The 71,425-nt window shown below is 39.7% G+C and overlaps 3 protein-coding genes and 1 long non-coding RNA gene across 5 annotated transcripts in view; 3 read left to right on the top strand and 1 right to left on the bottom strand.

The window, feature by feature from the left end:
• Positions 1 to 7,240, top strand: part of LOC113964525 — a 63,861-nt gene extending 56,621 nt beyond the window's left edge. The window contains exons 19-20 of the mRNA XM_027676871.1: positions 4,161 to 4,251; positions 5,332 to 7,240. Coding sequence (XP_027532672.1) covers positions 4,161 to 4,251; positions 5,332 to 5,406 — 166 coding nt within the window. The 3' untranslated portion in view covers positions 5,407 to 7,240. The remainder of the gene's footprint in view (positions 1 to 4,160; positions 4,252 to 5,331) is intronic.
• Positions 7,241 to 11,329: 4,089 nt separating this feature from the next.
• LRAT (lecithin retinol acyltransferase) lies at positions 11,330 to 13,899 on the top strand. The gene is made up of 2 exons (XM_027676875.1): positions 11,330 to 11,939; positions 12,410 to 13,899. The coding sequence occupies exons 1-2, from the start codon at positions 11,391 to 11,393 to the stop codon at positions 12,560 to 12,562; spliced, it is 702 nt and encodes a 233-aa protein (XP_027532676.1). The 5' UTR covers positions 11,330 to 11,390; the 3' UTR covers positions 12,563 to 13,899.
• A 6,043-nt stretch (positions 13,900 to 19,942) lies between these two features.
• On the bottom strand, positions 19,943 to 26,772 carry LOC113964528. The gene is made up of 2 exons (XR_003533218.1): positions 26,688 to 26,772; positions 19,943 to 20,224 (listed from the first exon to the last, which is right to left on the bottom strand). It is a non-coding gene; the product is annotated as an uncharacterized LOC113964528 (long non-coding RNA).
• A 188-nt stretch (positions 26,773 to 26,960) lies between these two features.
• Positions 26,961 to 44,329, top strand: RBM46 (RNA binding motif protein 46). 2 transcript variants are annotated; one of them, XM_027676873.1, is made up of 6 exons: positions 26,961 to 27,195; positions 29,374 to 29,535; positions 33,149 to 33,616; positions 35,131 to 35,913; positions 42,654 to 42,713; positions 44,081 to 44,329. In XM_027676873.1, the coding sequence occupies exons 1-6, from the start codon at positions 27,165 to 27,167 to the stop codon at positions 44,104 to 44,106; spliced, it is 1,530 nt and encodes a 509-aa protein (XP_027532674.1). In that variant the 5' UTR covers positions 26,961 to 27,164; the 3' UTR covers positions 44,107 to 44,329. The 2 variants fall into 2 exon arrangements, with proteins under 2 accessions (XP_027532674.1, XP_027532675.1); XM_027676874.1 differs by lacking the exon at positions 42,654 to 42,713 and having other exon boundaries at positions 26,962 to 27,195.
• The last annotated feature ends 27,096 nt before the right edge of the window (positions 44,330 to 71,425 follow it).

Genomic DNA, 71,425 nt, shown 5'->3' with positions numbered 1-71,425 from the left:
GGGGACTAGCAAATGAGATGTATGCTGTTCTTGTAGCATGAGGTATTAGGGTTCATTCTCCTAAGGATGTTCATAAAACAGTCAGCAGATTTTAAACCTTTTTCTCACTTTTCAAACACGTAAAAGCTTAAACTATTCACTCTTCTAAAATGTGTTTTGATACAAAGTCAGTTATTTGCAAATATGAAGATTCTGCCAAAATCATTACATATTTCCATGGATAGTAGACACATTGTTAGGTGTCTTTTCACTTGTTCAAAGAGCTTTAATCAGAACGGTAGAGCTCAAAGCTCAGAGAGAGCTTGGAGTTATTTTCACCCCTGGTCTTTTGTAAGTGCTGGTTTTTGTCTTCATAAGCAGCTTGGTGCAGATCTCACCCACTGTTTTGTAAATGCTAACAAATCTATGTATCTAATAAATGGTGATGCTAAGAAATGTAATTGAATTTCCTCTGAAACAGAGCAGAGAAGGGAAAAAATCAAAAATGTCCTGCCTCCTAATGATACTTCTTGAAATTGATTCATCACTGTTCTTTAATGCTGTTTATGTTCATAAATAAAAGTTGAAATTTGCTGTGTCTGGATGAAGCCAAGTTATTTTGATTAATTAGCTTATCTGTTCCTGAGTTTGGCTTTCTTTAATGATGTGATAATGGAGCTCTGTAAGTGAATTGGAAAGCTACTGGGGAAAAAGAATAAAACCTTTTGTGGAAATATTTAGGATTATAAGGATTATGCTCATGTGCTTCAGATTGTGTAGTTTCTTTTCAAATTGTTTACTTTTTAGTTTTAACTATGATAAAAAAGAGCTATCTTACTGTTTAATTTTCCTTCATTTTCTTTATTTAAATGGTGAGTGGTTAAAAATATGTTTTAGTTTTGTTACTTAAAACACACCAATCATGGCTCTACCTCACTACAGAATGGAGTCTGTTAACCAGTTGCCTTTCATGCTTTTTCAGTAAAGGCATTAAATAGGTGTACTAAACAGAGAAAAGGTGGGATTATTGTGCTAGAAAACACTGAAAACTCAAACTTCCAGAATTTCCAAGTAAAATAATAACAAAAGACGGTCTCTCAACACCCCCATGCCCTGAAGCCCCAAACTTAAATGATTGTTTTCCATAATAAAGTGCTAGAGTACATTCTTAACAGATCTGATTATCTTAAGGGAATAAGAAAGTTTTTTTGTAGTGGTATTAGGTCAACCATTTAAGAAGGATACTAAAACTATCCTGTGAGATTTTTGTTGGTTTTGTCTTATGAAATATTGTATATGGAATGTTTTGAGAACATTCCAATGCTCAGAAATAAAAAAAATGACAGCTCATTTTTTCCTGTGGGGTATTTTTCACCAAGAGCAGAAATGTGGAAACTGATGCTTCTAGATTGCTCTTTTTTTTGTACATATCTTTATTAGAGGGGAAAAATAAATATTTCTCTACATGCAAACATCTCTTTGAGCCTATGGACTTGTTTCCTGCTTTCCTCTGATGAAAAGAATCCTATCTTTTCTTGGATTTAAATGCATTAAATAATTTTGTATCATTATTATTTCCATGCATTTTAACAGGAAATTCAGAGGGAAACCTGATTTCTTTCAATATATATGGACAGCACTTTAAAGGAAGTAGTTAAGCAGGCACCCCATTGTGCATAAGCATAGGAGTTCAGCTAGAACAGTGAATTTTCCTTGTTTTACTGGTTTCTGTCACAGACTTATGATTCTTTGAAGGGTTTATTTGTTTTCTGTGTTTTTTAAAAGCAGCTCTTAAAACTACTGATTGAACTGTACAATTAGATATTTTTTTCCTTTAGATCTCAGTTAATTAAACTTAAATTGTTTAATTATGCTGAGTGCTTGCCAACATTTTGGTTAATGTATTGTTGCCACTTAAGACTATTACAGTGATTATAGTGGGGTTTTTTTCTTTTATTGTGGGAGTTTATTTTCTATGTGGAAATATTTTGAATGCTCAGATGCTTCAAACAGGCCTTAAAATATTGAAGATGCTGACCTTTGTATATTATTTTGTAGTCCTAGTTTTAGCTAGAGTATATCAGTGTAAGTATTTCCTCAAAGTACTTTCAATGAATGTGTCATTTTAAAATGTTCCAAATTAAGATCTGTTGCTTGTATTACATAATTCCTCTGCCAGAATTACTGCAGAAAGTAAAATGAAATTCTTCCACTCGTTTTGTCATTTGCTTCTACTTTTGTATGCTCTTCAGTTTCTCTCCTGGTTTGTTTTTCCTGATTGGTTTTCATGAAATTTCTTTTGAGAAAAGAGGTATTAGCTTCTGAAATATATATCCCATCAGTCTAGTTCTTGTGGAGAGATCTGCCCGTAGTGAAATTGTGTGCTGCCTGGACATCTTTGCCAGTTTTTCAGAGTGAAATTTGTAGTGTAGTGCCTAGCTCTCATGGTATGTGGTGATTGGTAATTTGTATTGAGCTTGTTAGTTGAAAATTTTATGGGGTCCTCTGGTTGTGCTGTGTAGCTGATTATGCTATTTAGTAAATAATGTAGATGACTTATTGTAGAAGTTGCTTTAATCATCATATTCTTGTTGACTAGTAGAGCACTGGTGGATTATTCTATTTTCCTGCCTTCCCAATGGATTCGCATTTAAACGTGATAATGTTGCCTGCCAACTGGTTCTTAAGGAAGGGCAGCAGAATGTTGACACCAATTTTTTTTTCATAATGACATCTAATACTAAACTACTAAATACAACTATACATTGTTGTATAATACGAGTGTACTAATACGAGTGTGGTAACGAAAAAGTAGAAGAAACAGTGAAAACTTTTTGTCTGGGAGACAGACACTCCATGAGTAATGCTTGCAAGAACAAGAACTGAAGCAATTGCCAGATGGCTCAGCAGAATCCTCTCCTTCCATGAAAGCTTTGCGTCATATGCCCAAGATATACAAGGGCATACAGGGCTGTGAATATCAGCAACAGCCATAATTTTCACAATGCTCAAAAGGAGCTGAACCTTAGAATGACAAAATAAGCAGTGTAAGTGCACTGCAAGAAATTCCAGCTGTATCAGGGGAAAGATTGGAAGAATCTGTCCCAAACAGATGAAGACCAGATAGGTGACTCAAGAAAAATAAGTGGTGTTGGAGGAAGCATGAGTTAAAGTGCAGCAGTCAAACATCTGGAGACAGTGAGAATTAGATATAATTTTTCTCTCTTATTCCTCATGGCTTGATGATGCTTTGATTAAATACTTTCCTATAGAGTTAAAGGAAAACTGTCTAGTCCTTAGATGAAGAAAATATTGGAGGAAAGCAAAACCAAAGAAAAACAAGAATAGAAGGAAGATGACAAAACACTGAAAAACTGTGCAAGGAGAGGCAAATGGAAGTACACTGTAGACCTATTTATGGATTTTGGAACAATAGGAAACCACAGAGCCATTTGCCAAACTGCTACAGAAGTTTCCAAATTAGAACCATACTAGTCAAAATCAAGAATGGAAAAATTATTACAGTGGCAATGGAACAGGAAAAATAGGTCTGTCACACTAAAATAAGATTTTACCTGAACATAATACGTGGCTCCAGAAAGCATTGAAATGTAGCTCTGCTTTTAATTTGCTACAGAATTATCTCTTGGTCGTAAGTGTTCAATGTAGTGACTCATAGTTATTTCTCAGTAATAAAGAGGATGCCTTTCCAATTGGCTGGTGCATTTGTTAGCAAAAGTGAGTGCCAGGAATTAAGTGATGGTAATTTTTGGTATCAGAACTAGGAACTAATAAAAATACTTCCTTTTGCCTGCTGTGTTGTCTGAGTTGATATTGGATCTTGAACCTCTGGCCTACAGAGCTTTCTATATGGGCTTTAACTCACAGAAAAAAGAAATCTAGAAACGGCCTTATTAGAAATGCATGAGTTTGGGAGTTGAATAGAGGAGAATGATTACTTTATGGTTCTACTTTCAAACTATGAGGACTCTTGATTTGGAGTAAGGGGAAGGAACATGAAGGCAGGAAAGGCCTTGTGTTAATCTTAACTTTTAGGTTTGACTTGGCAGTGGGATGCAATCAGAAGCATGAAATTTTTGCATGCTGGCTTTGCCTGATGTTCTGTACAAATGTTCCTTACAAAATCTCTTGAGAAATAATGTGCAGTTTTTATTTTACAGATATGAGTTGCCAGGAATCCATGGATTAAATTTTGTTCTGAAGAATTCCCTTGGTGGTGGTGGTATAGCATCCCTAAGAAGTGACCCACAGGCATGTATCAAAGCAATGATTTTAATGTAGTTATCTTTTTTAAGTCTCTTTATAACTAGTTTTTGGGGTGGAACTGTAAGCTTTAGGGGTTGACTCTAGTTCCTTTTAATTTCCTGTTAAGAGACATTACCTATTTATTTTTTTTAAGGTTTGAAAACAACATAGGGAAGTTGAAAGTTGATTTAGAATATGTGGTGAAAAAAATGTGTACGAGAAACTATTGAAATAGTTCTCAAATCATTTATTCTCAGATGTGCTACCTGAGTTTTTAAATGCGCCACTAATGACAAACTAAATTAGTTTGTCAAAAAGGCTGTCATGTCTTGAAAAATGCAGATTTACTAGACAGCTTTGATTATTTCCTAGTATTTATACAGGAACCATGCACCGTACAACAACTCCTAACTTATCCTATGCCTTCTGTAGTTAAAATACTGATAAATAATATAAATATGAAAAACAGATGGATAGGAGTTCTTTTGTGTTGATGACATTATGTGAACCTGAAAGTAACACCTTCTGAGTACAGTTTGAGTATTAAATATTTGAAACCTCTAATCCTGAAGATGAGATCCTTTAATGTGGCAGTGCTATGGCTACAGCACAGCTACCATAGGCTCAGAAATGCTTATGTGTACAAATGATCTCAGCATAGATTGCTCACAAAATAAGGTGATGCTATATATGAATTGGATAGTAGAACTGAACCCCAAATATGTATTTTAGCACTAGGTACCAAATAAACTGAAGAAACTGTTCCATCTGTTCGTGTTTAGATGCTTGAAAACTCAACTGTATAGTTTTCCTTACTTAATTGTACTGATTCACAAGTGAGAAAGACAAATAAATTGAAAAGGTAAATATAACTTGGGATATAACGTACATTCTTAGGCTTAAATACATATATATATGTGTATGTGCGTATAGAAGGAAATACTAAAAAACAACTTCCAAAACATACTGAATTTTCACTGATTACAGGAAAAATACTGTATTGAACCACTTCTAAAAAACTTAATTTAGAAAGGTGGTATATTTAGATAGTAAAATGACATGTTGGTTTGGTTCTTTTTCTTACAGGGTAAAGCACTTGGACAGATGCTGTTGGATTTCCAGATTAAAAATGTTCCTGATTTAAAATCACTGATAGAGTAACAGGTGTTTAATATATATGCTTTTAACACTGAGTGGTATAAAAACATGTTATAAACAAGAACTGGCTTCTTGAGTGAGATTTTTTTAAAGTCAAAGAGTAGAAATTTGTGACAGTTATCTCTCAGAGGCTTAGCTGTATGGCACAGATTAGCATATGTTTTGAGTAATACCAGACTAATAGCTTTGTCTGTGACTGATAACTTTTCCTATCTAGATAATACATTGGATGAAGAATTAATTTATTTCCTGAAAAACAGAATTAATCAAATTGCAACATAACATTTAATTATAAGACAAGATAATCTTTATCCCCAGATGAAAATTACCTCCTGCTCAGTCCATCTCTCTTTTCCTTTTCACAGTCTTTATTTGAAAATTGAATGGACTACTGTCCTGTCAGCCGTGTTTGTCCTGTGCATAGAGTGAGGCTGGGTAACCTGCTGTGCATTGCTGTGAAGTCAGCACTGTCTGGTACTGGGGAACAGCTTTCTCTGTTAGGCAATAAAGAAAAGTAATAATTGGTACTGTTATACAGTGACTGGTTGTAAATGCTGACCTTTGGTGGTGATCCACCAAACTTCCAGCACTTTGTCTGATTAATGACAGACTTCATTATTACATTTTCCAATATCTCTTACTAATCAGTCCCTCGGTTGAAAGCACTGACTAGTAGTGAATCGCCAATCTTGATGTGGTAATAAATTTGAACGTGAGGAAAGGGGAGTCTGCCTGCTCGCTTCTCCTTGGGATGGTGCAATCCTGGTAGGGAGTAAGGGGGGTCCGAATAGTGCAGTCCTGGCAGGGTAGAAGGGGGGGGCCAGGTGGTGGAGCAATACCTGGTTTTGTTTCAGGGCTGTTAAGTCCTCATTTTGTGCAGCAGTCATGCCTGGATTAAGTTCATTTGACTGTTGTTTGCGTTGCCCTTCCCACAGAAAAGTCTGTCTTCTGCTGTGAAAGGAATACCATGTTGAATGCAGTGTACTCTGTCTCTCTTCTGACTCCCAATTATCACCTGCCCATCTTCCTGCACCATATGGCTAGTACATTCAAATTAGGATACTTCTAAACTTCACCTGATTTAGAAGAGACTCAAAAATCTGTATTATACTTCTGGGACAATATCAAGGTGGAAGTTCTGATTACTGTATTTTCTCTGCTGAAGCCATAAAAATATTACTCTGCATGTTCAGCCATTTTATAATCAGAAGTTAATCTTTCTGCTTTTTGGGGGGAGATTGTATTGTTTAATGCTAACGAAATGAGACATTACTAATACCAGACAAAACTATAAAAGTAAGTATTTTCTTAATTGTCACCTAAACTATCTGTTAGTTGTTCCTAAATCTCCGTCTGTGCTATCACTGTTACTGATTTCCTAGCCTCCTGCTTGCTAAGGAGGACTAGGCAATGAATCGTTCCCACCTTTTCTGTAGTTTTGTTCATTTGAATTGAAGGTATCATAAGTGTATGCTTTATCCATCTAAACACATTATCCTCTGAGCGAGTCATAAGTACTATCCATGTTTACAGCATGATTCAGTCAGGTTGTAAAAAATGAGTCACTACTTCATTGCAGAAAAATATCCAAGTTAATAACTTCAAAGGAAAAACGGCATGCAGGTTTTATTATGTTTACAGTCACTGTTTGTTAGAAAACTCTTGTCAATAATTTGGAAGCCTATTAAGAGGAAATTAAAAAAAAAGTGATAGGCCTCAGTAACAAACCTACAAGGATAAAAAGACTACAGTAACTATTCACTTAATATGCTGCTTAAGTGACTCTGGAAATGTGTATGCAATAAGTTTCTGAATAAAAGTGAATATTTATAAAGTATAAATTTGTTTTAGTCATTTATCTTCTACAGGAAGAGAGTGATACTTAGCTCAAAGGTTCTTTGTTTTAGATTGTTTCACTTGCCTGCAATTTCATGCATTGTCTTGCCGGTTTCCTTCTTTGTTCAGATTTTGTCTGTTCTGTCCCTTAGTCTTTGTTAAATACAAAAACTAGAAAGGTAAATGATACTGTTTTCTAGAGACCTGGTTACTTATAGCTCTACAATGGAAGCTGTAATTTGCTGAAAAGAATGGTACAGTGTTCAAATGGATTGGATATGGGAATACAAAGGCGTTATTTTTTATCTCTGGAATAGCCCTTTTGGATGCTGTGAAACCATCTTTCACAAACATGTTTTCTGTCCATTCCTTCTTTCAGTACACCAGCTTAAACCAAGTGGTATTGCTTTTCAGATCATTTTCTTGCAAATTATATCCTCCAAAAATCTCTATCCAAACATTTTATTCTCCTTTAATGCCTTAACGTGTTTTGAATTCATGAAACTGTACTTCTTTCAGCTGTCCCAAAAGACATGAAAGCTGCATTTGTTTCTTAATCTACAGTAAAACTTGAGTAATGGAGAAATGTTTGGTAAAATGTCAAATGGTGACCATGTTTGCAACCAGCATTGGTTTAACTTAAGTCGGCTAAAAAATTCATTTTGCCTGCTTGTTAAACCAGGTCTGTTCTTCATATAAGCAAGAACTTAACCTTTCCAGTTGCCTGCCTTTCCTGCTTTTTCCCTACTGTGTTAGCTGTGAGGGCACGATGGAAATAGTAATGCCGAGTGCATAAAATAAGGTTCCTTGTAATGCAGGAGTTTCAGTGTAATGGAAACTGGCTCACACTTCTTACCTAAGAAGTTTTTGTGCTGTGGTTCATCTGCACTAATGAACAAAGGCTGCATTCTCTTACCTCTTGCAGCTTTCTTACTGAATCTCACCCTAACTCTTGAAACTAAAGCATGGGTTTTATCATTAAATTGTTCCATAGCAGTTAACAGTCCAAACAAATACTTTCTCAGTGGTATTTTTTTGTTTATATTTAATATTCCGAAGTGGTTTTTTCCACTTAAATTTGTGTATTATAGGTACAAAAGCTATTATTCAAAGGTCACCCAAGAGGATGTGCTAGTGTTTGATGCACAATGTATGTTTTTAGTTTTGCCATCTCCCATTGAGCCATTTTTCCACTAAAATAAATGTTTTTTTCCTACTTCAGAGCAAAGGAAAAATAACGGTAAGTATATCTTTTAAATTTCAGTTTACATCGTGGAAATTTGGCAGTAATAGGAGTGTAGCCCCTTGGGTTTGAAAGGAGAAAATGTTGGATTGCAAGTTGCTTTGCAAGAATCTGGTTTAATTCAGAAATTACTTCTGTATGCTTTGCACACAGTAATGCTCACAACAGTTGCAAGGTAGTGGCAAAGCATTATGTGGATGGATTTCACTTGCTGCAACCCATTCCACAGACCTGTCTGCTCTGTAATGCCTTTTGGGCTTTTTCATTGGGGTTTCCAGGCTTGGGACTGAGCGAGGGGTTGGGGGGGGGAGGGAGAGAGGAGACTTAGTGCCTTAAGTACTAGGAAATTACACTGCATAAATGTAACACCTTTCACCCTAAAACTTTGAAACCTTCCTGTGCAGGAAGACTTTGAGTCTTCTTGTGGCAGTTCCTCTTCTTCGATTTCATCCTGGTTTCCTTTACAGATTTACCTGAAATGGACCCTGGTGATTTTGGGATTTAAAGCTAACTAGCGTGAAGAAAGCAAACAAAGGATGCCTCCAAGAGAAAGATCCTATTGGAAAATGTCTGTATCTGCCAGGGAGTTTAGTTGAATTTCTCTACCTTCTTTCGGCAGGGGAAAGAATTCTGAACTGTAGGACTGAAGCATCTCTAGCGCCTATTTCAACAAAGACCATCCAGACGCTCCCTAGACAGCTTTGGGGAAGGGGAGAGGGGGAATCTTGAGATGGCAGCACAGGGCAGAAATAGTGCACATCCTCCCAGGAGGGAGACAGGAACCTTTCTGTGCCCAGACATTCTGTGGAATGTTTGAGAACCTTCTGTGGTACACTGCTCCAGCTCTGGACCAGCTGCTGTGACTATCACCAACAGGTGAGACCCTTCATCAGGATGAGGCATTTTTTCTTTTCCTCTGTCCCTTAAAAATAATGCACTAGTTAAAAATGAGTAGTTTCCCCCTCCTCCCTCTGTTTTTATTTACTAGTAGCAAACCTTCCAAATATATTTAAACATCTGAATTTGCAAGTACACTGGTTTAATTTATATAATTGTGTGTGGCTTGTGGCTAATCCACAGGGTTCCTGCCAGCATCATAAGCCACATCTATAAGGTATTTTCTCTTTTGTAAGTGAAGTCGGGGGCTTGAGAAGGGTAAGCCTCTGTTGCATAAAAATTTGGCTGAGACTCTCCAGACAAAATCCCAAATGCCTGATCACTCTGTTAAGTAGTGCTGGGGCTCTGGCCTGTAATCAGTAATGGAACAAGAGGTTATGGTGGGCCTCCCTTTTTGCAGATGAAGCAAGGTGAGGATTATCTTCAGTTTCCCAGGAAGCTGCTCTCTGCTTCAAGCAGGAGGAAACTGGAAAGCACCAGCCATCATTTTTGTTGACAAGCAGTGAGGTAACCCACTCCCCTGAAATATTTTCTTCACCAAGGAAGTGAAAAACTTGGGTTGGGTCATTGATAAGCTTCAGCTTTCCTGGGCATAAGATCCTGAACCTTGGTTCAGTATCTGTGGAGGTAGAAGGCTCTTGCCTGATGAGTACTTTGCATTTGCTTTGCCTTCCTAGTCATACCAGAGCCATTTGCTAATTGAAAGAAAAAGGAATGGTGAACATTTTTCTCTTTTTTTTGTGGTGTGACCAAAGGGGTTCTACAGCTCGAGGGTGGTCTAGGGATCTCATTAGTGATCCACAGGCTCTCGGATTTAAAGTGACTGAGGAGAGAAAAATAACCTACTGTTCAAAGGCAGTTTTCCTGTGGAGAGCCGCCAAGCTGTTGCACACCAGCAGTTCTCGCTTCCCTGTTTCCTACTTGGCATCTCGTGTTTGCGATGTTTTCCTGAGTTTAAGGGAGGATGCTCCAACAAACTTCTCCAGCATTCTCACACGCATATCCCTCACTCCTGCGCCCGCTCTGCGCTTCTCAGGGAGGCGAAAGCTCCCCCCTGCAGCCGGAGCGGCAGCGCCGGGGCAGGAGCGCCTGCGACACGAACAAAGGTCCCGGCGGCGGGGACTCGGGGAGAGGCTGCAACCACGGCGGCGGGGGGGGCGGCCCCCTCCCCTGCCACTCTCCGGGCCCTGTCATCTTCCAGGTAAGATGAATGCCTGTCCCATCCATCATCCCGCCGTCCCCGAGGGGGCGGGAACGCGCTGGCTACTGAAAGTTCCGAGCCTCGTCCGGGGCGGCATTGTTGACCTGACAGGGCTGCTCTTTTGTGGGCTCCGTTGCCAGGATTTGGCCATTTGCATAACGGATTAGCATGAAACTGAGCGGACGGGAATGCCGCTCCGCCGATTCACACTCTTTCTTAGCTGGCGGACCCTTCGGGCAAGTTAATTTATAAATGTGACTTCCCGCTCTCCCTCGGAGACCTGTTTTCTTTCCAGGAAGAAAGGCGCTCCGCTTCCCTCTCCCGCCCCCCTGTGAGCACCGTGCCAGCCCGCCCGCCCCGATCCCACCCGGGTGCCGCTTGGACCCCGTGGCTGCCGGGGCGGCCCCCGGAGCCCTTGGGGTCGGTCCCACGGGCGGGGGAAGGTGAACGAAGCGACTGCGGCCCCGGGCGGGGCTCTCTGTTCCCTGCTCTCCCCAGGGCGGGAGAAGGGCTTCGCACGCACTTTTCCTTGCACTTCCACCTGGGCAGCGCCGAGGGAAGGCGGGGCGGGAGCTGAGGGTGGCTCTCGACCCCGGAGTGCGGGCTGTGGGCACTGTGGCGTCGCCGCGGCCAGGCCGGGGGACAGCGGGTCGGCTCGGGGGCCCACTGCGCTCCCCAATAAAGCCCGGCCGGTCCGGGGCGGGCGGTCCCCGCACGCCGCTCACCCGGTGGGCCGGTCCCGGTGCCTGCCCCGCCCCACCAGGAGCCTAGAAAAGTGGAGCCGGGCGCCGAGGGCTTTGCCAGCTGACCATGAAGAACCCGGTGCAGCAGGCAGCCTCGCTGCTGCTGGAGAAGCTGATGATGCTCCTCGTCCACCACGTCCGGCCCTTGCTCGCGAGCTCCGGCGGGGAGACAACGCCACCGCCCCCCGGCGACTACGACACCAGCTGCTTCAAGCGGGGCGACCTTCTGGAGGTGCCCCGCACCCTCTTCATTCACTTCGGCATCTACCTGGGCGAGAACCGCGTCGCCCACTTGATGCCCGACATCCTGCCCTCCTTCACCGACGACCTCCGGCAGATCCAGCAGGTGGTGACCAACAAGCGGCTTATCCTGGGCGTCATTGCCAGGACGGCCAGCGTCCGCGTGGACACGGTGGAGGACTTCGCCTACGGCGGCAGCATCCTGGTCAACCACATGGACCGGCTCTTCGAGGACCAGGTGCTGGGCAGCGAGGAGGCGGCGCGCCGGGCGGAGAAGCTGATGGGCACCACGGCCTACAGCCTGCTCTGGAACAACTGCGAGCACTTCGTCACCTACTGCCGATATGGAGCCCCCGTCAGCTTTCAGACCGACAAGGTACGGCCTGGCCCGCGGGGCGGCCGGGACAGGCGGGGGGCGGTGCTGCCCTTCCTGCCGTTCCCCGAAACTGGGTCAGCCGCGGCCCCGGGGCGGGGGTTCCCCGCCCGGAGCTGACGCCGCTGTGCCCGCGGCCGGCAGTGCCGCCGGCGCGGAGCTGCCCAGGACGGTGCGGAGCCGGGCCCCCGCCGCCTTCGAGCGGGGAGGAGAGCGAAGCTGAATTCGTAGTTCGATTAGTACTCTCCTAAAATGCTCCGAAGCTACTGGCTTCAGCCCGAGCAGCCGCAGGCAGTACCGGGACTGATGCTGGGGGTGATGCGGTGCCAGCCCCTGTGCTGGGCTCCCGAGAGCCCGTGTGAGAGTTGAGAGAGCAGCCGCTGGTCTGTCCCGAGGGAGTGGGCATCGCCAGCTCTCCAGCCAAAGCTTTCCTCTTCAACTCTCATCTTTTGCCTTTTTTTTTTTTTTTCCAGTTCTGTGAGACTGTGAAGATGATTATTCGGGACCAGAGGAGTGTGCTCGCTTCAGTGCTTGTGGGACTAGCGTCAATAGTCTGCCTAGGTTTGGCACCCTCCACCACGCTCCCCACTATCTTTATTCCCTTCTTTCTGTGGATGGCTGGCTAACAGCCTTCCTGGAGGCATGCAACTGGCATCTGTATATAGGATGTATACTACTGTATTTATGAAAGCACAGATTACTCATCGACGTCGTGTAAAGTTTCTTAACCTTGTGCACCATTTTAAAATACAACTCTATCTAGAACACAGTGCACAAGGCATAGCTTACTGTGTAAGCCAAGTAACAGATTTCCTGAAAATCTTGGTATATTTTAACACACCTTTAAATCATGAAAAAAGTAGGGTTGCAATGCAGTTCTGTTCCTTGTCTTTAGCCATAAGTGATTCTGACTACATCCTTCGGATGCTTCAATTTCTTAGCTGCATACCTGGGAGCCATAACTATTAACAAAAATGGATGATGGAGTTCCACAAAGTGATGGAAATGGGAAACAAGCTGCTTACCTCTTTCTTTTATAAATATAGTATATATTCAGAAATTACTGTATCCATTCTTAAAATACTCTTTAGTGGAAATGCAAGTAAGTATACTGACTCTTTCTGATAGCAAAGAAGGAAAACCAACCCCTGTGCTGCAGGAGCACATCTGGCTAGATGGGCTAAAGTAATTTACCTTCTGGGAAATGTTCACAAATCTGTCAATTGTATTAATTGTGTAAATGCTTGCTACAGTATTGAAAAACTTTTTAATTGGGTTAGTGGTAAGGAAAGATGGCAACTCCTTGCCAATTTCCTTGCTACTGATAGTGGCTAGTATGGCTAATATAAATGGCGACAGAGGGATTTAGGAGATACAGGAAGAAACTATCTTGCCATATGACAGCTAGTGACTTACAGATGTTGGACATTTCCAGTGTTCCAGAAAACATGGCAGGGAGGAGGAGGACAGACACCAATTTCATTCCTGCCTTCCCTCAGCAATAGAACCTGTGTGAGTGCCATAAAGTATCGGGGATTAATGGAGCAGTTTCTGTGGTGGCTATATTGTGATTTTGTATATTGCCTTAAAACAAGATCCTTCTCAGTAAAAGATAACGTCTTTCTATACTCGTTTCTTGTAAGTATTCACTTGCAAGCCAACAGTTGGTGCTAAAAATGTTTCATCTTCAATGTTGTGGCCTTTTGGTTTATCAAGAATGTGTAAAGTTGGATTTGAAATCAAGTTCATGTAGCCAATTATTTAAATGCTAAAAACCTTTGCTATTGTTTTTTCTTAGCAAGGTCTTTTATGTATGCAGAGAAATTGTTCAGCTCCTGGAATGTCTTGTGTGCATACATGCACTTACTTGTTCACACACTGTGCTTGCCTTCCTTTCTAGTCAAGAGCCAATACGACAGTGTCTTGACCAAGGACTGAACTTCAGATATACTTGTTTCCCTAAGTGGTGTGCACTCTCCTGTTATCAGCTCTGTTACTGAAATGGTCACTTCCCAAATTTTTACAGAGACTCATTTTAACTCTGCTATATATAAACCCCCTCCTCCTTCACCTAGACCTTACAGATGCTTGAAGATTATATTTCTGAACTGTGAGTCTACTTGGCTACTCTCTAATCATTGTCTTCTGGCTGCTTCACTATAACCGACAAAGAATGTAAAGACTGGGGTGAAATTCCAGCTCGTAGGAAACAGCACCATGACTGCTGCTGCCATCAACTGAGAGGGGATTTCAGTCCAGCTTTCAGTACACGTTCAATCTGCAGCCCAGCTCCAAGCAGCTGGATATCAATTACTGCTGGATCCTTGTAAGCAACTTCTGTTCTGCTTTCAAAGATTACAATGCTCAGTGTAACTGTTTCTGGTAAACTTTTGAAATTAAGGTGTTTTTTAATTAACAGGAATTACTTTTTCATAGTATGCATTAGTGATATTTACATAAACTCTAGTTTGTTGGTGTTTTTTTACTTGCTGTGCATAAGGTATGAACTGTAGTCATTACTGTAATTATATAAATAGATTTTATTCAGTTACAAAGTCTACTGGCCTCTTCATATTTAGTATAGGGCTATAGCATTACTGTAAGATATCCCAGTAGGGCACTGAACAGGCCATTAACGTGCAGTTACATGGTGTCTGATTACAGGTGGGCTTTTCTTTACCCTTTATTTAATTGGGATTTATAAAAATTCCAGTAATTCTTACGATTTACATATACAATAAACAACGGGGTCATGACCAGTAACCAAACTACAAGTGGGACTGTTGGAGGCAGAGAAATGTTCCTGCTTTAGCTTCAGTATCAAAGGACCAGTGCTCCTCCACTGCTCATGCTGCTGAGCAAAAATCATCCAGAGTGACTAAATTGGGATTTGCATAGGTGTCTATGAAATAAATGAAAGCCGTTCCTTGCAGGCTTACAGCTGTATTAATAGAGAATGTTCCTTCAACATGTAAAGTTTTAAACTTATGAAATGCTATGAAATAGTCTAGAATGTCTTGCTGTATCCTTTCATCAAAGACAAATAATAATGTGGGCATAGGAACAGAAATTCAGTTGCATGTTTAGGCATTTTTCCTACCAACTATAATTCTAGCAAAGATCTGGAAATTTTGTTAAGTCAGGCATGAGTCAAATCAGTCATATTCTGAGTGGAAAAACAAGACTAGCAGGCATGAATTGTCCTGTCCAGCTCAGTGGGTGGTGGTTGTGCTCTGAAATATTTTGGTAAATGTCAGTATCAACTTTTTTCTGTAATTACTTGAGTAAAAATAAGCACTTGCCCTAGCTGGAGCATTGCATTTCAGACTTGAGCTCAACTGTGATGCAATTGAAATGAAGGAGCCAGTTATAATAAAACCACAGAAAACTGTGAAGTAGTTCAGCTGTTGGGGAAATGTGTGCGATTAGATGTGAAATTGTTCATTGGTAACTGTAAGTGATGGTGATAGGGAGTGTAAATCTAGAGCTGCAGCTCATTTTAGTGGTGGGGCTGTTTTGACAAGCTGTGTGGTTAAACCAGAATACGTAATGGAGGAGTATAACCATCACCTCTGTGCCACTGGGAAAGGCAAGTAGCGAAGACATGCAGTTTAAAGGATAGACGTCTCACTTCAGGCTTTCCAAAGAAAACAAAAACAAAGTGAGCATTCACAAGGCTCAAAATGTTTTTACAAAACCTGTTTTTAAAAGAAAAAAAAAAGTAAGTTGCTAAATGAAGGCATTAGAACAGTGTTCTTTCTCTTTTTCTATTTGCATTTATTTTAGCTTGGAACATAAATGATTACTCATATTTTGGTGAACAATCATCTGCTGCTTGATTTCACCTTTGCATCCTCCTGTGCTGAAGGAGAATGCTACGTATAAATGCCATTGAGGCTTTTAATGAAAACAAAATCATAGCAATACTTGTTAAAGTCTGAGGGGATGAGGAACAGGGAATTAAACTGCTGTGTGACTTGACATCATCCAGACAGGTTTTAGAAAGCAAACTGCAGCAACAAGAAACATTGTAACTGTGATCTCTAGAGATGATATGGTGCTGTATTATTTATTGCATGTTCTCACATTAAATAAAGCGTCACACATCATTGCATGATACAGAACTGTGTTAGACAGTCGTTAGTTGGCATCTCCTTTATCCACTGAAATTAAAAAAAGTTTTTTAGTCACCTCGGGTGACTCTAGGAGCCATTTGCTCACTATGCTTTGTAATAGCTTCAGACCTGATTCATCTGAGTACTTAACTGCCGTGAATGGGCTTATTGATGGGAAGTGAAGATATAAAAGCTAAGTAGTTTTGGGGCTCTTTGCTGTAGTGCATGGCAGTCTTCTGTCAGCCTTACAGAAATCTTTCAGAGTACTGTGCTAGTAGAATAAACAATCTCCTCTGCTACAGAAATAGATCATTAAAAGTATTTAAGGCTATTTTTGGCATAATTTCTTAAAAAACTTATTCTTACGTGTTCTATGATTTAGTTTCACTTCTGAAGTCAAGAGAACATTTAGGATGTGGTCCCAAGTGCTCAGATACTGTGGGAGGAAGGGGGCAAGTGGTGAGATCGTCAGGTAGTTTAAATCAGAATTTAAATCAGTACCACAGTTCTGTCTGTCACAAAACTGGGGATTTCGGTTTACTGTTTCCGTGTCTCACAGGGTAGAAAACTTGCCCTTAGATGTTCTGTAGCTTTCCCCATTTACAAGGGAACTTCATTTAGCCCTGTGGCTTTGTTTCATTAGTTGCCTCTTCTGTATAGTATATCTGTGAACTGGAGAACAGTCGGTGGCTGCTCTGTGGTCATGCAATTTGGAAAAAATCAGCTGCATAGTCTCCTACAACTACATCACAACACCTACAAGTAGATGCTTGGTCTGAATGAAGCAGCGGAAGTATGGGAGGCAGACAGCATAGATTTATTTTACTTGCAAGGGCAGGGCATATTAAGTGTGGTGTAGTGGGTTTCTGTGGCTAGGTTTGGTAGCAGAGGGGCCATGGGGTGGCTTCTGTTAGAAGCTGCTAGAAGCTTCCCCTGTCTGGTGGAGCCAATGCCAGCCAGCTCCAGGATGGACTTCCTGCTGCTGGCCAAGGCCGAGCCAATCAGGAGTGATAGTAACGCCTCTGTGATAACATATTTAAGAACAGAAAGTTATTGCTCAGAGAAAATTTCAGCCAGGAAAGAGTGAAGTGAGAATAAGTGAACAACTATGCGGACACCAAGGTCAGGGCAGAAGGAGGGGCAGGAGGTGCTCCAGGCACCGGATCTGAGGCCCTGCAGTGTGTGGTGCAGACCATGGTGGAGCGTCTGTGTCCCTGCAGCCCATGGGGGATCATCGGGGTGCAGAGACCCACCTGCAGCCCATGGAGGAGCCCATGCTGGAGCGGGTGGATATCTGAAGGAGGCTGTGACCCCGTGGGAGGTCCATGATGGAGCAGGGTACTGCTAGGAACCTGCAGTCTGTGGAGAGGAAAGCCCACGCTGGAGCAGGTAGGACTTGTGGCCCCTGTGGGGGACCCACGTCGGTACAGCTCATTTGTGAAGGACTGCACCCCATGGAGGAGTGACCCATGGGACAGCAGTTTGGGAAGAACTACTGCCCAAGGGATGGACTCCTCTCCCTGAGCAGCAGTAGAAACAACAACTGACCATAACCCCCATTCCCTGTCTCCCTGCACCGCTGTGGGGGAGGAGGTAGAGTTTGGAAGGAAGGAGGGGTGGGGGGAAGGTGTTTTAAAGATTATTTTACCTCTCGCTCTTTTGCTCTGATCCTGTTTGTAATAAATTCAGTTAATATCCCCACTTTGAGTCTGTTTTGCCCTTGATGGTGATCAGTAAGTGACCTCTCCCAGCTCTTAACTCTTAAATCCTTCGCTTTTTTTGCTCTCCTCTGTCCAGTTGCAGAGGGGAGGGAGAGAGTGGCTTTAGTGGGTACCTGGTGTCCAGCCAGGGTCAACCCAGTATATGTGGTGAAGGACCAGTCAGTGAATGCACAGGTGTGTGACCGAAGACTCAAATGCTACTTAGCTGGATATGCAGGGCACAGTGATGTGTCTTCTCTCCTGTCCCCAGCTGGAGTTTAGGAGGTTTGCATGCTACCACAGACATAAAAGGATTAACTTGTCTTCTCATAAATTGAGAAGTGTGCCACAGGCTGTAATTTAACCTAGTAAATAGAATGGGCTGTGGTCCATCTTCTGACTATGTGGTGGTGCCCTGTGACTCATGTCTGTATAGCTGAACTACCTCACTGCTGCAGGGTAGCTTTACCTCTAGTGGTTATTAGTAGCACTCCCTGGCCTGCCTTGACTCAAGGCACGTGCCAAGACAGCACTAGTTACCAGGGGCTGCAACTGGCATCATGCAAACACCATCCCTGTAAACATGGATGAGCATGTACAAATGTTCAAACCTATTCTGTGACCTTGTTTAGCTGATTAGGTTGGTCAGAATTTCAAGGTAGACGTCCCCATTTGTTACCCAAAACCTCAAGCCCCTTCCTGACTGAGCAGCACTTCAAATGGAAACAGCAGTGCCATTCTATAAAGAGTGCAAAAATGTGGTGGTTAGAGCATTTCTGGGGATTTGGGAGACCTCTTCATAGGACCTTCTCAGTCCATCCTGCAGGAGTTTACTAGACTTTGGACAAGGCTATGAGGTGGCTACCCTTCACTTTTTCTATTTTTAATCTCATGGTTAGGACAGTGATTATTGAATTTATTTTTTTGAATCTAGGCAGGCCACACCCGTGACTTTGAGTTAGAAGAAGAAAATGGCTCTCTGGCCACTCTGTTAGAACAGGCTTTGTTTGGGCTCTGTGTATTTGCTCCCTCCAAGAAGGGTGTCACTTCTCATGGCCTATGGGCCCCAGTGAGGTTCTGAATGGGAACCAGATCCCTAGATGTAGTCAGGAACTGCTAAGATTGGGCCATTTCTGACTTTGACACAACACAAACTGCAGTCATTCAGAAAACTTTCAGGTAGAAATAAGGGAGAGACTATCAGGTTAGATCAAATGTCTGCTGCTTTGCTGCACTGTTGTTTTCATTATAACAAACACTTAGATAAAGCAGATACCTGGTGTACCTTCCAAACTATTGCCTGAAGCATCTCCTTTTTAATTTTTTCCCTTTTCTATAACCAGGACAATAATCATCTCTCTGATTTCTGGCCAGCTCCAAGACTTGGTTAATATTTGCATAGGGTTGTGGGTTTCTTGCACTGGACATACCAAATAAATAAAATACATAGTTCCTCCCCAGAAGGCATCTTCTCTGCCTGTGAAACCAGAGTTTTCTGTGAGGCTAAGGAGGCATACCATATTATATAGTTAAGAATACATGCAAATGAGGAGTCATGCTCTCCTAAACTTGCCAAGCCACCTTATCTTCTGCTTCTGCATAATCTGAGACCTAACTCAGGTTTGCACCCATTTTCCTTGCAGTTTTGCAGAAAGTACCTGCACATTTCCACTTAGTACTGTACGAAAACAGAGGAAGTGGTAGGTCTGCTACTGCTAAGCAGTAGGTAAAAAGTTAGTGATTACTTCTAATCAAAAGTGAAGAAATGTGAATATGAACATAATGAGAGCTCTCCCCCACTCCTACTGGAAAGATTATAGTTAGATATTAAATAGAGTAACTTTTGCTATTTCTGTGTGCAGACTAGATTATAGGTAGCTCCAAGTGAATGTTCAGGAGAAACGAGACACCTGGTTTCAACCACTTCTTTTAGTGTCATTTGCACTACAGCCTAGAGCCAAGGATGACTTGGTTGCCTCCGGAACCAGAAACAGCATAGCTGTGAAAAACGTAGCAGAGTATTTAGCCCAAGGGGAAGGCAGCTGTTTGGTTCAGCATTATGCTATCCTAGTTCTGTCTCTTTTGGAGCCTGAACAGACCAAACCTCATCACCCTGTCTTGTACTGCAGTCCTGCCAAATCACCTGAAGCAAGAGATCTGAATCATGCAGATACGCTCCAGACTGTTCAAATTCCATCCCAAGCTTCGTTTTATTCATGGTTGACTTTTCACAGGTTCCAGCTCTGACAGTATCTCAGGAGTCCCTTCCACAGTATCTGACTCTTCCCAGACTTTGGAAGAGGAGCCTGAAGGTCTCATTTAAAGCTGAGAATCACCTCAGACTGTCAAGTGTGTAAGGCTGCAAATCCTAAAGTATACATGAAGATATAGCTGGTGATATCCACAGTCATGTTACCACATCCCATTCCTCAGTTTTTCATCAAGCTCAGGATGTACACAAACCTCAGCTCCTCTGGAAATCCAAATGTGTAGTAAGCTAGGACACGGCCTTAACAAATAGGTAAAAATAACATTTCTTCATCAAGTACATCAGCCATTTGGCACAGATGACTGCATGGTAAAGAGAGCTTCTTGTATTCTTTTAGTTATTACTCCCAATTTCTGACAGCAAATATGTTTGGTCACACTGTAGTTAAGAAAGAACCACTCCACTGTAACCACTCCACAAGTAACTATTTTAGAAAGACAATTTTATTATGTATTGACAGACAGGGTGTAGGCTGGGAATAATGTCTTTTCAAACACTTGCCTGGAGAAAGCAGTAATTCTGCTTGGCCAATTAACTGAAATTCTAGTAGGAACGGAGTGTTTCTATTTCCGATGTCTTTGAGCAATTCCAGTAACTAATACTGTTAAAGCATTGAGAATTGCACAGGCACTAGAGCTGCTGCATAGTCATGAAACATTTTTCAAAATTATAATGAGGCTTCTATGACTTGCAAATAGATTTTTACAAGCAAACTGAAAATATCTACCCAAACCAGTTACAGAAGTTACTTTCCCTCAGTAAATTTCTAGTTTGCATTTTTCATTCTGGGGAATATTTGCATTAAAAGCTCTCTAACAGACAGGACTCAATCCTGCAATTAAATACAAAATTGTGCTTGCAACAATAGTCTGTTCTTATGGGAAAGACAGTGGATTTGTGATGTTAATTGTGAGCTCACTGTATAATTGAGTAGGAAGGGAACATGGGAAGTGAGCAAAATGTCTATTTATACAAGAAACATTTGATCCTAATTTAAAAAAAATAGTAAGAGAAGTTACTTAAAAAAACCAACTTATCCCATTTGATCTATCACTGAGTAAGTAGTACTCCAGGCTTCTTTATTACAACAGCATCACTGAGTTACATGTCTTTCAGCTAAAATCAACAAGAACTTTGTTTCTGTCTTCATAGAGAGCAAGAAGTATGAAGTATTCCCACCAATTCCCTGACCTCCCCAAAATCTTGTACCTGTGAAAATTTAATAACAATGTTCAGAAATGAGCCCCAGATGACTGAACACAGAATTACACAGAATTACGATTTGAAGAATCCTACAGGTCATAAACTGTGCAGCTTTTTTTTTTTTTATGTAGTTTTTCAAATCTATTCAGGCAGCTGCCAACAGATGGTTGCTTTTGCACTGCCACTTTTGTTTCTACCACCTTTTTGCTCGTCTAGGCAATGCACTCTTCAGCTGGCTTCTGAGATCTTTTTCTGTGAACAAAACTACTCCCATTAATCTTTAGGAAAACTGGACTCTCAGTCCAGAGCTGCACCAAGACAAGCAGACACTGTTAATAACTTTACTACCTTTGAGCACCCTGAGCTTATAGATGAGGGCCAAATTTTTCACCATCACAGGAAATCAGTAATGAATTTGTCAATATCCAAGGAGTTTAGCCCCGTATCATTCTCCACCAACAAGCAACAGTGAGCACTCTGGGACAGGGTACGGGTACAGATGCAGTATTGATATGTTCTCAAAAGTTTATGTAAGCAACAACTCACAAACTTCCAGCTTTAAAGCTTGCATTCATTTAATCTTATTTAATATTCTTACCCTACGTGAACTTGTAGTTCTCCTTTTTTAGTTGCAGAGCTCCTTCAAAATAACCACTGCCGGGGCTGACTAAGCGTCTCTTAAGGTAACATACTCCCACCTAGTGGCTCTCTTACAGTCAGGAAAACACACCATCTCCAGCAAATAGAGAAGTTCACTGTGGAACTCACATTTAAAGAACTAGCCAGATGTTTAGAAAGTCGATGTAACTGCTCAGTAGGTTTGTAAATGTTGATTTAGAATTCCTGTTTCACTGTTGTAACATCTAACCAGAAATCAGGAAGGAATAGTTAAGCTGCGTAACACTGATTTTGTATATATATAGTTGCCCACAATGTAGTTTAGTTTTTCACCGCAGTTTTGGTTGTGTCACTAGACTTTGTAGGAATGACAATAGCTAGATACAGAAAAGCATTTAAAAACCATTCTGTTAGGTGTAGTAATGAACACCATAAGAAACCTCAAAGAGAAGTCATGGGATTTTGTGTGTGTTAAGACACAAATATATAAAAATATGGGTGTATGTGTATAAATGAAGCACACAAAACAACAGGTAACATTGCTTCAGACTTTCTTAATTGTGTCTCCAAGCAAATCACTATATCCTTTTAAAGCCTCAGGAAAAATATAAAGAAAATTATATTAAAGCACTTTTAATTGTTTAGCTATAATTGGCATTGAGAGTCCAGAGTTTCCTAATTTAAAAGTTAGTTAGCAGCTTACAGCAGCTGGATTACAAATTAAGAGGATGTGATCCTGATACATTGATGCCTTTTAGGATTCTCAGAATCAGGAGGAATTCAAAGCCAAGTATGAGCAACCTAAAGAAAGAGTGGACTCCCTCCATTTTTCAAACTACTCAAAAGATAATCTAGACATTTAAATCTAGGAAAAGTAAAACGAAATCTTGTTCTCTACTGTTGCACTCAATTTAATTTATTTCCGAATTATAAAATATTCAAAAGCTAAAGTCATATAAAAGTATTTAGCCTCCCTGATAAACTTCCATTTAATATCTAGGTCAGATGAGGTATAACCAAAGACTTTACAGTCTGACATCTGATGTCTGTTTGGTTCCAATGCTGAGGCATACTCTAAGACTTTCACAGAAACTACCACAAATTCAAGTATTTTTTGGCAATATTTGCAGAGAAATAAAAAACTGAGCAGTGACTGAATGAAGACTGTCTCTGATCTTTCCAAACCTCCCAGCTGAGGACTGAGACACCAGTGGTGTGACAAAGGAAGCCTGCTCTGTAGTTCTTTGTGCTTCACATACTTGTGTAAAGAAAACTCTGGTTTCAAGGTTGTTGGGGCAGTAGCCATTTTCTCACCAATCCTCTTTAATTCCTACTGCACAGAGGTGAGGAGGATATACCTCTGTTTCAGTACGCATTTAAAACATCTGCCTAAAAAGCAGACTGGAAAGCATTCTGTAATGGTGGAGCATCAAAAGACTGCAGCAGTGTGGGACAAGATTCTCAATCTTCCTTGGCCTTTCCCTCTTTCCTGTCCTTTCATCACTTCTGTTTCCTGACATCCACTTCTTCTTCCACCAACCCCTGGTGGTGTTACTTTTTCCAGCAGTTTCCACCTGCTCCTTCCCTTTGGGAGTTAGCTGTATTGCCAGAAAACTGCCCTTTTACTCAGTGGTAAAAGGTATGGCTTTGTCATGAAGGGCCCAGGTTTTTAGAGGGAACAGAAAGCAATAGTTCTGGAGGTAATGGGGGAAAAAACATGAAAAGAGATTTTATACACTTTCTTAATGCACATTTTACATCATTTTGCACTTGGCAATATTGGCTTAAAGTTGATTTGATTCAATTTACATCAGTGCAATTGTTGCTATTCATACTCATCGAACTGAAGACAGAACATGCTTCAGGATCCATTTTTCCATATTCATTGCATATGTGCATGTTAAAATCGTGTGGCACGTGTCTCTCAAAGTGGTTTACAAAATAATGGGATTCTGTATGATGTTTTCTCTACAAGTAATATTCTGTTTCCCCAAATGCTTATTCCAGCAATATCAGATCTTGTAATTTTATAATTAAAAAAGATTTCAACTCTTTAAGGCAGAAAGCTGAACAAGAGCAAACTGTACCTTTCAAGAAAAAAGACCCTTTAGGCACTAGGAGGCTAGGATCCTCCTAACAAACAAGCATTGCAGTACTTGATAAAATGAAATCCAAAATAAAATGGACTGATTGACTGAAATTAAGTCTTTCCAGACAGCTTACTATAATTAGATTTACAATCATATTATGTCTAGGTTTTCTACAGAGACCTTTGTCTAAACTTCAAAGGATGTCTGCTTCCTTTTAAAGTATTTCTACTACCTACATATCAAACCTGTCAGAGTGCAGAGAAATACTACATGCCCTCTTTTCCTGCTCCAGGCAATAGTAAAATTTACGCTGACAAAAAAAAAGCTAATGCTTCTATTAAAGTATATTACAACTGCAGTAATAGCCCACTCCAGGAATATATATGCTGGAGCTTGCTAGTATTCCAATAAAACAGAAGTTAAACATCAAGGACTTCTATGTTACAGCTACCTAAAATAACTTAGAAGGAAAAGCACTGTCTGGTGCAGTGCTATAAAATAAAATGTGTAAGAAAAAGACCTCTTTCACATTTTCAAATCTAGCCAAAGGAATACGTGCATAATTTTGGCAAGACTCTGCCCCCATTCCTCATCCATTAGATTTATGAGAGTTTCAACTAGACATTAGTGAGGAAACTAACTCAGTGTTAACAGTTTAAAGCTTTAGGGCAAATAGTATATTATTTGCAGTTTTAAGTAATTTTCTAACCAGAACTGGTGCCAAATGCTTTTTGGTAAATCATGCTGTAATTCTTGTAAAATAATCCTAAAAAAGTTTCTGCTTATCAGGTTTGAAAACTGAACAGCTATGTACTAATGTACTGATTCAATAAAGCAATAAAAACCTAAATACCGTGATAAATACCAAAACATTGTTTGGGGCCTGGTCTTCTTTCCCATCCTTTAGCAAAAGTTCATTACAAACAAGTGAATTAAAGATTTCAGGTGTGTAAAATCTCTTCTGAAGATATGAAAATTATCTACTATACTGCTTGATTTAATAAAAAGTATTGCATCCCCCTGTAAATCTTGTCTTATCAGAAAAAAAATACAAATATTCAGCTCAGACTTTATTATGGGTCACAGCAAAATCCAAGAAAAATACAGGATGGAAACAGTTGTTCTTAGTGATACCTAATTATACTGAACAGACTGTCAGAGAAGAAAAGCAGCTAGCACCTGTGGGCAAGGGTGTACTGAGAACTCCAATACCCAATTACCACATGGGGAGCAGAGGAAGAAACGGATCGTTAATTTCTTCTAGAAAGGCAGAGGTCACCAAGAAAACCAAATGTGTTTGGTGCCTACAGTTCGTATGTCTGTCTTTGATGCTTAATAAGAGGTAATAAACACTGAACACTTTTTGGTTATTTTGATATTCTCTTTTATTCATGCCAAAAAGTGAAAAATCTGATTGCAAATCTGTATGTTTTCCTTAAAACTGTCTGCTAGAGCAACACAGTCATTGTACTCCAGAAATGGCTGTACATGCAACATATCCAGCAAGATGTCCCTTACATGACATACAAAGAAAATGCTGAGGAGTTGTGGGTTTGGGATTTTTTTTTTGATGTAAAAGAGATTGCCTGCATTCTTTCAGTATTTCTCACCAGCAATAACAACTGAGACACGTGGAGTTTTCTGCCAGGGAATGAGCAGTCTCCAAGGTAACAGGGACACAGAGCTGCAGTCAAAATGTCACAAAATTAATTTGATGTAATATACCCAAAATTAATTCCTGTGAAAGGCTTCGTGGCTGATTTGGACAGGGGTGGGGGGGAGAGAAGGTGGGGGAGAAGAAGACACCTGAAATGAAAAGGTGGTGAAATTTAATCTTATTTTGATAAAAACAACTTGGAAGTACTCACTAACTAATCCCACACTCCTTATTAGCCCTGGTATGTTTGATGTGTGCCTACTCACGTGAGCCCTAAGGAGTTGTGATGGGAGTTCAGGAGCAGTGCCAGAACTGCAGGGCCTCCAACCCAACTGGCTTTATAAGTGTCTGTAGTTGTTGTGAAGTTCATAGGGTTCATTTCCAAAAGACTGAAGTATTAACTAAGCCAGCAGAGATTGAAAACAGACATATCTTCTCCCAGGCAACCAGTGATAGCACAAGAGGACATGCAATCATAGAATATGCTGAGTTGGAAGGGACACACAAGGATCGAGTCCACCCCTCAGCCCTGCACAGGACCATCCCCAAGAACCACACCATGTGCCTGAGAGCATTGTCCAAATGCTTTTTCAACTCTGTCAGGCTTGGTGCTGTGACCACTTCCCTGGGGAGCCTGTTCCAGTGCCCAACCACCCTCCGGGTGAAGAACCTTTTCATAGCATCCAACCCAAACCTCCCCTGACACAACTTCAGGCCATTCCCTAAGCTGCATCAGGGAAGGTTTAGGTTGGACATCAGGAGGAATTTCTTCACAGAAAGGGTGATTAGACACTGAAGTGCGCTGCCCAGGGAGGTGGTGGAGTCACTGTCCCAGGGGGTGCTTAAGGGAACACTGGACATAATTGACAAGGTGGTGTTCGGTCATAAGTTGGACACGATGATCTGAGAGGTCTTTTCCAACATAACTGATTCTGTGATATTTCACTTAGATATTACTGGTCAACGTGGACCTGCACAACACTAAATGCTCCCTAGAGCACAGATGTGCACCACACAACATCCTAAAGGCCCAAACACACCTTTTCAGAGCGGATATCTTTTCAGAGCGGATATAAGCAAAAGGACACAAAAAAATTACCAGTCAAATTCTGAAAAAGCGAACGGTGCCCTTAACAGCTGACACTCCTTTTGGAATGGAGGGGAAGATCGGGGATGGGGAGAGCGATGGGAGGTGCTGCGGCAGCGCCGCGAGGGCGGACAGGGGCAGCGCGCGCCGCGCCAACGGCCGCAGCGGCCGCGGCGCACGCGGCGCTCGGAGCCCTTCGCCCAACCGTCGCCGCTTTTAAGAAGCGCTCGCGTGCCGGGCACGTTTACCTCGTCGCGATTGGCTGACGCCGCGTGTCGATCGCGCCTGTGCCCGCCCCCAGCGCCCGCGGATTGGCCGGGCGGGCCCGAGCGAGGGAAAGCTGTGCCTGCGGGCCGGGCGCGTGAGGCGCTGGGTGGAGGGGCCGCCGCTGCCCGGGGAAGGGGAGGGGACGGGGAGTTTCCTGCGGTGTGTCCGCCGTCCCGGGCAGCGCTGTGTGGAGTACGGCTCCCGACGGGACAACGGGCAGTCATGCCGTGGCCTCGTCTCCCTGGGGATAGCGGTGGGTTCGGGTCCTTGTCGTGCCGTGGGGAGAGGTGGAGGCAGAGCGGTGAGGGACGAGGCGCAATGGAGAAGGGGCCTTGACGTGCGAGTCGCGGGAGGAGCGCTGGGTGATTCCGGCGATGTTGGGCTTCTCCTCCCTCACTGCCCCATATGCTGCCGTGCCTCCTGGCTTGGCGTTAGTGCCCTCGGGCCCGCCCGAGGTTGGTTCGCTTCCTCCATGGGCCTGCTGTTGCTCCTCAGGGCTTCTTCGCCCCTGTGGGCGTCAGCTCCCTCCATTCCAATCTGGTGTCCCCTTGCTGTGCGTACTGAGAACGACGTTCTTTCACATGTGTTTGAACTCAACGAGACAGAGGGAAAATCAGTTTGCCGCTCCCTTGCTCCAGCTCTGTTGTTATTTCCGTACCTTGTTAGGCCTGAAGCTGCCAAAAGATTTCCTAATTATGGAATTATGTTTGACAAGGTATCTCTTCCATGCAGCTGTGAAAAAAGTCTAATTCACATGCTGAAAGGAGATGGGACATTTTCTGCAGCAGAAAGGAGTTGTGTTGTTACGGCTGTTTCCTGCTGGGGAATTTTTTGTGCTCTTCCCTGCTTCTTTTCTGGAATCTCATTTTGGTGTAGCCAGGAGTCATTAGGGGTTTGGTTTTTTTAGTGTCTGGTGACAGATGTCATATAAACTTCTCCAGAGTGGTTGTTTGCATGGACTCCTGCCCCAAAATGAATACCAGCTTTATAGAAAAGACAAAGTAGATCTATTCCCATCAAAAGTCGTTTTTTTCTAGGATGGGAAAAATCACAGTTCTCTTTATTGCCATTCTGATGAAGAGATTTGTGGAGTCTGTTGTAATGTCATAAGAAGGCTGTCGTGAAAAGAATGCACTGAAGAACAATTATTACTTTGATTCAAAGCACATTTGAAATGACAAAGCTGGGTCATGATGGGGGGAGGCCACTTCTGGACAGTAATGTTGCATAACGTGCATAAATGTGGCAGGGGAACAGGCACCTCATCACTGCATAAATATGGTGTATAATATTTTGAAAACTTCAGCTTATGCAAAATCATTTTAATTTGAGATACTGGGGTAGTTTTCAGTGGAATGTGTAGGTGAAGGATAAAAGCGGTAGTAAGCATAGGTATGGTTACTGTTTTGTGTGTGGAGGCAAAAGCTTGCTTAGGGTGACCAGCAATCATCTGACAACATGTTATATATAAGGATGAGTGTGATAACATTTGGTATATTAGCTACTAATACTTATTTTTACTGGTTTATTTGGCTTTATTTTTACTAGGTCTTCTTTCTGCTAGTGGTAAGGGGTTAAATAGTTAGCTATCAGGTAAAATAAATAATCTGTGTAGATAATTTTTTTCATTTGGATAATTGAGCTCAAAGTAGTAACTTGAAAGTTAATTTTTTAGGGGCTTGACTACTAAAGTTGGCAATTACCAAATGGTGTGATTGTTTCCTATCACCTGGATGATAGAAACCTAAAGCTGTTGTGTGAGATCTTGGCATGCCAGCAACCATATTGATAAACTTGTTTAGTTTTTGAAATTGTGAAAGTGGATAAAGCCATGAAAATAGGAACCCCAGAGGTGGGATTATTTCAAACCCGTAATTTTGCAAGAGAGTTCTGCTAAATTTTATTACATATTGGTATTAATTAATTTACTATTGTTCGTTAATTCTTTGAGTTCTTTAAATTAATAGGGCATGTGTTTCTTCAGTATTTTTGTACTAAAATACAGTTGTGAAATAATTGGTATTTTTATGGAATGTATTAATAAGAAAATGGAACTTGTCACTCCGAGCAGTTTATCTCTTACACAACTGCGATAACATGGTTGATGGAAGAATATATTCTTCTACTTAAGGGCAGCATTCTTAAAAAGTAGCTATGATACTTATGTTATGATAGCTGTGATACTACTTGTGAGAGTTGGAATATAGAATATATAGTTGCTGGTTAAAGTTCAAGATTATCACAGCTACAGAACAATGTCTGAAAGCGAATACTAAGATTATAGTGATTGGATTTAGGATTGAAGCCTTATGCTAAACAACAGTAAATAAGCAGTATAGCCTGAATTGTTTTTCTGTGTTTTGGTAGCTTCTGTGTGCAAATAAGAACTTAGCATTAGCTGAATTGGAATGTCTGCAATGTTCTGTTGAAGCTGTTGCAGATATGCATGAAGAAAATAAAACTGCAGCAAATGGATGTGGCAAAATCCGAAGTGGTGCTCAGAATGGGGCCGCTTTACTTGCCCTGATGGAGAAGACTGGATACAGCATGGTTCAACAAAATGGGCAAAGAAAATTTGGTGGTCCTCCACCAGGTAAGCATTTCTTTTGAGATTATGAAGTTTACTTTCTGTTAGGAGAGCTGTACTAAATCAAACTGAAAATTTATGTAGCCTCAGGTTGCATATCTTGACAGTGACCAGTAGTAGAAGCTTAAAGAAACTGTGTAAGAAACACAACACGTGCAGGGTCCTGATATACTTTACTGTTTAGAGCAGTTCAAGATCTCTTGAGCTAGACTATGTTGGATGTTTGCTTTTGGTGGATTTAAGAAGTCACAACTTTAAAAGCGGCTAAAGTGGACAGGTAATAGAACAAATGTGGAGCTGAAAATGCCAAGCATGTTCTGTATGACTGACAATACACTTGAAAATGTTTAGTGGCACAGAAGGGAAAAACAAGTTGGTGATGGAAGCATAACCTACTTTATTTCTTGTCTTACCCCTTACCGCTTCCATTGGCCAAAGCATTTTTTTTTTAAATCTGTGCTCTGAGAGAACACCAGTGAAGATAATCTAACTCATTTTGTTTTCAGAGTTGACTATGAAACATTTATTATAAATAATTTTTGCAATGTCCTTGTTGACATAAGCAATGTACAGGAATTTTGCTATTGCCATTAGTCCTGGTTGTATGAAATGGAATATAGTAACTCTTCTTTTTGAATCAGATTATGCACTTAAACAGAAGGCAGACAAATTATTTGTACTGCTCTTTCAGTTCATTCTCACTTGTGGCCTGTGATCCCATGTCTTTGTAAGTCATGCTCATAAGCATGAACTGCATTACTTATTGCTATGTGTAGTTTAAGATATGGCTGCATCAAAATTATTTCTCTCTGAAAGTTTTTTCCAACCAAGATTTTGTATATACTTAGCCTATGTAAAATAGCAAAAGGAAGCCTTGTGAAACTGGCACTGGGAAAAGAATTGCAGGGCATCCCTAACTACTTCCTGGGGGTTCAGCCTGTTCTTAAATTATTTATACATTTTTTGCATTATAATTATGACTTTTAATTAGAACATTAGACAATATCACGTGTATTTGTTTAGCAAAGCAACTTTTATTAATCTGTTAATGTTTTCTGAAAGTAGATGTGTTTGACAAGGTATCTCCTCCATAAATCTGCTCATTGACATTAGTTATATATTTCTCCTTAAAATCTTCATGTATTTTCATACTTGCTTAGGTTGGAAATTGCCCTAAGTTACTATAAATGGTTCTAGGCGAGATGAGACTTGAACGTTTGAGACGGCTTGTAAGAAACTACAATAACCTTGTAAATTAAGAGCTTCACTATGAATTTTGCCTGTTTAAGATGTGGTTTCTAAAAGCTTGTATTGCTGCCAAGGGATAGACTCAATGTCAGCTCTGTTTTCAGCAGATCTGCCTGAAAATTGTCATAAAGAATTACAGGTTTTATTCCACCTGGAAGCAGCACACTTCTTGTTCAGTTTATGCTGCTTATGGAAAATGTATCTTTAGAGTGTTTAAAAAAAAAAAAAAAGGCAAAATTGAATTTTCATTGTTTTGTTTGGGTCCACTGCTTAGATGGCTGCAGACATAATGATGTCATTAGGTGTGTAAATCATTAGATTACATGGAAGTTTAAGATGGCATGGATCTCACTCACAGTGGGAGGCTTATAACTGTAATGTTGATAGAAGTTTGATTACTTGAATTGTTGCAAAAATAGGAGTCCCATTTTCTATCATCCAGTGATGAATCAAATACCCAGTCAAGGAAACTCTCTGGTCAACTACTCGAGGATTGCTTTTGATTAATTTTCCATGTTTGCTCTGCTAAGTACATGACACTCTTTAGCAAATGAGGCACAGACCAGTTTTCTTTAAGTCAAGAGTCCCAGCTTGCTCCAGTTGGCTGTAATGTGCTGTAATGCTAACTTAGTATGCAGCTTTAAAATTAGAAAGGGAGCTTTTTGTATGGTAGATGACTTTTACTTGCTGAGAATCACTGCTACTAGGCTGAGAATGATGTTAAAATTTGTGTAGTTAATGAATGAGAATCGTTATTTAATTTCATGGCTTGCCTACACAATCAAGGATAGCCTCCTCCCTTTTTTCCCTGACTGAGGTGTGCAGTTGCTTTTGTCTTTGGAGCTCCTAAGTGGTGTACAATTGGTTTATGCTTTTTATGTGGGAACCTATTGGCACGATGTGAGTGGCAGTACTGGCCTGCAAATATTGTTAGTTGTCATGTCTGGTCGACCTCAGGTGAAGTGATTTATAAAGCTGAAAATGATAAAGATGTTGACTGCTGTGTGGAACAGAGCCAGACTTTTTCCTAGGTAAGTCATGGCAGTGTGGCTCCAAAGGCATATCAGTTCTTGGTAGCTTCCCTGTATACCAGGTAGTTCTTAGTGTACAGTTAGTGTACAGTTTATAGATAAAAAATTGTTCTGTGAGAAGGCAAAATTTTCCAATTCTGTTAATTATTTTTTTTCACAAGTAAATTACAGGCTCTTTGACAATACTTAAGGAAAAAGTGTTAATTACAAAATCATCTAAATATATTTTATTCTGAACTTCAAACCAAAGTAAGTTATTTAATTAGCTTCTTGTTTTAACTTGTCATCAGTAATTATGTTTTCACCTTGCTTCCCTTTACTTTGTGATTCCTTACTAGTACTTACTGGTACTTACTGAGTTTTGTGTTTTTTTTTTTTTTTTTGAACCTTCTACCTGATTTGTTTGTCTAATTTAAAAAAAAAAAGAAAACAAACAAAATTTTTAAGATTTTTTTTTTTTAATTATTTTGGGAAAATGGAGTGCTGTTATTTTACAGACCATAACTCCATATTTTTAAATTCATGAATGCGTTTTTACATTATCTGTTGAACATATCCTTCAGCGTATATGACAGAGATATAAAAGAATGTGTGAACGTCCTTGGCTTAAGAAGAGAGGCATGGATGTTCTTGTTTTCAGATGTCAGCCTGAGACTGACTTGTTCTGTGGATTTTTTTAAATTTATTTCCTTTTTTCCTACGCTCCAGCCTGTGAAAACTGTGGTCTGTTTTTAGAGGATAACTGTTCAGTCTTTTTGGCTGTTGAGGAAAGGATGGCTCCATATCCTGCCTTCCTTAGGGAGTCCTATTTTATTGGATGAATGAAGAAGGTGGAAGCAAAATATTTGGACTTTCTGAATGATGTCAAGGAAGAAAAAAACATGCTGCATTTGGGACCCTTACCAAAATTTCTAAAAATATGGGCAAGAAATGCAGAGAAACTTTGTGCAACTTTAAAATGTTGCAGTAGAAAATACAACTGAAGTTCTTTCTCAGTTGTCTCTGTCAGTTTCATTAATAACTGATATAAAATTATAAGGGACAAAAAATGATTGAAAGGTAGACTGTTAGTAACCCTGTCAGTGTTTTAAAATACGCTAGGTTCACTGTGTTGTCACACAGATTCCATGGGGAAAAAAACCCAGAAGATGGAATTAAGACAAATACAATTTGTGGGCTTCTGGTATTCTTTTATTTAAACATAATAAAAATAAGAAAGAATGGATGAAAATGTAATTTCAGTTGAGATTAAAAATAACTCACATCTTCAAATTGGGTGTGGGGGAAGTGTGCCTGTCTGGCATTTGTACTAAGATTGCTGTTGGACAATTTATTTTAAGGTTGGGAAGGTCCTCCACCACCTCGTGGATGTGAAGTTTTTGTGGGTAAGATTCCTCGTGATATGTATGAAGATGAATTAGTTCCTGTTTTTGAGAGAGCTGGGAAGATCTATGAGCTCAGACTGATGATGGAATTCAGTGGTGAGAATCGAGGCTATGCTTTTGTGATGTACACCACTAAAGAGGAAGCCCAGTTAGCCATCAAGATTCTTAATAATTATGAAATTCGCCCAGGGAAGTTTATTGGTGTCTGCGTAAGCTTGGACAACTGCAGGCTATTTATTGGAGCAATTCCTAAAGATAAGAAGAAAGAAGAAATACTGAATGAAATGAAGAAAGTTACAGAAGGAGTGGTGGATGTCATTGTTTATCCAAATGCCACTGACAAAACTAAAAATCGTGGCTTTGCTTTTGTGGAATATGAATCTCACAGAGCAGCTGCCATGGCTAGAAGACGACTAATCCCAGGTAAAACTGTTTGTAATTCAACTGAGTTTTTGTGGGGAGTATCTGTCTCCAAATTGTGGGGAGCGAGGTGGTGGATCATCCCTGTTTTCCATTTTTAAGGTGTTTTCAGAAGTACAAAACTGCAGTAGTGCCTTTTGGCTAAGGAGGATTTTTTTTTAATTACTATTTTTTTATGTTTCGGGGTTTGGGGTTTTTTTTACTGTTTTTGTAAGAAACTGAAATTGAAGCAATTCTGACTATCAAAAAATAGACATCAATTTTATAAACACAAGCTACTGTAATTTACACCGATATGTATTTGCATGGGTACACGTGCAGTTTTCATTTACATGCACGAGGCCTTGCACACAAATTCTCTTAAAACTGAGCTTAAAAATTATGATGCGTTGCATGTGTCCCTTGTTTGGGTGTCAGGAGTGGTGTTATTGGTGTTTCGTTTAAGCATATTGGAAAGTAGGTCTTTAATCTTTTACTAGAAAATAATTTTAAGAGTTCAGCAAGTAGAAGATACCTTTTTCTTTGCACCTTATTTTATATGTTTTGAGGGAGGGAAAGTAGAAGGAATTGAACGTGCTGAAAAAGGAGGGAATAGGTAAAGGTAGAGTTAAAAAGGGAAATTCTAGAAGAGAAATTAAATAGACAGGAAATGAAACAAAACAATAGAGTTGAAAAAGCAAAGTCGTGAAAACAGATAATACAGCATTGACCTTGCTGAAATGAATGGCAAAACTCCCTGTATTTATTAAGGCCAAGATGTGGGCAAGTCTTGTGTTGACTGCTGACAGCGTGTTAGGAAGATGTGTTACCTAAGAATTATATAGTATGTGTATTATATATATGCAAATATATAATATGCAATGTATAATATGTAATATATGCAGTAGGTAATAATATAATATAATATAACACATAGAATTACATGTAGAATGTGCATGCATATATAATTATTTATACATACATACATACATATATGCAAAGTAGTGGGAGAAATACCTCCAGATTACTGAATATAAAATAAACTAGTTGTGTAATATGCAAAATGATGGGTTGACATGAGTAACAAAGTGGGTTTGGTTTTGGATTTTTTTTTTTTTTTTAGTTTAGGTTCTGGCATCTGCTATAAGATGGAGTAGGGCTTGTGCTAGTGATATATATTTAGATTACTCTTTCCAGGTGTTGACCATACTTTTTAAAGTGGTAATATTATTGAAGAGGCTGTGTTTACTAGCTGGTAAAATACACTACATTTGGTCTCTTTATGTGTGTGAATATGCATGTCACAAAGTCTTTGTTTTGACAGCTTATGGTGCTTAATGAGCCCTAAGGGTACAGATAGAACACTTAGCGTTTTTGAAAAATCTCATTAACATTTCCAAGTTGCTTAAGCAGATGCAGGCAACAAAACCCAGTTTAATGTGGTATGCATCATGTTTGCTTTTTGTAGAGGTAGTTGATAAGAAAGATTCTGTTTTCCTTTATGTGTTTCTTATTTACATAATGCTTCTTTGCTGTAGGAACGTTCCAGCCCTGGGGTCATACTATTCAAGTAGACTGGGCAGATCCTGAGAAAGTAGTTGATGAAGAAACTATGCAGAGAGTTAAAGTATTGTATGTAAGAAATCTAATGATATCTACTACAGAGGACAAAATTAAAGCTGAATTCAACAAGTTCAAGCCAGGAGTAGTTGAACGTGTAAAGAAGTTGAGAGACTATGCTTTTGTTCATTTTTTCCACCGAGAAGATGCAGTCGCTGCTATGTCTGTAATGAATGGAAAGTGCATTGATGGAGCCAGTATTGAGGTAACACTGGCAAAGCCAGTTAACAAAGAAAGTTCTTGGAAGCAACATTTTAATGGTCAGATAAGTCCCAGTTCTGAAAATCTCTTAGGGTTTCCTAACAAAGAAGATGGTACTCAAAAATCCTTGGGGAAACCAGCAAGTCTTTCAGTTCGTCTTAATGGCCAGCACAGTCCAGGCTCCCCTGAAGTTGAAAGAAGTACATACCCCTTTTTTCCAGGAATAAAGCTTACTCCAATTAGCATGTATTCTTTAAAGCTGAATCACTTCAGTTCTGCAGTAATGCATCTGGATTATTTTTGTCATAAAAATAGCTGGGCACCGCCAGAGTACTGCTTGTATTCAACAACAAGTCAGGATGGGAAAATACTCTTGGTGTACAGGGTGCTTATTTCTAGTATTGCAGATGATTCCCAGAGTTATTTCATGCCAGAAAAACTCTGTACAACGGTAGAAGATGCAAAGGAATTGGCAGCACAGTTCACACTTTTACATCTAGGTAAGCATTAACAGTTTTGATTAGTTGTGAAGAACTGAAGCTATTGCTTTAAAGTTGTTCTTTGTGTATGTATCTTGGCGTGTGTGTATTTTTATGTAAAGTATAAGCTAGTCTGCAGAAGCATTGGTTCTTGGATCAGTTGAGTCTGGACCATCAGATGAGAGCACTGAAGAATCACTGTGTAAATGTCTAAACAGTCCAGTGCCAGGGTCATTTTTGCTTACGTTTATCTACTGTAATGATGGATAAGGAAAAACTAGATGACATTTAAGTGACTTAAGTCATCTGTGTGATGATTATGGTGCTGAAAGTTTATTTGAAAGTCTGTGTTTTACCATTTTCATTTATGTATATTGCATTTTTTAAAATTAGTGTTCAACTATTAGAAAAGGGAAGTTTTTATCTTATAAAAAGGTATGTTAAAATCTGTTCTTTTCATAGCTAAGAAGACAGATCACTACAGTTCTGACAGTGTTATCCCTGTTGTTCTATAAAGTAAAATACATAAATAATACAAAATATAAAAGTTTTGCTATATAGTTCCTGCCCACCATTTTTCAGAACATGCAACACACATAAAAATCCATTCAGATTGCAGAACTAATTTCTACAGCCACGTTGTTTTATTAATAATTGTAGTCATCATCTGATTAAATTTCGTGCTCAAATCAGAATTTTATATCTGTTACTCAGATTTGAAGGCTTTTACAGAGCTGTACCATAATGGTTTGATAAATCATACTTTCAGGCACAGCTGTGTATATACCACTTGTTATTTTGGATAGTTTCTCTTCTTAGTTCTTTTTCTGGCCTTTACATTCTGTAATATTTGAAGATGAAATAGGACCAATCTTTATAATTTTGCAAGTTTTATGAACCATCACGTAATTTCTTTGACCTGCTGAGTAATGTGCATTTGTTGCATGGTTTCTTACAGCATGTCTACATCAGTAAATGCTATATCATTAAATAAGTGCTCACTAGTCTTTTTTCAACAAGATATTTTTCTGTAATTACAAAAAGAGGTTTCTAATGAATCCTAGAATCAGAGGTGTGTTTTCCTTGCCCTGCCCCTCCTTGATAGCTCTTCCCCTGTCCTCCATTTTTTGCCCCCTCCCTGTTCCCCTTTTTTTCCCCTTCCCTATCCCCTCTTCCTTATACCCTTTTCTTCGCCCTTTGGCCCTTTCCTGTCCCTCCTTCTATGCCTTTTCCCTATCTCCCCTTCACTATCCCCCCTTCTTTGCCCTTTCCCTGTTCCCTTCCCCCTTTATTTGCCCCTTCTTGGTCCACCCTTTTCTTGCCCCTTCTCTGTCCCCCTTCCCTGTCCCCTCTTCTTACTCTTTGACCTTCTCTGCCTGACATTGCCAGTGTCTGCCTTCTTCAGCCTTTTCTGAAGCCTTTCTCTTTTGCCCTTTTTTTTCTGCCCTTCTTCACCTTCTTTGACCTGGTCAGACCTACTTAGCCTATCTTACCTTGTCCTTCAAGTTCTCTGCCCTTCTTCAATGTTTATTGCTCTTCTGCTCTTCTCTGCCATTCTCTTGTCCCCTCTCCACCCCTTTTTCGTAGGGGTCCCCCTTCCAACCACCAGTGTTTTCCCTTCTCTGCCTGTCCCTGTCAGTATTTGCCCTTCTTGTTTGGCCTCTCTGCTCCTTTCTGCTTGTCTCTGCCCTTCTCTGCCACTTTCCACTGGTCTCTACTGTACTTTATCCTTGCTTTTCACTTTGCTCATCTGTCTTGCTCTCCCTGTCCTTCAAACTTCTTTTCTTTACCCTTTTTGTCTTTCTCTCTTTGTGTTTCTACTTTGACTTCTTTATCTTCCTGTCTTCTTGTTCCATCTTCTCAGCCCATTTTTTAACCTTTTCTGCCCTTCTTAGACCTTTCCTGCCCTTCTTAACCCTTCTACTCTGCCCTTCTGCTCTGCTAACTCCCTTTCCTTTTGACTTTCTTCTCTACCCGTCTTCCCCTTCAGCCCTTGTCTGCTCTTTCTCATTCCACTCTATTGCCCATCTGTCTTCACCCTTCTCCTTCACCCATCTTCTCTGCCCTTCTCTGCCTTTATTTCTCCACCACCCTTCTTTTTCCTTCTGCTCTGCCCTTCTTTTTTGCCTATCTCTGCCCATCTTTGTGAATCTCTTCTTTTGTCTGCCCTGCTCTGGCCTTCTTCTTTGACCTTTTCTGTCCTTTTCCTTTGCCCTTCTATGCCCTTCTGCCCTTCATTCTCCTCTGCCCTTCTCTGCACATCTCCACTTGTCTTAGACCACCTCTATCTTCTCTGTCCCCCTTTCCCCCTTCTTCTTTCTTCTTTGGAATTCTTTTAGTGAAGAATTATGTTGAAGATGATAGGCTTGTTCAGGTAATACAAACCAGTTTCTTGTCTAAGTGTATGTCAGAAGTTGACTGGATTTTTTTTATTATTACTATTATTTTACTTCAGAATTGGAGCAATGCCAAAGTGTTTGGATTTTAAGTGTTTTAGTTTTGCAGTGGTGGTAGACAAATTTTTTCTGAGTTTCTTATAATATTGAGGGAGTACAAACAGGTTTGACTTCAATTACTATTATTTCTGTTTATTATTATGCCAGGCAGTGTCTGAGGCATCAGACTTGGTGATCCTGTATAGTGCAGCTCTGGATAGAAACGTAATGAAATCATACAATACAGGAAATAATGGTTTTCTGATTGGCTGTGCATGCATACAGGGCTCAGGACTGCATCTACAAGTTTAGTTTGAGTCTGCTTTAGGAATGCAAGGAGGAGAAAGGAGAACAGATAAAGAAGTGTATATTAGAATACATTTAATTCATAATTTTGGCCCAGTGAAACAAAATTTTCAGGGAAATGGAAGCAGAAATAGTAATTAAAAAGTTACATGAAGTCCAGTTCTATTGATGACTGCTTCACTGCTGTTCCTGAGAGGTAGTTTAAGAAAGACTTCTCTGTTCCCTTCTGTTCCCCCTTCTTTCCCCCCATTTCTTTGGGTTTGGGTTTTTTTGGTTTGGGTTTTTTTGCTCACCTGTTCTAGTTTTGGTTAATTGGAAAAGCTGTTGCTGATCAATATCATGGCTGGGCTTCGCGAACGAAGATTTGGGAAAGGCTCTACCCACGTTTGCTGCATGCGCGTTGTGTTGCTGATAGCAAACTGTTAAAAGTAGTGTTGCCATCCTTCTCATCCTCATACTGCTGCTTAAACTTGTTCTGGAAGTCTCTTGATATGTAGGCTGTGGTGAGATTTCTCCCTTGGATGAGTTTATAGCAGACTTATTGCAGCCTCAGCTATGATGCCTTTTTTTTTTTTTCCCCAATGCATGACTAAAATGTAAATAAGCTTTTTCTTTTTGCTTGAGTCCTTGCTTCTCCTCATTTTTTATTTGGCATGCCCAAAGGGTCTTGGAGGAAGAAGAACCTCCGAAGGGCAAAAATTTATACATTGTCTCCACTTCAGCAGTGGTGTCTTTGGTTTGCGTTAGTAGAAGGTGGTGCTTTCAGATGATCAGAGTGATGAGATTATTTTTAATAATAAAATATCTCTGCCTGGTTTTGTACACAATGTGAGCGGCACTTTGCTGGTTGAGTGTCTGTTTCCTCATTTTTCTAGCTATTAGGGGTCACACTTTTATAACCCAGATAATCCTGAATACAAAAGATAATAAGGGTGCTAAACTCAAAATAGTTGTGTGAGGCTTTCCTTAAAAGAGGAATGAAGACAGTTTCAGGTTTTATGCTTGACCATACATACCTGCCTTTTTTGTGTCTTACAGATAATGTTGTCTAAAGATAATATTTTCTTTCCTATACTTCTCTGGGGAAGAACCACCAGAACAATTAAAAAATGTTAGATTAAGAATGATTATTCACAATTGTGGGCAAATCCTGAATGCAACACAGGTTTAAACAAATGAGGAAAGTATGTGTTGAGATTCTTCTCTCTTCAATTATAATTAGAAGTGCTATAGGGAAAAGATTTTAAGGTGGATTTAAATTAACACTATTTTAAAGCTTATTAGCACTTCAGTGTGCCATACAATCACAATTAATGTGAATTGTTATTTAGCAGAATTCCCAAATCCCAGACTTGGTTTTTGACAGCTGTCTACATAATAGCCCGGTGCTAGTAATGCTTTCTTGTTACCTTTAACTATACTTTTTTTTTCCTTCTTTTCATGGCCTTTGTGCATTCTTGTTTGTGAGGATTTGGCCCCGCAAAGAGCATACAGAGCCCTGTTTCGAAACAAACATACAAGGCTGACTTTTGAAAGATTCACATCCTTCATGTTGGTAAAAGGCCTCTTTTTGATGTTGGCATGAAACATAGCCCTAAGGACTCTAAAAATACAACTTATTTTGCTTATCTAATCTACAGCAGTTGTTTTTGTTCCAACTTCATATATATATATACACACTATGTTGAAAGAAACATCTGCAGCTGAAGAAGAGTTGCTAGATGTGACAGAGGATCCCTCCTCACTGAAGTGTCTGTTGCATGCTTTGATGTGTTGATTGAAGCCACACCGATCCATGTGTTGTGGTTTTTCTTTGGGTTTTGGCGGTTTTGTTTGTTTGGTTTGGTTTTTTTTGATAAGTAGCAGTGATTTGAGGAAAGTCTGACTGTGCTTCTTCATGCATGTACAAAAATGACATAGGGAGTAATTCTTTCTGGTAAGTAACTTCTTTTACAGGAACCTAATTTTTTGGCCACTTAATTTTTGTTAATGTGTACAGGTTAGTTTTGTTGGTGTTTTTTTTTCCTGGTGTTTTTTTTTGTTGTTTTTTTTAATTTATTTTATTTATTTTTTAAAGCATATAGGCAGACTAATGTAAGTAAATGAGAAAGGGCTGCTTTGATGGAACTTTAAGATTGGACTGCTATGATTAATGATCTCAAGGCATTCTGGTTTTTGTGGTGTGTCTTTCTGTATTTCCTATCACATAACAGAATACCTGGTTTTTACACAGTGTATACAGTACTGTTATACAGCAGTCTCGAGCAGACAGCAGTACAACAATTAACCACTTGGTGTCACCTGAATATTTTGAAAGGTATACTTAGAAAATACAGGAACCTATGGTTTCTCTGAAAGATGAATAAGCTGTATTTTAATGTTGCTAGATAAATCATTAGCAGATCAAGGGAGTGAAAACAGTCAGGTTTGCTTAAACGTACAGAAATTACATGTCTGGATGTCCATTTGTGAGAAGGAGAGCAGAGTTACGTGTTGAAGTTCCAGAAGGTGAATGTAGGTGGGGAGCAGAATAGAAGAAAACCCTGGATGTCCCGTAGAAGTTAATACCTCTTCCATTAATTTGATTCTCATTTCTACACAAATAAGTCTGTGCCTTTAGAAGTTACACAGCTCCTTAGTGTCATTTGCAAAATGGTGGTTGGCTGTTATATGTGGCATCCAGTTAGAAAAACATGGAAGTCTTCCTATTCTTGCCTGTCCTGGAGGCTGACTAAATTTGAGGCAGCTCAAGTTTGGAGACTGTATAGGTGTGTAATTAGCACACACTCTATATTCCCCCTCTGGTTCAGAAGCAGTGTTAGTGCAGAGTCAATCCCAAAACAGGAAGTGTTAGTTATCATTCAGGTCCTTTGCATCAGTAATGTGGGTTTGTAGCTTATGGAATCAATCTGGCTCGTCCATATGACTTTGAAGAACAGGCAGAAAAGAACTTAATGTTCCAGAGATGTGCTCTGAATTATAGAACTTCCACCTCCCTTTCTTTAGTAAGAGTAAGCATCTGAACCCTGGAAAAGAAGAACAATCTTTAGAAAATTATGTTTTGTTTGTTTGCATGTTTTAATTGCTGCTGTTGTAATTCCACTGATTTAAGAAAATACTGGAACATGTCAGAACCTATTTCTGCTAGAAATAAATAGGTTAAGATAACACCCTCTGAAGCAAAGGCTGAGTTCTGAGAAGTTCTCTTACCTCCTGAGTTTCACTTAAAGGTGATGGGGAAGAATGGAAGAAGTTTTGGTAAAGGTTCCTTGGCTTCAGGGATCTGCCAGGCTTTAAATGGATATTCCACTAGAGGGTATTGTTTGTTCTTTCACACATGCTGTTTTGTGTGATGTCTTACTTTGACATAATTTATGGAATTAATTTTTAGGTAGAAGAGAGTATTTAAAAGTGTTTAATACAAAGTAATTAAAAGAAAAATATACTGATAAAACTCTGAATAACACATAAGTTTTATACCAGTTAATCATATAGAATTTATATAGTAAATGGTAGTGAAATAGGTGGAGCAAGCATTGTCTCTTACTACTATGAATTCACATCTTAAATACTGCATGGGGTAGCAATTTGCAAGTCAAGGATAAAACTTGTATAAACTAGTTCAAAAGTCTGTACTCAGCATCTGTGTCTCAGAACAAATGTATCTGTAGGCTGCTGCCCTAGATTTTGGACATTAAAGTTCAAATGAAGTGTTTTTACTTTATTGTTTTGTTGTAGGGATTTTTTTTATTTAAACATTGCCTTGGTTTGCTTTATCAAAATTAATTATGTTGCTGTTGGAACAGTCTAGTACAAATTGTAAGATGTTTCAAAAAAAAACCCCAGAAATTGCTGGCTTTTTTTAGCAAATACAGATGATAAGTGGTGATTTAGTGGGTTTGGGTGTTTTTAGTGATTTCTAGAAAGGCTCAGAATGTAGTATAAGAAGTTTCTTAACAGTAGAATTTAGAAGTCTTAAATATTTATCAGATGACTTACACATAATGGTTTTTATCACAGCCCCCGAGCAAGCATATATAACTTTGCTGTCCCTGAATGCAGCATGGTGGGATAGTAAAGGTGAGTAAACCTCCCAGGATTGTTTATTGCAGGTTTTTGCCCCCTCGAAGACGTTGTCTTAGCTGTATTGTTTGCACTGTTTGTTAGAGAAGTTGTTCTTTTCCCCACATACACAGCTCTAAGAAAGTTTGTAGAGATTCTCTGACTAGTTGCTTTTTTCAAAAGACACCATAGCTCTACTGCTGTGGGATCACCCAGTCTGATATTCTTGTCGATTGTACAGCACAAAAGAAGGTTATAGTTTTTACTCCTAAAATGATTGAGTCATTTTTCAGTCATTTCTCAGTTATTTCTCAGTTATTTGCTGTTCCAGGTTGGGTTTAAATTTAAGTTCAGGAGTGCGAGTTGTTACTCCTCTGGGTACTTGGACTATTTCTTTGGGTAGTCAGTTTCATGGGAAAGAGAGAGACTCATGTTTCCTTCTCTGACTCTGTTTTTTTCCGAATTTGCTATTGTGGATGAATTTAAGTGTGTGTATCTATCACTAATGAGGCCTCTTTCATTTTTTTAAAATTAGGATTACCATTTTTGAGTGTCATGAGAACGGTTTTTAAAAGCTTATAGGGCAGTTTGAAAACAGCATTAAATCTGTGCTCGGTGTTAACTTTACTGCTGGAAGCTTCCATTCTGAGGCACACTGAATTTTTCCTGCAGATTCAGTTATTTTTCTAATGCTGCTGCTTGTGGACAGGGAACATAAATTTGTAAATTTTGGCCTCTGTAGGAGAGCTTGGAGAAAAATAAGTGAGAAAGATACAACAATGTTGGACTATATTTATCTGTGAAATAACTTGACTGCCTTCAGTAGAGTCAGTCACTTCAAAACAGGATGGAATTTAGTGCCCTTTTTTCTACTCCAATGATGATTACAATGAAGTTGGGTTTTGTTTATGCAGTGTACATCAGGCAGAACTTGGCACTTAGCTGATAGTACACTGATCTAAAGTGTTAAATATGCAATGTGAAAGACTACTGCTATGATACATATGATATATGTAACTTGTCTGTATTAATATTCTGTGTTTAGTGAAGGTGAAACAAAGGGTCATTACAAAGTTTGGTTAAGAGTATATATATATAGGATGAGAAAATACTTATGTTCAGTACCAAAGAATAGTTTTTTTTAAAAGTATAAGGCTCTTAGGAGAAAAAACCAACCTTGAACTGTTGACTAAACAGTTTCTTAATCATTTGAAGTAGTGCTGCAGAGGAAAGGGAAGGACACAGCGCTGGCATAAGACTGTGAATGCCTTCATTATACCATTATCTTAAGTTCCTTAATAGTTAAGTTCGTCTTGAAATGAGTAATGCAGTATGTTTGCTGAAATCAAGTCTCTTTCATCTCCCGTCCACCCCTTTTTCCACAGCTAACTGTACACCCTACTTGGCTTAAATTTCGCTGAAGAAGAAAAGTTTGGAATTTATTGCTTTGGATCTTGTCATGAAAGAAAAAAGAATACCACACGGATATATAATTACCGGAAATTCACATTCCATGTTTAACGATGAATAATTCTTCAAAGCGCATGTGTGTATTAAGCATTTCAATATGAAGATTAGTGAAATTGAATGTTAAATTGTTTTGGTTAGTTTGATTAAATTTGGGTTTTAAAAGATAATTTGTTTAAAAGATTTTTATTACCTGTAACATACACTAGTAACTTATATTTAGAGTTGAAATAATTTGCCACAATTCCTTGTATTTTATGTTTCACACAGAATTTTTACAGCTTCTGTTGTAAGTAATGAATCTCAAGCAAACATTAAAAAAAACAACAAAACAAAAACACATCATCCTGGCAACCTTGCCTTTTCATACATGAACATACATAATATGAAACAAATACCACGCTCAAATTTGTTTCTGTAATTTGATGCAAAATTTTATTGGAAGAACATGTCCAATAAAATCTTTGCTTCTGCTTTAGCAGTACATTAATGGAGGAGTGGTATTTTGAAGGACTTTAGGTACCATCAGGCTACATGAGATTTGCTGTAGTCATAACATTGAGGTTCAATACCGTAGTTATTCTTTGAGACAAAGGCAAATATCCTGACACATACAAATTACATGTATTTTTAAGTACAGCTCACTAGGTTGCATTTCCTGTTGTTAGCACCTCTCTGTTGAGACATGTGTGCTTTCATATTCACAGAGGCCATACTTTTATCCAGGATATCCCTTGAAACCAGCACTTGTGCTTGCCTGTGGCAGCCATGTGAACAGCAGCTTGCTCACTTTCTAATCAGGCCATGTTCTTCTTAAAAAACATTGTTTAGCATTAAACTGAAAATAGTTTTTGATTTTTAAAATCAGATATATGTAATTAACTTTGAACCATCTTTATTTTTACTGTGACTATTTAGCATTTCTCAGTCAAGTGCTTTATTTATTGAATGACAAAAAAAATAACGACCTTTTTTTTCCTTTTTAAAAATCTGAAACAAATACTGTAGACCATCCTTATTTTTGGAATTTTATATATAGTTTCAGTTCCTTGTCGAGGAGTGGGCCAAGTTAAAGTGTCTGAGGGCCTCACCTATGCAAGCAATGTTTGTAAGCTGTTGGGTCTGAAAATTGTTTGTCCAAAAGGAGTATTATGTCGACAGAAAACAATGCAATGGAAAGATTCAAAGTTGAATAATTTTTCTGAAAAGCAATCAACTATTGTGGTCCACTACATATTTTGGTTAAGTTTATTTCATCACCATATTAAATTGTCCTTCTTGCTGTTAATTTAGGTGCAGTTATAGCAGTTTCATTTTATTTGCATTTGATATTAGCTACATAATAATTGTTTTAAATGTTGCAATTTTTAATGTTGAAATAATGTGTTTGACCTCTGTACTTGAATTAACATCTATATTAAATTTATGCTGTTCATATTCGGTGTGTGTAAACGAAAAATAAATTATTATTTTACACGTGGTACCTTCAAGACTCACTTTGCAGGGTTCACTTCTCTTTGTCTAGCCGCAGGCTCTGGCCAGAGGCTCCAGTGCTCCAGTGCTTTGCTGAACAAGAGGAAGTGTATTTAAGTGACTTTGTGAAGCCTTGAAAAAAGAAAAGTAATTCTTAAAAAGCAAGTTGCTTAGTAGCTTCTGTCACATTTGAAAGTTGTTTAACTGTTAGGATTTCCTAAGAAACTCAGTTGGGAGGAAAGAAGAGGGGACTTGTTTAGTCCATGTTTAAACTAAGTGGTTTCTAAGGCCAAGACAAAAATCAGTGTTTGAGATAGCATAATACAGTGTCATGCCGATAAGATATGGGTGTGCTAATTTAGAAGTATTTGTAAGTGTTAGGATGAGAATGCTAGTCTACAGAGTGCTGAAATAAGCTTAATTTTTATTTTTCAAGTATCTTGATTAAGACTCAGTTTTTTGTTTAATTTCTAATGGAAATCTGGGCCAATTCTACCTGGGTAGGATTGGTATTGTTAGCTACATAAGGGAGCTGTGGGACGAGGTGCACAAAAGTTGCATAACGATAAAGTGAAAGCCAGTATGAGAGTTGTGAATAAAAGTTCCCCCAGTGCTCACCGACTAGTACTGTAGAAAACTATGGGATTATATTTTTCAGGTGTGTAACGTCCTTCTTGATCAGATTTTTAACTGTGCTCCCTTCTTTGAAGTAGTCTGGTGCAAAAAAACCCACCCACCAGTTTTCTACAAACTAGCAGCTCCTGTGATTATTAACAACTAGCCTGGATCTTGACCATTATTTTCAGTATTCCCAACACATATGACTGTACAAAACCATTATGAAGTGTTTGAGCATAATGAATACTGGGTTCATGTCAGCCAAATAAAACCCTTAGGCAGAACTTGCCTTTGTTTTGCAGATAAGAGCAAAGATGTAAGGGATAAGCAGCTGAAGCAGCAGTAGCACTCGGTGTAATTCAGGGTTTTTGAAGTTTATTTAGAACACATCATTAGAAATCTCTAATCAGTATGCAAAATTGCAAACATATTTTTCATATTTATAAAAATCTCACTGGAGCTTATTAACCTTTGAAAAATAAACCACCATGTATTTCCTGTATAAAGGTTTTAGCAGAGAGGACATGGTGTTGCATAGTTTTTACATTACTGTTGCATAATTGATAAAAAGTAAAATACCATCCCATTCTGTTATTGGTGTAGGAACTAGAAGTCCCTCTGAAAGTAGAGGTCGCTAACTTCAGTGAAGCAAAATTTTGTTACTTTGTGCCAAACCCACCGCATTAAAAACTTGCCCTAAATAAGAAAAAGAGGTCCTTATTCTTAGTTATCTTTTTCATCTTGCCTTTTTTTTGTTGTTTAATATTACTGCCGTGTCATTGGTGATAGATATGAAAGCCTATGTATGCTGTGGAGAAAGCATATTAGAGTCAACAGCCTCTGTCTTCCAACCTCACTTTTTTCATAGGGAAAAACAGTGGGTGGGCTGGGGAAACCAAGGCTGCTTTTCACCCGGAGTTAGCATCCTAGATAATAATATGAATAAGAGTTACTAAATTAATAGAAATTTCTTTTAAATAGGAAACAGTATTAAAGAGCAAGTCACCTGGGAGATATTAGGTTAACGCACACTCTTGAGGTAAAAGGAATCCCTGAGAAGTCAATTGTTCCAAGTCTTCAGTGAATTTCTTAACACAGTTGCAGTAACAATGAATGACCAGTTCAGCATCTCTTCACATTATTTAGTGTTGGACAACCAGAGGAAGGAAAACAAGTAATGATCCAGCAGTCTTAAATATAACATTCCTGACATTAGAAAGAGCCTTAATAGGCCTCAAAACAGCCAGGAAAAGGGAAGGTTTAAAGCAGTCATTCAGAGCTCCTCTTTCTACCCATCATAGTTGTTCACCATGCTTACAAGGAGCCACCACGACTAGAAATCGTTTCACCTTGTCTGTGTCTAAAACTGTTCAGTTTAAGAGAGAGTAAAATGGTTTACCCTGCTCACTACATCACAGGCTGCATCAGTAATAAAATTACACCCTTAACCTTCTCAGGAGACAGAGCCTGTGCTGCCATGAAAGGACCACTGAAGCCACCAGGATGGCACCTGGTATCAGGAATGGCACCAGGTGTGTGGGATTCAGCTAGAGGCAGGCCTTTTCAAAAGATACAGACACTGCAAAACTACCATGGAGAAGCATTTAACAATGCAACCACTGTCAAACCAGGTGGAATTTTTAGGATTCTACAATGAAAATAGCTGCTCATGGGAATTGAAAAAATCTTAGGTACTGCGTGAAGGTGAAATTTCAAGAAGAACACTTAAATATCTTCCAAAAGATCCCACTTCAGGCCTTGAACGTTTTTTTTACACTGACAGAAGCTATGGCTGCTATTGACTTAGATATTCCTGCAGAGGGAAGTGTTCACTAGTGTATGAAAACCAAATCCATGCAAATAAATACATATTGGTCCCTGCAGCAGTAGGACCCTTCTGTCCCAAATCCGGATGTCTCCCTTGCTCTACTCTACAGATTAAACAGCAAGGGAGGGGAAGAACAATTTTTCCCATTTCCCAGTACCTTTTCATAAGCAGAATGTAGTATTTGCAACACATTCCTAGGGAAGACAAAAGTAGTAGGCTGGATTTAGACTGATGAGGGAAGAGACCTTTAACTCTCCCCTACTCTCTTTTTTCTCTGACAATGATCATTGTGTTGTCTGTAGGTACATAATTTAATATTGGCACCTTTAGCATAATTAAGGCAGAATAACATCCATTGGGAAGGTGTATGTGGTTTCAGTGCAGGAAGCTACCATGATCAGTCTTTGAGGAATGAAGTGTGTCTGACTGAGGAGAAACTTCAGCCTCAGAAACTTCAGTAGCGAAGAAGAGCTTGGGTGCATGCAAAAAACCAACAAACCGGGGATGCCTACAAGATGACACAGATTTGGAGGACGATACAACAAGGTCTAAGTGCCAAATCTAAGTTCTCTCTTCTTGTAGAAAACCGAAGGTCAAATTCTTCATGGAATCCAAGGAGGTGTTTGGGTTTTAATGTATTCTTTTTAAATCAAGGGTGGAGGTGTGTCAGATAATGGTTAACAGCTGGTTTGTAGCACTAGCTTTCTAAGGATGGGTGGTGAGCAGCCTTCACCCATGAAGTCTTAGGGTGAAAGCTGATCACAGGAAGACAGATTTTCTTCAAACTAGACAAAAATGTAAAAAAAGACAACCTCTCATGCCCCCAAAACTCACCTTCACTGACTAAAGCAAGAGTCATGAGAGAAAGCTACCTGAACTTCTAACACTAAAGCATGTATTTTGATGAAACTTTCACTACATATTCGTCCTTAAAAATAAACCCATGCAGTTCTCAGCTACCATGAAATCATATTTATTTTATCCATTGAAGGAGGTAAGGAGGTAAGCTATGAAAGTGGTACATTAAGGCCAGAGAAAACAGTCAAATCACCCGGGTTGTCCAGCACTCCAAGCACATCACCCAATTTCATATATGCCCTTGGAGCAAGCCCAATAACAGCTGATAAAAGCACATCTTCCAGAAAGGCATCGAAGTCTGCAAGGAGCCAAATCTTGTAACATAAATTGGATCAGGGTGTCCTAGCTTTATTCAGACACACTACTTCATTGGAAAAATACTTGATTTCTCCCACATAAAGAAGGTATTTCCTAAGCTCTTAATATCCGCTCTTGCTTTGAGCTTAATATACCAAATTACCTACCAGCTCTGCATATTGGTAATAGCTATCAGCTGTATTTTGCTGTGTTTCCTTCACCACCTCTTTTCTTAATATTTGAGTAACTAGTGAATAGCTGTGAGTAACACTATAGGGAGACACCAGCAAGCTGTGAAGCAGATGGAGTTCAACTCTATTTAGCTCTGGTGAACTTGCACAACAGAGCTCACAAGCTGGTCCTGTTCCACAGCTGAACTGGAGAGAGCTGGGTGTTAGCAGAGCTCCACTGATTTTGGTTTATCTGACCTGAGGGAGGGACATGGCCTCCAATTTACGGGGCCCCAGGGGCTGAGCTGCCGGTCTTGAGTTTCTAGGAGGAGTGGAGCCAGGTGCTCTCACTGGAAAGTTCGGGATAAATATGGATACAAGGATTCCCAGTACAGTATGTCTTTCTGCCTGAGAAAGTCTTTCAAGGATCATCTGGACAAATATATGTAGTATAAAATTTAAGAATTGAAGTATTTTCATCCCAGTGTAGAACAGGAATTCTTTAAGAGGATCAGATGTTGTCATTTGTGTAAACAATTCTCATTTGGGCTCTTCTAATGCTAGGAGTAAGGGATATATGATGCATACTGTACCAGTTAGGACAGGCATTTAGTGAACTCTCAGATCTAGCTTTTCTGTACAGAGCTAGCTAATGGATTAACTCTACAGTCTTCAGGAAGCTCAGCTTCCAGTTTCCTTCCCCCGTATTTCCAAGCCCGATAAAATCAAGTAGACATAGCTGCTTTTAGGGTTGGTCAAAAGGTTAGCAGATGATTCTTGCTGTAGTAGAGTCTGCTGAACTTTCGGTGTCCTACTCTAGAATTCTTTGCCAGAAAAGTAAATCTTTCTATATTTGTACTTGTTAAATCCATTTCAATTGCATGCTATACCAGTATTTCATAATGAAAAGAAGCCACTCTCCTGTATAGGTATGATTTCACTTTTTCTAAGCTATTCTTCCTTAAATTTTCAGCAATCCACTGAGATAGGGAGAATACTGTGTTATTGGAAGAAAACTGAAAAAAAAAAAATGTATATTTTGAGCATCACTTTGGTGCTAAGCCTTCCACATCACGTCCTCACTCTGTACTAGTTCTACAGCTCGTCTGCTTCAGGAAGAAGTGAATACATGTTGAACTTCCAAGATGGCAAAAATTTCTGGATAGTGATAGCCTTCAGTGCAGAGGACAACCTGATCATACACCCCCCAGGGTTTTAAAAGCCTCATTAATTAGTACAAGCAAACCAGCAATAATTTAAAAGCCTTTTTTTTTTCTTTGTCAGAGTAGAAAGATTCCAATTCTATGTATTCACATCCTAGTGTACTGTTTGTTAAGCAGGAGTCAGCAGAGATAAGACAGGCATCTGACTAAGGGAAAATGTACATACTGGCAGCCTGAAGAGGAGAACCAACATAACTCAGGGAAACTTCATATCATATCTTGTTAAAAACTTTGTAATGGAAACATTTTTAAAATTCCACTTTAAATGAAATTTACTTATACTCTTGGCAGTTCAGCAGTTCATTACAAAAAAAAAGGACAATTTAATTGCATGGGAGGGAGTTGCGGAGAATATGAGAAAAGTAGGGATAAAGATCTGAGTACCAGTAGGCATTTTTAATTGCATTACATGGACAACTGTTTCATAACTGTTGAAAACTTGTTGGATTATTAGGATTCGTAATGCTTGTATAAGCAGATGTTTAACTATAAATGAGAATATCCTACCCAAACAATCTAAGTCAGTGTAGATAAGACTCAGATATATTACTACTGAAATTGAACTATGATCAGCTTTTTCACTGTATTGCATGTTTGCTCTTTTTGGCCTAATTTCCATGATGGCTCAGCAGGCTGTATCTCACACTGTACTGCCTTTCTCATCAGCTTTCTCTAAATTCTCACGTCATTGCTGCTTCATTATTTTGTGGGCCTTGCTTGGCATTTCTCCCCCCTCAGATGTTTTTCTGTGTCATAGATATATTGAATATTTTGGTTTGGAAGGGACCTTTCAAACATCATTTAGTCCACCCTGCCCCACACTGAGCAGGGACTTCTTCAACTAGATGAGGTTGCTCAGTGCCCCATCCAGCCTGACCTTGGTCATCAATTATTCTTCCACAATAGGCTTCAGTCTACTACTGTATTTAAGTGAAAACTATTTAATGTTTTTTCTTTGTCAGCTCACATTGTTTTTTCTTTAAAAAGAAATCCTAAACCTAGCACAGTCCTCATTGTTTTTTCTTTAAAAAGAAATCCCAAACCTAGCACAGTCCTCAACCAAATCTATTCTGATTCTTTTACTTAAACCAGTGCTGCCTTCTCTTAGTTACACTGTTTTGTATCAAAATATTCTCTTGTGTTTCCAGGCTATTTCCAAATTGACTATGTCCATCTTTAAGGGTGCTTTTGAGATAAGGTACCAGAATATCCCTTTGAATATAAATTCAGCTTCACTAGCACATGGGCTCCTGCCAGCTCAGCTGCATCTGTCACTGGTTATATTTTCTCATATCCTTAGCAGAGCCTGCAACAGAGTGCTGTTGGAAGCTTACATTACAAACTTCTGGTAAGTATCAAACGTAATCTCAGTTCTTTTCATCGTGAGTATTCTTTTACAAATGTGGTTTTACAAAGGGGGAATTTGATGAATCTACCACTTCTCTAATTCTTTGGCAAGAAGATACCTACTCAGTGGAAAAATGGTTCCATGTGATCATTGCATGTATTTTATAGTAATATATGTTATAAACAGGTACTGTACTACCACTACTGTGGTAGTACAGTGTCTTCGTAGAATTATTTTGAGTGTGCAAACACCACTGACTAAGCACCAAATGAACTTTCAGCATTCATTATCTGGTCAGTTCTGGGAGATGCAGGGAGTGGAGGATGTATAAAATAAACTCAGGCCGAGGCAGCCAAAATCTCTACTGAAAATGAAGTAGAGTATTGCAAGAAGTTAGAAGCAAAGTACAGAGGAAGTATATGAAAGCTCACAGTTCAGTTGGTCTCCAGGTGGCAGAGCTTTATGGGGTAAAAATCCCCAAAGTGAAGAACAGCTTTCTAAAGTGAGATTTTGAGCAGAAAGATGCAGACTGTGCACGGCCAGTTCACTGCTAACACTCCCAGGCTGCATTCTCTAACCCGGGATACTCCCAAATTTCCACAATGTCCATGTTAACTGCTCTCATCAAAAAGCACTCTCTGCGCAACAGGAGTCCCTTCTCCAGAGAACTAATTTTATGAAGGGCTGTCAATCATAACAGAATTTGTAATGGCAAGAAATGGCTATTTAGTTTTAGTATTGTAAACTCCGTTCATGTATAATCACTCTGTAAGTGGTAGTCATTGAAGTTTTTCAAAAGTAAATGCAGAGTTATGACAGTAGGGCAAGATCTCTTGGTTATGGAAGAGGAAACATAATAGTGATCTCCCTTCACTGCAGATTTCCCTTTCATCCTGCAGCGCTTCATCTGCCTGAGCTGTCCCCACCACATTGTCAATGCCTCTCCCAGTCTCTTGTTGAGCCTGGGGGAGAGCAGCAGCACTCTCTTATCTTCTTGCTGTTTCACATACTTTCCTGCATGATGTCCAATTAGTCAGAGTTGGATTTTTGTTTTTAATGTACAAATTGGGAAGTCAATACATATTAAGACATGCATCTTTTTGCCTCTATTTTTTCATTCATTTTTAGTTTCCAGTCTTTTTGGATATGCCTGATGCTCCCCTATGTTCAAAGGCATTACGTTAGGCTACCCAGACCTGGTTAAACACAGTCCTTGATGCACCACAGAGTTCAGAGAAAGGAAGAGAGAGGTTTCAAATATCTGACTGCAGGAAAGGCAGGGTGTTGAGGAATTGGGATAATTCCAGATCCCCTGCTGAATGAGATTAACAGGACTCGAAAAAGCCCTTGCCAGCCCTCAGGGTAGATCAGCCTCTCTAATTGTTCTGCTAAATTAGCAGTGGAGAGGAAAAAGGGCTGTAAACAAGTAACATTTAAAGCAAACACCAACCCAAACCAGAAGCAAGTATTTGGTACATGTATTTGCCAACACACATTTCTAATGTCCTGACCTATATGAGAAAATAAATGCATCATTAGGGCTAGAAAGTGTCCTCAACCTGGAAATGCTGTCAATGAGAAAAATTTGCAGTTCCAAGGCAGACAGTAAAGTGATGTTTTGTCTTGAAAATTTGAAAGTATTACCTCTGAGAAAAAATGACCTAAACCAAAGACGTTCGCATAGAGTTCAGAAAAATGTCTAAGGGATTGTGATTCTAGAGGGATGAGTGTTGGAGAAAAGATTGTGAAAGCTAAACATGAATATTTGGCTAAGCAATAATTTAATAAGGGATAAAGAGGTAAATCTACAACTATTTAATTAACAGAACGTTAATATTATTGGTGAAGCAGATCTTTTTTTTTTTTCCTTAAAAAAAAAAAGCACTGAAAAATTTATTTTCCAGGAGATAAACATCACAATTTTGGGAAAAAAAAGGAAGACACTGATTTCTTACATATACCACTGAAACATTAAATCCAGTTCTTAACCAAGTTCTGTCTGAACCAAATATTAAAGTCTTGAGCAGTTAAACTATAACATGGACAAAAAGAAAAGCAGAGGCTTGCTTGTGACTTCTGTGTTAGGTTCTTCTAGAAATTTCTGTTAGGTTTTTTTGAAACTAGAAGTTTCACACCACATGCTGACTTGTGCTAGAAGGGCACGTTACACCTCAGCTGGGAAAAATATAAGTGCAAGCCTGACAAGGGAGAAGCCCATCTTCTACTTTTTTCAACCAGCACAGCTTTCAAAACCTTGTTACCATTAAACTGAATTTCTGATATGACTCCCCTATCCCTATCAAACTAAATCCTGATGGAAATTAAGGGAAAAAAGTCAGTAGCTCAAGTTAGGCTTTGAAGGGAGCCGAGCCCAGTAATAGCACTAAAAGCAGCAGTTATGTGAGATATGAAACATGGTATCATAATTCGTCTTTGTACGTGCGGGGTACCAGACCGAGTGCCATGTGTAACATCATTATGAGTACCAGCCAATGATGACAAGATGGCAAATGGTAATTTAAATGATAGAAACAATGAAGGCTCTGATTATTCAATTAACTTGCAGCTTTATGAAATGAAAAATAATCTGATTTTCTTAATGCTGCTTACTTTTATCTCCAACTTTGCAATACCTGATACTAAGTGAAGAATTTTAGAGGCTTTCAAGAAACATTCTCATGAGACTATGAGCATATTTAATATTTGTTTTTTTTTTTTTACAAAGTACTTATTCATACTATCATAATCAAAGACACTCACTGTGATAAATTTTCAGAAAAGATTTTCACTGAACAAAGCCTCTGTTCTGCAACTAAGTCATCAGTTTTTACAACTGAATGTCTATCACAGAAGGATGACAAGATCAGTCTCAAGTCTGCCTTGGCTTTGTTCATATGTGATGGACCAGAGCCTGCATTCAGTAGAACACCTCCAGAGCCAAAACTCAGTATCAAATGTTTAAAATGACAGCTGATTTTGAAAGATGTGCACACCTAATAAACCTCAGACATGTGCTTATATTTCCATACCCTGAAATATCCAGGCAGAGGGGAAAGAAGCAGGGCTTGGCTGAAATTTTTTTTTCTGCTGTTGAAGACAAGTTTAGTGGAGAAAGCTGAGCGACAGGACAGTGCCAGCAATATCCTAACCTATGCAGTTGAAACCCAGGGCGTAGAGAAGGGTGCTGCTCTCCCAAGCAGGAGCTGGGGGTGCTGCCATTGCCAGGTCTCCAAGGCAGCCAAGGGCAGTTCCACAGAAATACCTGCCTTAGTGGGAACCTCAGGGGCAAAAAAGGGCTGTAAATATGCAAAAATTCCCAGCCACTCAGTGAATTTCAGCATGCTTTAAAGGTAGGGATTTGGCTAACTTCCAGTTTTAAAAGAAATTAAAACTGCCTTTCAAGGCACTAAGGCAGCCAGATCCTATCAGTTCTCACTACATTTTGAATAACTCCATTGCTTCTCTCCAGCAGGAACAACTTGTTACACTGCTATTTTGAACCATGGTCTCAACACATGGGCACAGAAAATGAGTTTTTAAAATATTAATATAAAAAGTAATAATTCTAACACTATGGCTGAGATTCATCTGACCAAGAAAAAAAAAAAAGCCATTCTAATTATCAGACTTAACTGGCCCAGACATATGAACTATAATTTTGCAGTAGCCTGGGATGTGAAAAACCAGGCATGCGAAGGTGCTGCAGGGCACCTTTGTGCTCAGAGTGCCAGCTTGTGCCAGTCAGAGGAAAGCAACTCCCAAGGGGCAGTCCTACAGCATGAGCATCGTCTCCTGCATCTCTTCCCTCTCAGATTTTATCAGGAATACTTGCACAAGCCTGAAGGATTTGATTGATACATTTTAGCACAGATACTGCAAATTCAGGCTTTACAAGTAGATAATCTTGGCAAGTCCTAGCTCAGTGCCCTTAATAATTTACCTCCCCTCCTACATTTTTAGTCTGCTGTAAATGGATTACCAAAGACCTATCCAAGCTGTTGTACTCTGAGGGACAAAGCCTACCCCTGCTTCTTTTTCTTTCCCCTATTCTCAGTCCAGGTTCTCAGGCTTGAAGTATGTCTAGTTGTGGAAGAAGACAACCACTGCCATAGCACAGAGCAGTTTACTCATAAGATGCAAGAGTCAAGGAAAAAGGAGTAAGGCTGCTTTCTGTGGCAGTGTCCATTCTGTGGTATTTCTCTACTTCCTCCCAAGTCCCCCCTAACCCATTAAGGGAATTGGAAAAGATCCTCCCAACCTGATGGATTGTCACCCAGTAGTGACAGGCATGTTTACTGGTGGAAGCATCCTACATCCTAATGTGGAGGCATTTCTCTGGTATCACACTTGCATAATCTCAGATCATTTATGCAACTAAAATAGACTAAAAACTGGGTCCAAAACAGGAGGCAAGACAGAGACTTGTTCTGTCTCAGGGAAGAATTTCATTGAATTAAATTGCTTTCCCCATAGGCAACACACATTTCTGACTGATTCAACCTTCTTTCAGCGGAATACGACTGTAAAAGAAGTGCAGCAACAAAATTGCTAGCATTGACTTCAGTGAGCTGGTATTTCAGTGCTGAAATTTTATTACTGGCATTGGATTAGAAATATGGTCTTTGGTAGGTTTTTTTCCCCCCAAAAAAGGAAAGAGACTGTTTTAGACTTCTTCCCTCCTTACTTCATGAAAAAAAAGTTTTAGGAGAGACCTACTGGAGAATTTTAAAATACAATATTATTTTTTTATTAGTCACCATGAGTTCAGAACTAAGTAGTAAAACAATAAGTAAAACTTTAAACAGTACTCAGCTTCAGCAGCAATAATTTGTCAGATGTTGGCTACATTAGGAAAATAATTAAGTCACAGCCTTTTGATCTACTGACAGAACATCATCGAACCAGTGTATACAAGAATGGTAAGTCAAATTTACACTTAGGATGCCAATAAGAGGATAGCAGAGCTCAGTCATCCCAAATCACCCAGTATCACCCTGAAGTACTTATTTACTGTGAAATGTCATGCTTAGCGGCATGGAGGCACTAACCTACACAGCACAGTAGTGTATGACTGAGGAAAATGTGATTCATGCAAAACGGGATTCAGCATATGGGGAAGACGATTATGTGTAAACTGGAAGACAGACTGTCCTGCTGGGTGGCTGCAGCATGCTGGCTACACACGCAGCGCAGGATTTTCTGGGGACCAGCTCTGCAGAAGAGCACAGGCAGGCAGACAGGTCAGTGGTGATGAATGCTAGCTACGTATAGGCTTAGGTAAGAATTGGCCAACAGGTCAAGGGAAGTGTTTTTCCCCTGCTACATATCACTCGAAGCTGCACCTGGAACAGTTCTGGCTGTGTTTCCTCCAGCACAGGGGAGAGGGAGCTCGGTGGAGAGTTACTGTGACAGCTGAGTACAGGAGCACACCAGGCATGAAGAGCTGCAGGAGGAGCTGGATGGGAACTAGGAACTAGGATGGAGAGGTCTGGACAGAAGACAGACAGTTCCTCCTCAGAGATGCATTGTAAAAACACAAGAATCAATGGTCATCGGTAGGAGCAAGGGAAATTCCAATTAACTTTTCTTTCCCCTCCCTCCAAATGAAGATGGTTTAGCTCTACAAAAGGATGCCTGAAGAGTATGTCTAATCCATCCTTGCAGATACTCAAGAGTGCCCTGGACAAGATCCCAAGTGGCTGATTTGACTTAGATGTTGAAGCAAGGGTTGGACTAGAGACCTCCAGAGGTCCCATCCGACTTGAATGAGGACGTGAAACTAGAAAGCACTCAGGGTCCATTGATTGCCTGGATGGAAGATGACAAAGGCTGGCCATGTCCAATATCATCAGCATTTTCAGAAGGTAACTGAGTTGGGAAAGAAAACATTTGTGAGAGCAGGAAGACCAGAGATTGAAGGACATCCTTGCATCCTTCTCTCCCATGAAGCCATGAACCAGAGGCGTGAGAAACTATCAGGCATCCCCTTGCCCCTATTCAGGCATACCTCCCAAGGTTGCTTCTGAAGGATAAAGGATGTTCAGCACGGCAGAAGCCCTGGAAATGTATGTGGGGCAAGTCTGCTTCTCACTGGGCTGTGGGAAGAGAAGCCTTTAAAGATTGTTTCATGTCACATGCATGCAGTTTCCTTTCTGTCCTCCATCTTCCAAAAACCTCTGTAAACTCTGCATGAATTCCATAAATAGAATACTTTTGTTTGCTTTAACCTTAGTCTGGCTTGAATTAAAATGAGTCTCACAATGTTTAAAATCAAGACACCATACAAAATCACAACTGTGTGCTCCTCCTAATGTATCCAAAAAAGTACAAATTGCATCTCTACCTAACTGCTTCACAGGGTGAGGAGTTGGTAACATGGTAGTGCTGGTGTTTGTGTGGAAGACTGTGTGGAATTTTCCAGTGAAGGACATAATGTAGAAAGCTGCAAGGGTGTCCTTGCAGTAGGCTGACATGGCAGCAAGCAGTGCACCTCAACCCTGAAGGTCTGGAGACCTGCACCATTTTTTGTAATAACTTGTTATAGCTTGGTGACAACTTGGGGTGAGGAGAAATCAGCTCATATTTTTCATTTTACTATGCACAGCACATATATCAGCTTTTCAGAGCAGTACATTTTTGAGAGCAAGCCTGTGAGGTCCCTTTTGAGTCACATCACAATATTAATTGCATTTTATTACACTATAATTTGAGGCAAAGTATTGTACAAGTCTTCATTTAGAGGGGATGACTCAAATCCAGTTTCTTCTTTCACAAGGTGTATCAAATAATATTTGTCTGAGATGACCAAAAAAAGAAGGAAAACTTTTAAATACTTTATGATTTAAAAAAGATTTAAACACAGAACAACAGCAGAGCCACAAGCTAGAATTAAACAAGTTAGAATAATTTTTCTTTGGTCCTTCTTACATCTCCTGAAACTATGCCTGGCCAGCATCCCAGCATGATCTGGGAGATGGTAAGAAAAGACTCAATCTAACATATATAATTGTGTCTTTTATTAGATACATAGTTAAGTATTGTCTAGATCATTATTGGTTTGCACCTCAAAGAAAATTTCAGTCTCTTACTGTGGAGGTAAAATGAGACAGTTAAAACATATTGGACTTGATTTAGCAGCATCAGGGAGCTGCCACAGTAGGTTTCTCTTTTTAGGAAGACCAGGAAACCTCTAAAGATGCTCATGGAGGAAGCGCAGTATCCAATTCTGTTCCCTCCATGACCCAAGTCACCTTCCTCTTAGAAGACAACCACCACTGCTCCAGTTATTGTGATAAGCGTTTATCCCAGAGCTTAGCTCTTCTGAGTTAGGACTTTCTCACATTTTGCAAGCAAGGTTTACTCCTGGCCAATTTTACTCCTGTGCTCTTCCTGAGACCACTCACCGAGTAACATAGCTGTTTATTCGCTGAAATTCACAGGAAGTAATTTTGCCCCTACCTCTTTACTAAAGGAAAGAAGTACCCTTTCTGTTTTCTAATACATTCATCACTGATTCAAACCCCAACACCACCCGCTTTCATCAATTTGGCGAAACTTTTTGTCATGGGGTTTACTTTGAGCTCTGACTGCTGGAGCTAAAAAAAAAGCCCCTCTCTCACCAATTAAGTAATGTTTTCCTGCTGACACTAGTTACAAAGGAAACTTGTAAATATGGCTCAGAGGAACTCTGGCATCTCAAAAATCAGAAGACGAATAATAAATTTTTAGCAAGCATGCTGTATATTAGTGCGATTTGAGGTGTCATCTCAGGGGTTTTAATATTGCAGTAAGTGCATTATTTGAGGGTTAGTGCAATCATCAATGTTTTCTTTCAGGTGGTTATTAAAAAGTTATAAATTGCATGAATTTGATGAACACAGGACTCACTGGGTATTTGTCATTCATTTCGTTTTCCTCTCACCTTTTTAAGACCATCTCTATTCGCCTTTACAAGTTGTCTGATCAGAGCCATCTGTCAAATGCAGCAGCAGGATCACATGAACACAAAGAAATTCCCAGGCTTGACCTGTCTGGGTCAACAAGGGCACTGCTTCAGACTTTCCAAACCCATGACTACCTTCAGTCTGCTCCCAAGGAGGAGCCATTGGCCACCACCAGGCCTGCTTAAGCAATGCCATCCATCTCATCTCAAACGGTGGCTCCCACTTTCTTAGGGAAAACCTCGAGAGGAGACTGAGGGTAATGGTGTATCAGGTTAGCTGTTCTTCGGTGCAAACAGCTTCCAGTCATTCTCTTCCTTCATGACTTCCTCAGTTTCCCTGCTCTACAACTGGATGTGCCCCTGTCTTTGTATAGTCAGGAAGCCCTCAGGGTCTGGAGTATACTGCTGCTCCAAAGCTGTCAGCTGTGGCTCATAGCTTGTTCGTGGTGGGCCCAGGAAAACTGGCAAGCTATCCTGGATGATTGCTGAGGCACCTTTGTTTCTGGAGACCTGCTATCTATCTCATTTATTGGTGCAGCGCTGCACTGTAGTGCTGTAAAAAGCAATAAAAGGAAAACTACTTGGATGGAATTACCTGAAATATGTTTTTCAGCTTGTACTCCTGTTCACTGCACAAATGTATCACAGAGGCAGCAGTAGCAATTTCATACCATCACTGTCCCATTTGCACTAGATGCCCTCAATATAATGTCCCCTTCCTCTGTTTCCCCACCCACATCTATTTCAAATCTTGTCTCATAGCAGAATTTTTAGTAATGATTTGCAAAACCCTATGACAAATGCAAAAGCAGAATCCTTACCAATTTCACCAACATTCCATATTATCAAATGAGAGGGGCTGATGATAGCTCAAGTGGACCAATTTTAGCTGTAGTTACATCGCATGACTCATTCAGTACTGGTATTAAAATCCCAGATTCTTCTCCTGTGCATGCAAGCGTTCCCTCCTCCCCACCCATGACTGCCAGCATAAACCACAGCAAGACACAAACACCTGCAATTTTTATCTCACTTCATGTTATATAATGCCTCCTGAGCCACACAGTTACTTGTGCTTATGTAAGGCCTGGTGGAATACACAAAGTTGAAATCTAAGTACAGGGATGCCTCCACAGACTTGATGTCCTGTGAAATCTGCTGCAGCTACATCATTCTTTTGCAGTGCAGACATCAAAAGGATTGCAATATGCTGGAGACCTGCTAGGAAGAAACACTGTTTGCATGTAAGCAAAGCCAGGAGAACAGAAGACAGAACAGCTCTGGCTAAAGCAGGTGGCAGAGAAAGTGGGAGTCATGCTGGAGCAGGACACTGATGGCTGTCCTCATGGATCCAGATACTCAGCATCTCTTGGGATCAGGGGCATGGTGAGCGTGACATAATTCAAATGAGTATTTATAGTTAATTAGTAAAGCAGATGAAATGGAATGAGAATTAGAAGATCCCAACTAATCTTCTTTGCAAATAACTTTTTTTAAGATGTAGAACTTGTATATGATTTCTCACATTCAGAATTAAAGACAGTTATTTCTGATGAAGTTTTATTAGTACACTCAAAATGAACTTAGTCATGATGAATTTTTTTGTACTAAAAAGATATAAAAATGCAAATCCAGGGGGATTCTTCAGCTGCTTAGTATTAGTGTCCAACTATGAATTCAAATAAGTTAAAACTGAGTTAAGGGTCACTCTTTTAGGAAAAAGATGTGTCTATTTTTCAGCAGCACAAAAACTGTTATAACTGTCCTGGCTAGTGCAGCTGTCATTTGAGATGGAAAAACTATCATCTCAACAGTCATCTTCAAGGAAAGAAAGGCTGCATATGGAAACAACTAAAAGACCTTAGCTTTAAAAATAAATATTTATTGAAGTTTGTTAAATTCTGTTAAACTTATAGTGATTATAATATATCTGTCACTAAGACAGCTTAAATGGCAAGGTTAACATTAATTCCCATTTTAACACTGGCCAGCATCTGCTATGAAACAGAAAGATACCGTCTAGTGGGAGTCCAACCTGCAGCAAAAACTTTTATTTAGGGTTTGTATGTTCTCACACATTGCTCGGTAGCAGTGAGGCTGAGGTGAGGCCAGAGAGAGACACAAAATACTGTAGCTTGCTCATCCACAGTTCATCTTGTGACATTATCAGAAATACCAGTAAGTGGTATTAATTTTCAAGTTTCCCTTCAAGAAAACAGAATCAACACACTCTCTTGGTGTCTGAGTGGTCTTTTAGGGTTTTTAAAATTGTGTTTACTGAGCAATGAGTTACAAATTAAGCTTAGCTTAATTTGCAGAAGTGAGTCATACAGACTTCCAGGAACCAGCCAAATTCAGCATTTGACTGTGTTCTTTGCTTCTCTTGGGCTCTGGAGGAAAGCGATGGTGACCAAAAAAATAATAAAATAGAAGTCTTCATAGAGTGGCAGAGCTGAGGACCCCACATTTTCTCTCTTTCTCTGCCTATTCCATGCCATCAGTTTGAGCAGCTGCATAAATAAATGCTTTACACACACATTCACACAAGCTCTTTTATTGAGAAGCAGAAAAGTCTTAAATGAAAACCTAAACACTCAGGTTTGAGGGAAGGGGTGTGATGTTACTGAAAACTTCCACTGTCGGACTAGTTTTGTGCCACAGCAGGTCTTCGTTATTAAAAGTTCCATACAGAACCTGAATGCAAAGCATTTACCATCACCCCTTTGATAAAAGCATTATGAAACTGTTCAAACCCACTAATTTTCTTCCTTGCTTGTAAAGAAACTTCACATTCACCAACAAATTAACTTCCCATTTTGTAAGACTTGTGTTTAGTTATGGCCAGATAAATTTCACTTATAAACTGAAGGAAATGCCCAAACAGTGCCACCTTTAATCACAAAAACTGCCGTGCAGCAGCTAATGAAGAAAGCCAGACGTTGGCCTACTATAAATGAGTCCCCTGGTCCAAAACACAATCCATCACAAAGTTGAGCCTCAGTTTAACAGACCATTTCCAAATAAAGCAGAAGAGACATGTGAACATACCTTGCTATAAACATTTCCCTCTCCAGCATTTCCCAGAAACTGTAATTCAAACAGGGACCAGATCTAGCAGACCAGATTCAGGCAAAACACAATTTGCATTTAAATCAGCAAGAGCTACTGGTGACTAGCATGCAGCATGTACTTATTAGCATCCTAACAGAAATGTGTATTTTAAAACAGATGGTAGAAGCTGAAAGAAAATTGAATCACAAAATAAGATCATTAACATAAGTGCTTCCTCTTCTAATCAGCTACCACTGTGTTACTATCAACTCGGGTGTTGGGGAATATAATTCATTTCCTCATCTCAGAATGTAAATATATGAATTGTTTCACTCCCTATTTCCCCACCACCCCCATACCCACTTTGCACAGGCACTTTCTTTCCCCTTAGTGTTTCCCCTAGTTTGACAAAAAATTAGAGTGGACCATTATCTTGTCTTCTCTCCTTCCCATCAGTAGAGTTCTCTGCATCTACTGAAAAAACCCCTAGATTTTTACAGAAGGGGATATTCTGGGACAACATTTCAGACTTATTTCTCCACATAGCTTCTTCCCACACCAGAGCACAATCTTTCAGGTGCAAGCATAGTAGCTTGGGAAAACAGCTTGAAAAGTACAATCATGAAACAAAAAAACCAGAGCGTAGTCATTCTATCTCTCTCAGTTACGTTCATATTTCTCAGTTCACATAGGAAGTGAACTACCAGTACTTTGGGCTTAAACCACTCAGCTACAAACAAGCTGGTTTTTCTCCCCTTCCCCATCACCTTCCTCAACAAAATTTCTGCAACCAGAATTTAACCACCAGCATGACCATATCAGGAACCAGAACATTGGTTAAAATGCTCTTCACTGGCAATGGCTGTGAGAACTGACTTGCTGGTGTAAGATACAGATAAGAACAGCAGTAAAACCCAGTCATTACAAGAATCGAGGATGCTTAAAATATACTAGCATACTACAAGGATCATCAAAGCTACCTCATTAAAAAAATCATATAAAAATGGTATTCCCTTACCTGACAGAGCTTTCAAAGGTACTCATCCATCAAAAATACATCCATAGAAAATACACTTCTATGGCTTCTTTTCCTTGAGGAACACAACAGCTCAGTGCAGGGTCCTGCCTACCCTTTTGCTCAGCTGTAAGGTGTTAGACCTACTAGATCCTTACCCAAGCCCCAGCTGACAGCAATGGGTAACTTGTCCTGTAGGACCCTCAGGGAAGTAAAATTTCTTTGGTGCTGAAGACCTAGCATAGCTGTTTTTTTCTCTTGGAAAAGCAACACACTCCTGAGATTATCACAAAGTTCCTGAAAGGGTGCAAGAGGGCAGCTGGGCTAGAGCTGCATGAACACCAGGGGCATAATTTCATTTTAAGCATGCCTGAGCCAAAACACTGTAGAACTGTTACAGGCATTCCTTTAAATTTCTAGGCAAGGCAATCACTGATTTTGCTCATTTCCAGTGTAATTCACAGTGGCTACATAGGGTTTTTTTTCTGTAGTAATTTAAATAGACTGCAACAGGCCATGGAATTTTAACTCCAAGCTTTTGTTTTTCTTTCTAACATTAAGTGCTGCAAATATTACAGCAACCTAGAAATAAGATTCCAGATAAAAATTCTTGCTGTATTGTCACTTTTCTGCTCTTTCTAGGTTGAAGGAGGCCAAAAGATTAAGCATACAATGTTGCAGGTGCAGGGCTGAATTGCAAGATCATTACCACCTTGCCCTACATTAAGTTATCGCCAATTATTTATACACAAAAGAAATCGCTACCATTTTACGTAGAAATATCCATGTACTTGCTCTCCCACATATAAACGAACAAAACTTCTACCTATTATTTTCCCAGCTGGAAGCTAATCCACACTAAATTTTGCTGCAGTGCTGAAGATTTCTGAAAAGCTTCACAGATAATTGAGTTGCAGCTTCAATACATAGGATCCCTCAGTAAGCAAAAGAGTATCATCCTCTGTTTGTCATAAGCCTTTTTAAAGCAGGAAGAAGATCAAGAAAAGAACAGATGAACCTGTTGAGAGGTTCTGACAGCATTTCTTCCCCCAGAAGTGTTACTAACTACCCTACAATTTTCTACAGTTATTTTAAGGCCTTAAGAGTCAGGGAAGAGTGGTGTCATGCTATAAATGCAAGTAAAATTGAGTACTTCCATTCCCACTGCAAACCTGTTTCTGTGGAGCTGTTGGTTTCTCCGTGCAGCTGTTTCCAATAACACCTGATCTTCAAGGTGGGCTAACAGGCTTTCAGTGTTGCGGGACCTACAAGGCAGCTGTCCACTTAATAAGAACCTGCACTAATTGCTTGGGCAAGCTCTCATCAGGCTCAGTATGGATATAAACTGAGTCCAGAATGGATTTGGGTTTCTTCTGGGGCTTTTTAGCACAGAAGCTTTTTTGATCCTTATGTCCCACCAAAGTACTGATTCAACAGAACAGAATGACACATTTGCAGCATAATTGTATGATCTGCTTTTCTCTTTTGTTTTCAAGTTCACCTGAGCTTCTGAACTGGTATTTTTTCTATTCTTTTTCTCCTGTTAGCTTAAGTGACTGTTTCATGGCGCAGTGATTTGGAAAATGCTCATTTTATAAAGGCTAGTGTTTCAGTCATCTTTCAGCCCCCAGAGACAATTATAACACCAAATGTTATAAGCTGAGGCTGCTCACATACAGATGGCAAAAACTGTTGGTGGAGCAGGAAAGGAATGGTATTTAATCCTACCCGCTGCTCTGAATCCTGTGCATGTGCAGGGGCAAGAAAACACATCAAAACCTTCTTCTTGCACAAGACTAGCTGTGAGCTTCTGGTTGAAGAAAGTTCAGCAAATATCCTTCCAACTGCCTTGTAGAGAGATATAAGGCTAAAACAGTCCAGTCTCACCTGTAATCTCTCTCAATGCCTTCCAACAAGGGATCTCTGCTTTTAGAACTGCAGTTTGAAGCTTTCTCTAAGACTGGAAAGGTGATAGAATGATCTTGTGCTCTGTGAGGAGAGCAGCTACCTCCCAAGGACAGATGTTGCAGTTCACTGCCTGGGATTTTCGCTGTGCTCACCTTTGCCAGCACTAGATGACATCTAAGAGCGCTGTCTCTGGAAGGCAATAGCTCTGGAAACCAAACATCCGACCAACAAAAATCATCTTAAAAATCTGCCTCCTGCTTTTAATAAAGTAATAAAAAGGATGGAACAGAATGGAACATCTGCTGATCAAAACTGATTGGAGCCATGATTAATTGGTTTTAAAATCAGAAATAGCAGGTTCATTTTTGGCTAAACCGAGAAAGCAAAACAGTTGGCTCTCTCCTCCCAAACAATTATGATTGTAAGTTTGACGTGATATTCCATTTCTAAATGTTTTGCTTCCCCAACATCCTAAGCTGACACAATAAAAATAACTTATACTGCACAGAAATGTGACTGGACAGCCTGAATCCCGTGCAGCTCAGGTCAGAAGCCTTCACTTTCCTGAGCATCTTGCTCCAACTGTATTTACCTGAAGTACCACTGCAGTTCAGTATTTGGGGTAAGGAGAAATGAAGCATCTAAAACTGGGATAACAGATTTGTTGCATTGTGCATTTTCCTTGTGAATTGCTTTATACTGATGTATTACTACTTTCACTTTTCTGAGCTTATGAAGTGTGACTACCATTTAGCAGCACCTTATTGTCCCAAAGAGACATGCTGATAGATGGATTTGTTACAGTAAGATGGCAGTCTTTGTGAGAAAAGATTGTCCTCATTCACTTTCATGGGACGTTTCAGATAGGGACCATTCAGGGGCATTTTTTGTCACACAGGGATGCTTGGAGTTGAGATTGGTCTGAAAACCTTCCTGCATTGTAAAATGTCACTGCACACATCATTGCCATTATTATAATTACTGCAGTTATTAGACTATTCTTCCCATGAAATATAGAGCTGTGAACTATACATGTGTTCCCAGTGCAGCCATGGCTACTGCTCTTCTCCCTTCTGCTGCAAAGCAAGCTGTGTGTACTGCAGGCTGCCACCTCCTTTGTGGTGAAAATGTTATCAAGATAAAACAAACAAATAAACCCCTTTCTTCTGGTGAGGCAGAGCCAACAAGGCTGTCAAGAGCACGGTGGAAAATTATAGTAATAGGATAATGGAAAAATTACAATTTGTGGAGAATGAAGTCTATTACTTCTACATTTAATAGCCCCGTGGAGAAAACCAGCTTTTCTGCAGAAAGATTTGATTTAGTGCCAAAAATTTGAATTTACACCTTAAAATAAACTGCTAAGGGAGAGTGAAAAATAACCTTTCTTCTTGAAATCCTGTAGCAGAATTAGCTCAAATTAGTACATTTTAGCCCAGAGGTATGGGTTGGGGAAAGAGTGATTTTTAACTGTGGGTTTTGGTCCAAGTTAATGGAAAAGCTGGAGAGTTATTTAGGAAGGATAGCTGTTCTAGGTAATTTGTTTGGAAATTTTAAAATACTGACAAAAAACCGCCATAAACTTCTGCTCACATGGGGGGAATTTCACTTTCTTCAAATAGATAAATGAAACCTGATTATTCTGTACAAGAACTTTTTGAGAAATTCTGAAAGGGTACTTCTTATTTTGCTTGTATTAAGGCTGTTCTTTTAAGTTATATTTCTAAAAAATAACGATGAAACAATGTATCAGTTTCTTAATGCCTGAACTAGTCTTATAGATTTTGATGCTTAGCCCTGAGATACTTAAAACAACATCAGACATTGGAACGGCCTACCCAGAGAGGTGGTGGATTCACCATCCCTGGAGGTTTTTAAAAAGAGATTGGACGTGGCCCTTAGTGCCATGATATAGTAATTGGAGTTGGATCAGGGGTTGGACTTGATGATCTTGGAGGTCTCTTCCAACCCTACCTATTCTATGATTCTATGATTCTATGATCAATACATTTGCATTTGATTTTTTTCCAATAGAGACTCATATTTATGTTTTTAATATTGACAACAATGCTGAGAGTGTATATTTCTTCACAGTACAACTAAAAGTAGCAATTAGAATTACACAGGTTGCCTTTACATTCAGTGCATTTGCTTTAGTTTGAAGAAAAGTCTGTAAAAGAAGTAGCTGCAGACGTAGGAATTAAAATCAAGCCGTTAAGATCAACATCTGTGTTTCTGAACAAATACAAGTCTGTAAAGAGGTACCATCCAAGTCTGATGAGGACTCAGCAGGTAGTAGTCTTTGAATAAGGAAAAACAAGATCTTTTGCTGTGCAGGTCGTGCCTACCAGTATTCAGACAGAGAGTTTATCTTCCTGGTATTTTTTACAGAGGAACATATTTCCTTAATAGTGGGTCTTAATCCACTGGTATACAGGAAAATTGAGAAATCTATAAGTGCAAAATTCAGAAAGAAATTAATTCTGGAAAAGTTCTGTGACTGCAAGCTGTTTGCCAGTTTTGCCATGAATGCTCCCAGCTCTCCCCACCCTGCTCAGGGAAGCAGACTGAGAAACATCTTCAGGATGTGTCCAGGATTGTCACATCTCTGCTGGTGGCTGCAGGAATCTTGATAGCTCTACACTGTGTTTGCAAGGTCTTCCAGGACAAGAAGAAAGATTCCAGCTGCCCCTTGCAGGTAGACTGTGAGCATTTGTTGGCTGCTGCAGTCTGCTGAGGTGCAGGTATCAAAGCTTCACCTCAGGAGAACAGGTCTGAGGAAGAGCCAAGGCTGCACTTTGGTACAGTCACTTATGGGAGATATCTGAAAGCTGTTTGTGATTGACCAGCAAGATTTACTTCTGCGGTGGTTTCTTACATTCAGTTGAAATGAAAATCTTGGAGAGGCCATGAGTGGCACTGAGTATAAACAGAGGTTAGTTGTAGAGTGTTGTGCGTCTTCACTGAAAGAGGCCAGTTTTGAACAATATTTCCTTTTTCTTTTTTACAACAGGGCTCCTATTTTTTTGCCATGAATTGATCACACATCCATATCAGATAACAAAAATCAGTAAGTCTAATGCTGAAGAACAGAGTGGCTCAAGAATGGATCCTGAATTTTCAAAAGATGCTTCATGTCCTGACACCTGACTTGAGACCCATCACAAAGCCTCCTCAGCACTTCAGAATATGCACTGCCTGATATAAAATGTGCAACAGCCAAACATCTTTATTGCTATATGTTGTTTACAATTAGAAAATCTTTGGCAGTTGCTATCACTTAGTAAAACCTTTAATATGTGTATAGCTACAAAATCTAATCTTTTGGCAAGAAACTAATATGATTAATTACATTCTGTGATCTGCATTTCCCCCGAGGTCTCAGTATTTTGTGCTTCCCTCCCAAATTGTAACATAAAGCAATTTCTACTAGTTACGTAATTTGTTATTAATTTAAATAACACACAAGCTATATTTTGGTTTCTCGGGGGGACAAAGCATCACCATCTTCTTTGACATAATGGAAAAACCCCAAATTTAAAAAATTTAAATTTTAAATCATGTGTTTATAGAAAATCAGCATCAGTGCACAAGTTAGACTAGTTTTCACAAGTTTGGTGAAAATGTTTCAGATATAAAGTTTTAATTGTGTTTGTGTGGTAAGGTTTCGGTAGCTGAGGGGGGCGGGCTACAGGGGTAACCTCTATGAGAAGCTGTCAGAAGCTTCCCCCATGTCCAATGAAGCCAATGCCAGATGGCTCCATGACAGACCTATCTCTGGCCAGGGCGAAGCCCATCAGTGATGGTGGTAGCACCTCTGAGACAAAGTACTTAATAAAGGGAAAAAAATCACCAAAATATTGATGAGGGAAACATTGGGATTGACCCCAAATGCATTTTTGTCCCTTTTTAGGTTGCCTTAGGAACCCAAAATCGATTCCACAAGCCAGAGCTCTGACAAAAAATTGTAGTTCTGTGCCTCACACCACAGTGCCCACTGTCACCCCTCATCTTGGGCTGCACTCTCTCACTGTATGTACACAGCTAAAATTACACAGAAGGGTTTGCTGGAATCCAGAGGGGTCTGACATCTCCTCTGAAAAACCTGCTGATGATTTTAAGATAACAAAAAGCTTTGGCAGCTGAGCTGTTATTAATGGAAGAGGCTCCCTGGTGTGCAAGGAGGCAGTTGCTTCCTTGAGTGACTCAGCTGAGGCAAATTCACCTCAACAACCGCCTTGACCCCAAAATTTCAGTGACCAGAGAAATTGCTTGTGGTTTCTGGCTAACTGCTAGAATTCCCTAACTGAGCTAAAATGCAAGTTACTGAAGTCAGATGAGAGGAAGTCTTCGACAGAGGTTGCCTTTGGTGAATATCTCCATTCACAACTTACAAAATCTGAAAAGTTTTGGCTGTTGTCTGTCTTCTTAATGTGTGGTGTCTATTTGTTAAGGTCCATTGTTGGGGGAGACCTAAGGACCATCTAGTGTTGAGCATCCCTCTGTAATGAAAGGTTTGGTTTCTTTCAAAGCACTGTGGTCTTGAAATGAGGTACTGATAAATGTGGGAGACCATTAAGCCTTGTAACACCATGAATATCTGAAAGTGACTTATTTGGAGTATATATTATATGAATTAATGTTCCATTTTCAAAGATTTGATGCTTTGGCCATGTGTATAGTTGTGTCTGTGATCACATAGTGCTTATAGTCATGATCGCATACTGTGTTCACTGCCATAAAATTACTGTATCTTTAGCATGGTAAGTGCATCGAACTCTTGTGTTTGTAGCATTTCGAAGATTATTTACAATTTATTCATTCCAGAACAGGGAGAAGAAAATACAGAGGAAGCATACATTTGTTTCCTGTAGCGTCCCAGAATTTAATATATTTGAAAAGCAAAGAGTATCTTGCAGCCTGGGGGAAGGCTGGCTCCTCTCAGGTCTAGGTCCCCATTGACCATTTTTGTAGAGCACTGGATTGCCTTTTCAGGGGTACTGTAAATTCTTAGGATTCTGTTGCGGAAAATCTAAAAGTGCTACTATTTTTAAAAGGTACTATACAAATAATATAAATACTATATAAATATGAAAATGTAGTGTTATCATTCATCATCCTGCAACCATTTAGTTCATACTGCCAAGTCAAATGACTTTTGCACATATTACCTTCCTGCTAAGCTCCATAAGAGGTCCTATGAAAATGCATTTAATTCTGACAAACCAAACAATCTGTTGCCAAGAAACAGAGAGCTCTTTTAATAAGCCTTTTTCTATCTTTATGCAATTTAGACAAGAATGGCTTAAATATTTGATTGAAATAGGTCATTAATAAACAGTTCTGTTGAAAAGTGGTCTCTGTCTTTGGTAAAAGGGTTTAATTTCAAGCATTTTTTGAATCCACAGAAGTTAACTCTTAACAAATTTCTTGTCTTATAGAAAGCCTTTTGATACCACATTCTGTAAGAGAGCAAAGAGATTTAGAGTCTTAGTCCAAGGTATAGGCAAAGCCCAAGCCCCTTTGTTTGCC

Source organism: Neopelma chrysocephalum, unplaced genomic scaffold, assembly GCF_003984885.1.
Source record: "Neopelma chrysocephalum unplaced genomic scaffold, ASM398488v2 Primary Assembly neopelma1_42b, whole genome shotgun sequence".
NCBI lineage: Eukaryota > Metazoa > Chordata > Aves > Passeriformes > Pipridae > Neopelma > Neopelma chrysocephalum.
The sequence above is the reverse complement of the archived record's forward strand: the minus strand, read 5'-3'. Positions and strand labels throughout refer to the sequence as shown.

Bases quoted from the DNA above. Each gene is read 5' to 3' on its own strand.
- LRAT (XM_027676875.1), top strand. From the start codon at position 11,391: ATGAAGAACCCGGTGCAGCAGGCAGCCTCGCTGCTGCTGGAGAAGCTG. The intron at 11,940-12,409 runs GTACGGCCTGGC...TTTTTTTTCCAG, and splicing joins TCAGCTTTCAGACCGACAAG to TTCTGTGAGACTGTGAAGAT.
- RBM46 (XM_027676873.1), top strand. From the start codon at position 27,165: ATGCCGTGGCCTCGTCTCCCTGGGGATAGCG. The intron at 29,536-33,148 runs GTAAGCATTTCT...ATTTATTTTAAG, and splicing joins ATTTGGTGGTCCTCCACCAG to GTTGGGAAGGTCCTCCACCA. The intron at 42,714-44,080 runs GTGAGTAAACCT...CTTTTTCCACAG, and splicing joins AGCATGGTGGGATAGTAAAG to CTAACTGTACACCCTACTTG.